This window comes from Phytophthora cinnamomi, assembly GCF_018691715.1.
Source record: "Phytophthora cinnamomi strain GKB4 chromosome Unknown Contig48, whole genome shotgun sequence".
NCBI lineage: Eukaryota > Oomycota > Peronosporomycetes > Peronosporales > Peronosporaceae > Phytophthora > Phytophthora cinnamomi.
The window spans coordinates 6,251-77,577 of NW_027150981.1; the positions used below are offsets into that span (position 1 = coordinate 6,251).

Sequence of the window (71,327 nt, forward strand, 5' to 3'; positions counted from 1 at the left end):
GGCCGCGAAAGCATAGCAGATGACGACCTCGACAGCTCGACGTTCATCGCAGAAGCGTACCAAGCTCTCTGTCGCGAGCAACCCGCCGATCGAGGGGCTGCATGGGTTTAAGGTATGTGTACAAGACTTTCGAGGATCACGGTACTCAATGGTTAAGCAAGGAGGCCTGGTACAGAGAACACTGGATATAGTGGTGTTTGCCCCCCCACCCCCACCCCCACCCCCACCCACCCCCAAGCTCTCTTATCGATTTATTGCTGTTATAAGAGGGACATATCCTTTAGCATACAAACTATTTTTCCCCATAGAAACAACCTATCCTTTAACATACAAACTACTATTCCACAAGGAAGTAAGAGTCGGGCATTTAGAGATGATTGTCATTCTCTTGGTGGCGTTGACAATGTTATGTACGCTGTCCCGCAATTCGTCGGCAAACATAGATCTGGAGCTTTTGTTCCGCTTGTAGTGCCTCACCGCGCGTTCGTTGTCACTTGAAGACTGCTCACTTGTGTCCAACAACATCTACAACAGTGACGTAACTCGGCGCGCTCAACGCACCCAATAAATTTAATCTAGATATCAGCAGTTCTAGATCTCTAAGCTCCATCTTTCTAGTCGGTTCACTGTCGCGCTCCAGCCTAGCGCTCACGCTTGCTGACACAACCCTAGTTGTCTAATTGTCGCCTCCGAAACAGCGTTCCACGCGACGGAGTTTGTTCTTTTCGTAGATAGTGAGGTGCTGGCGCGACGAGACCATTGTTGTACTCCTGATCGTATTTAAAAGTGAGCCACGTGTCCCCCACTCCTCTTACAATGTGTGGTTTCGGTTTGACGGTGGAGCTCTCGTTCTCTCTTACAACCTAATAGCCGGTTTGATTTGAATTTACTATAATCACGATTTCTCTTAGAACCGACGCCACTATATCCGGTGTTCTCTGTGTGGACCAGTGTTGCCTGCATACTTTAATCAAGATAACCGAGATCTAACCTGCAATATGTCCGGCACAGATACGTGGTAACTGTCGAAAACATGTCCAACGCGCTCATATCGCCTTGTACTGGCTTCGGTTAATACATTGGATTTTGATTCGGGAACGGGGTGGTCCTTATTTGTGCCGACCTAGCACAAACAGCTTCTAATATGCGACCCACCCGATACAGTACAGAGACGCGAGTGCTAGCGGTAGCTGATCTTTTTCAGCGTCTTTCACATATCTACTACAAGTAACAGAGTATCCTGTAAGTTTCTCCACTGTTCGTCGTATTTCGCCCTTGCTGCATTAGCCTACCGTAGCGCATCGTCCTACCGCCCTGTATTAGCGCATTAGTAACCTGCCCTATGGCATCTCACCATCTTCCGGACTGCCTTATTTGTGCCCAATATTACAGCATAGTCATGCATTATATTTATAACGCGCTGTGATTGGCCGATTTTGCCTCAGCGCTCACATTCCCTTTTTTAAATTTCGCGCGCGGCGGAGCGAGGAAGCGCTCGGACGGCGGGCGCTCCAGCGAGTCCCAACAGGACGCGAGCGCCGCACAGCGACTACAGTGTGCTGTGTGTGCGACACAGCAACATATATACATACGCCCTAAAGTTAATAGACGACGAATTTCTGGGCCTAAGCGTTGACTGGATAAATACATAATATATTATTACTGCTCCGAAATCCTCTCTATTAGAATATATTGCTATTCGGGGTGCTACACACATTTCGCGATACAGCGCGCGAAATACAAGACGTGCGCTGGAGAGGGGTGAACCCGGACCTTCAAGCACCTCCCACAGGACCTTCAGGCACGCCGAACCTTTAAGCATGCTGGACATTCAAGCACCGAACGCGATCGCGTAGTAGTGGAGCGAGAGTAACGGGTAGCGATGAATGTTCGTTCAAGCAAGTCGGACTTCCAAGCACGTCGGACCTTCAAGCGCGACCTACTGGAACGGGTTGTGACGATCGGTATGTGAAGTAGTGGAGCGAGCTGGAACAGCGACCGTAACGGGTTGGGACGAACTGTATACCTACCGGAGCGATGCGGAGGGGGGTGGGCTATGCCAAATAGTGGAGCGAGCTGGAAGAGCGAGCGTAACCGTCTGCGACGAACCGCCCCCACACCGCCGCGAAGCGGCGGCGATCGGCTAGTCTTAACTTACTAAAACGAGCGACCTGATGTCCGTCCGTAACGGATTCCTGTCATGCAAATCTGGATTTATGATTGCCCAAAACAACGCTTGGCTGCTGAGCGCAGAGAAGACGGCTCTGATACAATGAAATGTGGTTGGTTAATATTAGTTATGTTTTGTCAGTTAGTTCCACTCCATTTTTGATGGAGCCGTTGGACTGCAAGGTATACAGCGCCCGTATGGTGTAGCCACCCATTACGGAAGACGGTTTGGGTGCCGCGGTAGCGCTCAAAGAATCATGCAGGCTAAGCTAATATTTTTTTTAAAGAATATTGTGAAAAGCACTCAGAATGTCTAATCGGATAGTAAATCGGCTGATTTAGTGCCTTATTTAGAGACGGGAACCCTTATTTATTTCGACCCATCCCTTATTTAGAGTTGGGTGCCCCTAATTATAATCGGTCTTATGCAGCATGGCGTCAAAGCTATTTTAGAGTCGGAATCGATTTGGTCTCTAAATAGGCTGAAATGCCAGCTCCAACCTCGGCATTCCGAGGAAGTCCGCACAAATAAATCAACCGAGCAAGCGGCTATGCAAACACTAGCCAAAATATCAGCCAAAATAGGAGGAATCAACTGGACGAGCAGAACCAGCGTCCGTGTCGAGAACGCGGAGTTTCGCTTCGATTCAGAAGGCACCTTTGATGACCTCTACGCGAGAGCGGAAGAACGCATCGTAGCCGCGCTAGCTGCTTTCGATATTAGAACGTTGCGCCCTGATACTAATCTCTACGCTAAGCCAAGTCAAGGCGCCACTAGTAGTGCAGCACCACAGCTCTCCAACGAAATTCTGCGGCATACATCGTGTCTCCGCTGTCTCTCTCCCTCACCACTCTGTTCTGACAAGATGGCTTTAGAGCCCAGTTCTCAACTCCTATTTACGCCGACTTACTCAGATTAGCACCCACATTAGCTTCCTATTCAGTACAAATTACCACGTATCGTTTTTGCTCACAGCCCTGATTTACAGAGCTATACGGAGTGACTAAATCACCGGTTTTCACAATACATGTATTTAAATAGAGCGTCTGTTGGTTATCGTGATTATTTGGGGTTATATAGCCTCTGTGGTGTACTTGATTTAGATAGGCGCACGGGTTTTCAATAAAACGTCTGGAAAACAACAATTCGAATTAGCAAGTACGTACAGTATGTAACTTCGAGGACACCGAAAGTTCGTGTGCGTAAGTTTTTCTTAATAGTATAGTTGTGTTACTTCTTAGCGGTACTCCTAGACGCCGAATATATATATATATATATGATAAAAGAAGCGGGGGTGAAGCATGTTTGGATCACTATGGCTATGAATGCCGAGTGCGTCTACGGGTGTTCTCAATTCATAAATAAATCTATTTGCTTAAAGGTACAGCGGGTATCTCCGTTTTCGCCAGGGCGGACCATATCAAATCGCCGGGATCATAATACTTACAAAGTCAAAGTAAACGTAGTTGATGGGAACCATTAAGTAGAGACCTCAGGTCTACGTCGTTGAAGTATTGCTTGCGCTAACGAATGCCCCGAACGGTAGATATACCGACATTGGAGGGCGTCTTGAACTCAGCGGTTGCCCCCTGGGCGAGCTTGGTAGGATTTCATGTTGGCTCCATGTCAATCGTAGTACAAAGCTCGCCAGCGACAGAGTGGAATACCGGGAGGGGCAACGTAACTTTGTGAGTCTTAGAGGGAATAATGAGGCAAATTCAGTTAGATCGGCTTCGAGATCAAATTTGAATCGAAGTCGGCGCGCTACAGTTTATTAGTGGGCGCGACAATCAATCATAGTGCAGTGGGAAGGTGGCTAACCCACAATCATAAGGCCTCGGGTTCGATTGAATCGATTCAATTCCCACTGAGTGTTTCATTTTTGTTTGGCTTTGGCCAAGCCGCCGGAGCGAAGAGGAGGCGGGTGGGCCCACCCAACTGGGACCCACCATAGCCCTACCGCCGCGTAGCGGCGGCGCATGGCTCGTACTCTCAAACCCCACCTCTAAGTGATAAAAATTGTTCGAGTTACCGTACGAGCTGCATAGGGGTCCTATAATCTAGACGCGCACTGTATTATCTAATCCGAGGTAGCATATATACAGCAATCCGAGGTAGCACATACCGAATATCCCCTGTCCTAAGCGAAGTTTTCTCCTAAGCGAAGTTCTATTTCAGCCAATAGCAGAGTTTAATTTGTATCATATGGCTACATCTAAAATACCGAGGGGTATCTCCGGTCCCGACCGGACGCCGTCCTATAGTGAAATCCAGGCAAATCCTGACGAGCCGACGCAGCTGATATACTTGATTTTGCAATTCGACGAGGTTTTATATAAATAGCTTTTTTTTGTTTTTTGCATGCCATTTGCGAGCACAGCCAAGACGTCACCCTACGCTGCTGGGGATCAAATGCTTGGTATCGTGCAGCAGCACTCGAAGGCAGCAGTGCAAGGACATTTGAAAGTACGGGCTCAGCTCGCAGGCGGGGTAGCCGCGAGCCTCGAGTCGCGTTGAGTCCGTGTGCAACGTGCGTGTGTTGGTTTACAGTTCCTGTGGTATTGAGTAATCTGCGGTGTTGTGCTAAACGCCCAGTATGCACCCCGGCGGGTCTGTTCTTAACTGCCACAGCCGTTCATACTCATACCAGATACCACTATCATCTTGTTAATTCAGGTAATCTCTTCGTTAATGCGTTCAACGACATGCCAGACTTGCTGCGTTCTAGCTCGAGCTTCTCTGCAACATTTTCACGGGTAATGCTATCACTAGCGGCTATAGCTAAGACTGCGTCATAATATCGCTTTCGACGTAGGTAGAATCTTGATTCGGTGGGGTTCTGCCGCCATTTAGTGCCTAGGCGCTTGTCGGCTTCAGCTATTGACATCTGACCTCATATCCCGTCAGTATACTCTCGCCACAAATCTACCACAGTTCGCACAGATCTGCTCAATTTCACAGGTGCACTGCTAGTTTTGCCAAAGCGCGCCACACTGCTAGACGGTTGAATATGAGTACAGATCTCAATATCCGAAGTATCACCACCCTCAATATCTTCCCAGCGAACAATAAGTCGTTTTTTAGAGGTCTCTGATCGAGCCAACTCCAGCCGCCAACGCATCAATTTTTCCGCTCAATGCTTCAAAGTTTTCTTTCAGCACCGCTGCCAGCTGAGGTACGACCGATTCCAGAGTATGAAGTTCAGGTGTAACCATTGAAGATGTTGTTGTTGTCACTTCCTTCCGAGACGAAGCATACTCCACTGAGCCGAACAGGGGATGTTTCCACAAGCGATGGTTCAGATACTTTTCTTGTAAGCTAACATAGTCCTGCAGAAAAATAACCTGCATATGTCTGAGCATCTTGAGGAAAGCACCGGCGGCAATTTCAGTTTTGTCACTGGCAGCAATCAACTCCTCCGACTTTTCGACATCAGGAAAAACAAGGCGCTGTAGCTCATTGCTGGGAACGACACATGCACGGTGCAGCCAATACGATGCACCTTTCGTAGGAACCCCGCCAAAGCTCGCATTGCCTTTTTAGGCAACGTCGTCATGTAGCAGCCCTCCATGCAAGTTGCGTTCCATCTGTCAAGGCGGCGAATCTGCTCTTCACTTGCTCCGTAAGTCTCGGCTAGCTTTGCCCCCGACCCACGATTTGCATGCGTCCACACAGTTGAATCAATACCACAGGCGTCAAAGGCTCGTTTAATTCGATTCAGTTGTGTGTTGTACGGCATATCTTTAGTTGTGTTAGATACATTAATTAGACGAATGTCATACAACTTTTTCCGACACGACACATCTGGAAAGGGCTCCAAATCGATATGCCACCTCCAAAAAAGATGACACGCCACAGCATTAAGAGGGCATATCAATTCCGATTTGCATCGCAGTGCTGCACCATACTCGATCCAGCCGTGCTGATTCGTCTTGCCACGATTCATTAGAATAACTAGGGGCGTGCACAGCTGAGGCCCTTCGTCCGGTAGCTCCAAACTTAACATGTCAGGTAGCTCGATAAACCGTCGCGTTTCTCCTCTCGCTAGCAACGAATGGCCAAGAAAAAACCCTGCTCTGTCGCGAAGGGCATCTCCATCATTGTCCGACATCCAAAAGCCACTTAATTGATTTATATCCTCCACGTTGTAGCCGTCCAAAATGGTTCCCAGACCCCGATCTACATACTGCGTTCGCTTTCGCTCTGTTTCGTTCCGCTTTAAGGTGTCAAATAAATCATGACACGATTTACCACGCGGGTGATGATGTGAGTTAGTTTTCAAAGTCTGCTGCAGTTTGTACATATCGATCACAGCTTTGGCATACGCTTCAATACTCGCTATGCCCAGTGGCAGCCCTTGACCATTTTCTCCTTTCTTTGGCTTATTCCCACGAGGAATAATATATGTTTTGAGGAAAGTCACTAGCTTGCCTTCGTAAACCAAACAACCATCATCATAGTTTTTCATTACACACCATTGCTTGAACTCAGCTTGAGTAGGCGCATACTGCTTCGTTGTGTTTGACGGGCGCGATGCTGCATGCTCCAGCAAAATATCAGAAACAACATTCGTAATTTCCTGCGCGTTGGACACCGAGTCTCGAGTATGAGCATCCATGAGGTTGACTTGCTTGTTGCGCGTGGTTGGCGTCGAGCGAAAGTGGAAGGGCGAGAAAGTGGGAAGGGGGGGAGATTTTGTTTGACAGGAGCGACTATCATTTGAACACGACGCCGATGCAAATACAGAGGGTATTTTGCGCGGCTACGCTCAAATCCCCCACAAATCATTGGCCCGGTCGCCGGACGCGGTCCGCCTCGTTGGGAGATACCGACGTGTGCTAGCTAATATTAGAGTGGCCTTGCCAATGACTGGCGAACGGACGCATTGCAGAAAGCGCCATGGAAAAACCCCGTACGACTGGAACCGGCAGAAAGCAAAAGTAGTACACACGTATCGCTGTAGACTACACCCACAAGCTGCATGTGCTCGATTTCTTAGATGCAGACCACACAGTAAATGAAGCAATCGAGCACTTCTATCCATCCTTCACTTCAGAAGAAAAGAATCGCAAGCAAAAGCAAATATCAAAGTGGAAAAAACAAGAAGCTCATTATCGATCGATATGCAGCGACGGCAAGGGGCACTTAAAGAACTTACGCAGCACAGGTCAAGCGACAGTTCTATCTAGTGATGCAGAAAGTGATATTGTCCTCTGGCTGAGCTCAATGCGCAAAGAGGGATGCCCCGTTACCTTGCAGATGCTGCGGTACAAGGCTTTAGAGGTAGCTGCTGACGAGGGGCTGAGTTACGATACCTTCAAGGCGTCTCACTCATGGCGGTGGCGCTTTATGCGGCGCGTCGATACAGAAACTGGGTCCGACTGCGTCGATGATATCACGGACTTGCTGGACAAGCTACGTGAGCTTGGTGCTTCTGGAAGATCGGTAAATACGGACGATGAGTATGCTAGCAGCGACAGCTCGGAAGATGATTTCTAGAATAGTACTTCATGCAATTTGGAAGGTAACCAAGTAAGTTTGGACACGTAGCTCTAGTGGCAAGAGCACCGCGGTTTGTGCGGATGGACGCGGGTTCGATTCCCGCCGTGTCCATAATTTTTACTCTTTCAGTACGATTTTAATTCCTACCTTTAAATACTTAATTCATAGCTGGGTTAGTTAACCCTAACGATAAGAACGCACATTGACGTTCGCTTAGGACAGGGGATATGCGGTAGTGCATGCTACCTCGGATTATGTGGCCCAGGTGATCATTATCGTACAGTGCGCGTCAAAACTATAGGACCACCCTTGTGCACCCTCACAACTCAATCAATCTTTATCATTTTGAGGTGGGGGTTCGACAGTAGTTGTGAAAGACGCTGAGAAAGACCTGCTATGCACTAACACTCGCGTTTTTCACTTTAACGGGTGGCTCGTATATAACAAACTGGAATTTCCTTTCGAAGCAGCGCTTCATGGCCATCATGCAAGAAAACGACCGAGAAAACATGAGACGTCTGCAGCATTTCTACCGAGTCGGATGCTCCGCATCCCTGCGCGAGAGCGGAAGAAAACGGACCCAGTCGCCAAGGGGCCATTTGTGGTGAAGAATGTCTACGAGAACGTCAACGTGCTTCTCGACACTAGTTCCAGCGAGTTCCGTGTCAACATCAGACGAATTTTCCCGTGTTGATTTGCTTCAAAGACATCCTGCCATGAGGGAGAACGACATCCTACTGCACCCTGTCGGCACTACGTCTGCCCTCACTGACGCACGGATCCCAGGATGGGCGCGTCACCCAAACTTTGTTTGCACCCAAGGCTTAAGGCACAGGCCGTACCTCCATGGCGCTGCATGTGTAGCTAGTTGTAGCCGATGCAAGGCTAAGCCTTTTATTCAATCAATCAGTTCTCAATTCTACTCAAAGGACTCAAGCGGCTTGGCAAGGCATGTCTCTAAGCAGACATTAGCGCTAGTGCAACGCGCGCAATAATATTGCTACAATATAGTACAGTCCTGCAGAGATCCGGCGACGAGAAAAACGGCACTTGGTTCACTACGGCCCCGTCACGCTCTAAAGGAAGTAATTCGTGGCCAATTACGCCAAGGTTAAATATGATTATGGGCTCACACGCTTCCTGCAGCAAAGCTACATGTATCAATATTCTACCAGAGGTCAACCAGCCAACAGTCTGAGCTCCGGCCCCCGCACACTTACATGTTTCTGTTGAGTTCGGCCTGCTCGGATGGTGCGATAGATGACTGATCTCAGTTCGATATCCTGCCGCTGCTGTACAATTTTATAACTGAAAGTCTCCGTAGATCACATGAACTGAGTACACTGTGGCGGACTGTGGCGCACTGAAAAAAAAAAAAGAGGTGTTCATATCAAAGTTGCATTGGGCATTGGAAGTAGCAGTCTCTCGATGGCCATATAACGCTAACTAATACTTCCACACGCAATGTCAGCACAGATCACGAGAGAACATGCTTCTACAGCAGTATCGACCTCATTCGGGACGCAGTACACGGTGGTACGCGTCGCAGAGCTTGTCCAGACGACGATTCAAAGTGTAATAACGCATAGTCACCGCAGCTAAGGAGATAAGACTATCTCCTACACCTTACAGCTCCAACGTAGCTCTATTTGCTTCGGCAACCAGGGTATAAGACGCGTTTTGGCACTCTTCGCTCTGTTTGTCGGCAATATCTCAGTGTACTCTCGAGGTGGCCCCACAATGACGCGTACAACGAGAACGCCCGATCCGTACCACTGCGCAGTTGGTCCAGTAGATCCCTTGCTTGTTCAATGACTGCCGGAACAGGCTTCCATTTCACTTGTTCTGACGTGGCACTGGCACTAGTGTCTTGGTGATTGGCTGGTTGTACCAAGCGATCCACCAACGTAGACATTTCATTCGCTCCTTCGGCTTGAATGCACACATCGGCTCAACTAAAGCCCACTGCTCGTCACTGTAGATCGTGGGCTGCGAGGGCAGTTTCTCTTTGGTAGCGTGAAATCTCACTTCATGTTATTCGAGTCCTCTCCAAGGCAAGCAGGGTTGAGACTCCTTCCCAGCTTTCACACGCTCAATATTCTCCATATTGTGGGGTCTCCACAACCCGATGCGCTTTCACAATGCGTATGCCGAGGGAGTAGATATCTGGGGGCTATTGTTACCCCGGTTGGTTGTCGTTTTCTTTGCATCAGGTAGGCACTCCGGCGCCATGCACCGAATACTTCCGCTTCTACAGATGCGAGTAAATTCGACTTCTGACGGGGTATTGAAGCCCTTAATGACGTTTTGGAAGATTGAATTTCATCGGTGTTCTGTCCGGGGGTGAAGTCGAAGAATTGGCGTGAGCATACGCCGGATATCCTGATAGTCATGGTCAACAGTCAGGCGAATCGCGGTGTCCCCGCACTGGTTTTTATGGTTGGCACCAATACGATGTCGTTCCAGCAGACACTGGACGATCTCAGCATGTCCATTCTTCGCGTTAGCTTTCCTACTCGCCAGCCTAGCTAATTCATCTCCGACCACAGTACACATCCGTCCCACCAATTCCCATTGACAGTCTTCACAGATTGAAGGGCGTGATGGCATGGGTGGCCTGACATTTCACCGCACCTCAGTCAAGACGACACCATGACAAGCAGCTACGCCAACTTTTGCCAGTTTTCACTGTCTCCACGGCACGTAGAGTTTCCACAATGCACATACCTAAAGAGTAAATATCGGACGCAAATGTCGGGCGTTGGGTAAAAGAATCATCAGGAAAGCATTCTGTGTCACGGACAATCCCGTGGATTGACAAGACGCCGTCGCAACTCCTGAGCCAACGGCCTCGGAGGTTACGAGTTTTTCCTCGGCGCTGATCTGCTCGATCGCAGGTCTGCGTTGGTTTTCACTTTTACTACTCTACATTTTATAGTAGCTCCAGCTGTAGGCTTCCAGCCACTCTAAACATCAATCAGTCTTCATTTTTCCAACTATCGCACAAGTGTAAACTCCTCCACGTCGTTTTTTAACAGGGCACGTGACATTCTGGTGCCAACCAGTGCCACGGCCACTAATCCTACATTAGGTGCCATCAATTACCGAGGGAGCTGAATATGCCTGGCGTCCTGTATCTACCTCGCACGAGCTGTTGTCCCTAGCTATCCGTTGATATCCTTGAATTTAGTGGTGTATGCTGCAAGAATATCTGCGCTCACATCGTCTGCCACTCCTCCTGCTTTCAGAACCTTGGCGAGGTTCTCTGGAGGTGCTCGGTCCAGAACCCACTGTTTGAGTAGCGAAGCCTGCAAGCTTGTGGCGATCTTCTTGGTACTCGAGACTTCTTTTACTTTAATGAGCATCCTTATGAGATCCTGATCGCCAAAGGCAGCTCTAAAGATATCGGTCATCAACACGTTGTCGCCAGGGGGGTACTTCGCGTTATATGCGTTGAGATAACTGGCCCAGGTGTCCAAAAACGGACTGGTGAGCAGGTCGTCCACCGACTCGTCGAGCCTCAGCGACTTGAAGAGCTCATCAGGTTTTACAATCGGGTTCTTTTCAGCGAGCCAGAACTTGATCTGGTCGTCCTGCAACTTGGTAGCGAGTTTCTCCGTACTCGGGACCTTCTTCGATGCTACCAGCATCGAGGTCAGGGCCTCGTCGTCGTAGTGCGTCGTCAATGCCGAGATCATCGTAGCTTCCTTGCCTGCATGGACGTTGTTGTAATCGTTCAGGAACCTCGTGTAGTAGCCGAACAGCGGGCTCTCCAAAAGGCTGTCCCCTACATTTCCAAGCCTCCGGTTCTCGAAAGCTTCGTCCGGGGTGCGAAGGTCCGCCTTCCAAGCTTGGAACAACTCTTGTTCTACTCGCTTGGCAATTTTCTGCATACCTGGCTCCTTCTCTGCTGCGATGATCATGGTTAACAGACCGTCGTCGCCGTACTTCAAGCGGACCACTCCGATCGTAGTCACTCTCTTGTTGGGGTTCTTGACGAAGAAGTTGTCCGCGTACTTGATGTAAGTGCTGAATTGAGGACTAGCCCAGAGCTTGTCTCGCCCTATCCTGTCCAGTTTGAACAGCGTGAATACCGTGGCTGGATCCTTATCTGTGCTTAACCGGTGCTGTAGCTGCTCGGACTGCAGTCTCATGGCAAGCGCCTCCGTGCTCGGCACCTTCTTCGCCGCATCAAGCATCGTAATGACGCCATCGTCGCAGTAATGCGTGGTCAACGCCGCGATCTAACTCATCTTCTTGTCCGGGTTCTCCGTGTTAAAAGCACTCATGTACTTCCCCCACACGTTCAACTGCGGGCTGCCGAACATCTTCTCCCCCGCCTTGTCGAGCTTCAGCAATTTGAACACGTCGTCCGTGGACATCAGCAGCCAGCGCTGTATCTGCTCCGACTCGAGTCGTTTCGCGGTGCTTGCCGTGCTACTGACCTTTTTCGCGGCCTCCAGTATCTGCACCACGCCACCGTCGCCGAAGCTCTTGGTCATGACAGTAAGCAGCGACGACTGGTGCTTGGAATTCTGCTGGTTGAAGACCTTCACGTAGTTGGACCACTCGGCCAGCCGCGGGCTCAACAGCAGGTCATCTCCTGCTATGTTGAGCAGGTACAGCTTGAATACGTCGTCCGGAGACTTGCCGATGTTAGCCCAGTACTGGAATTCCTGGACCTCTAGCTTGGTGGTGATGTCCTTCGTGTTTGCGACCTTCTTGACGGCTTCTATCAAATTCACTAACGCCTCGTCGCCGTACTTCGTGGTAAGATGTCATCAGCGATGTAGCCATTCTGCTCTTTCGTGCAAGCCTTGGACGAACATTGGAAGAACACTGTTCGTGGAACGAAGTCGGGAGGTAAAAAACCTCAAGAATATTGTTCTCGAGGTTTTAGAGCTTCGTCCGTAATATCGGTTTTTGCGGGGGAATATGCTGGCGTGTGCACTGCACAGTGCGCTGTGTTCGCTTCTCGCCGGTCTGGTTGGCAGAAAGGATTTTCCCCTGCGATTGGCTATTAGTCAAATAGTAATTTATCAAGATCTTGGAAAGGCGGGAGAATATTACAATCTTCCCGACGATGGTGCTAACTCGCGCTCAAGCTCGCGCTCAAGCTGCTGCTGTTCAGAACTATGTGGAGAACGACGGCGGCATGGAAATCGACGGCAATGACGACGGAGAGATCGACACCGCTGGGGCTGTCATAGCGCAGCGCTTGTCGTCGCTGACACCGCCGCAACTACATCTGTTCACGCACCCGGCCCCAGCGTCAAGGACCACGTCGCTGCGCTCGCCCACCAGTTTCTCCTCAAGACTCAGGTGCTGGCAAGAGAGCATGCTGCCTTGCAGTTCCAGCAGGAAGGGCAAAAGCACGCCCAAAACGCCGCGTTGATGGCTGTGAAGGCCTCAACAGAGACTAGCGTAAGGCAGCTCACGGACCAACAACGCAACATGGCCCTAAAGCTCGGAGAAGCGCTGACGGCTACGCAAGCCAGCCTCTGGGAGCAACTGCAACAACTGCAGAAGGTCCAAGATGAACGAGGCGGGCAAATTGAGAGCTACGTTCGTGCCAGACTTACCCAGGCGATTCACGACGTACAGAAGGGGATTCGCGACTCGCAGATGGTGATCGTGTCTCAGACGGACGTAATCCGCCAGAACTTGGCGCTGATGGAGCGTAACGTGGACGGCACGCTATCGCCGATGATGGAGCATGTGCAAAAGCTCATCGAAGACAAGCTCGTTGGACGCAATCTCGCCGAGCAGACATCACAGATTGTACAGCAGCAACTAGAAACGTCGCAGCGACAGTAATGGAGCATGTGCTCAAACTCGTCGACGACAAGCTTGCGATGTCTCAAGGTCGAACCAGCCTCACACAAGAGGCAGCGCAGATCATCCAACAGCAAGTGGAAAGGTCGACAGAGGGCATAGCGGCGGAAGTTATGGACCACGTACAGCAACTTGTCGTAGGCAAACTAGCTGTGGCTCTTCGCGGACCCAGTCGCAACCACCAGATGAGCGAGATGGTGAAGCATCAAGTGGAAATGGCGATGGAAGGTGTTTCATTTGCAATGAAGATCTCAGTAGAGCTAGATCTCCACAAGGCGTGCAACTCAATTCACGATGAATTGTTGCGGTGCGCTCGCGATGTAGATGGGCCTCTCTACGAATACGTTCGCGGCTTCATTATAGAAACAACAATGCACGCAAACCGTCACCTTGAAGCACGCATCCAGAAGCTGCTTATGAACACGCAATCGGAGGTAAATCCACAAATGCAGCGTCAACCGGACGCGACAGTGGATCTTCATGAGCATATCAAGAAGAAGTGCGCGCGTATAGAGAAGCAAAGCCAGCAAAGTGAATGTGTCGGCCTTGAAAGTACTATTGCAAGTCTCGTGAAGAAGGAGGTGGGTCTGTGTATCAACGCTCTGCAGGGCAAGGATCCCCGGTCTGGTGATGACTCGGTGCGACAAGATCCTGCACCAGCTGGTCAGCCCAAACCTTCCCAATACAGCATTGAACACAGCTTGCAGTCGGCTGTTGAAGTCGTCTCCAAGACGATTAAGGAGACCATCCGTGAGCTGACGTCAGTAGACGAACTCCAGAGAAGTCGAACGACACACTACGAACCCGACTGGAGCAGCGACGGCGAAGGTGTCAGCGACTCTGACAGAGATAGTGAATTCGAAAAGAAGACGCTAGAGGCATGGGAGAAATCCTACCGACACGCACCACGACCCGCCTCTCCTATTGAACTGCCTAATACAGACAGCCGTCGGCCAAGCAACCTCGATGATGACTCAAAAGTGCCTGTAGCGTCGGCCAGGGGTCAGCCTCACACGGCGGCGATGGTCCACACTACGTTGGCGTCAAGTGCTGAGACGCAGACAGAAAATCAAGCGCCACAGACACTACAAACGACTAGTCTGCCACTCATGGCATCACCGGAGCGGTGCATATCGAACAGGATGGTGGTTGTGAGGCCAACCTCGGCTGTGGCAGCGGGGACTCGTTCTTCGTCACAAACCGAGGAATATTAAGGATATTCCCCACCACTATGGCCGACATCCACCGGCCTTTTGCGATTTCAGGCACTTCGAGGGCGCGCCCGAGCCCCTGCACGACACACACATCATCGAGCGCGAGCACACAAACAGGTGGCACTAAGTGTACTCGAGTCAGATCTTCAGCTTCAAGCGCAACTGAGAGCGGAGCAAACAGCACAACGCTACTTGTCGAGCAGTGGAATGTGAATATTGCTACTGATCAAGTGTTGTCAAGTGCAGCTGGCCGGCAAGGTAAGCAATGCTTAACGAAAAGCAAAACACAATGCGTGTATTAACTCACTCACTAGTCATCTTGCCGATTTCATAATACATTTACCATTCCGATTTCTCCTCGAAGTCGTCAGGTAGTTACATATTAGAAGCGAAATCGGCCAGAAGGTCGCTTGTCATCTCGTCCAGGTCGTAGTCCATTTCTTCGGCGATGGGGAAGGTGATGCTGGTAGGTGTGTGCAAGTGATGCTGTCCCTTTGGGATCTCCTCACACTGCAGCAAGTCAACGAAGTCGCTGTTCCTGTTCAGGAATGCACACATATCGATGTTGTGCTCAGCTAACGTCGTGCGCTGTGTAGTTACCATCTGTCCGCTTACGCCAAAATCACGCTCAATCTGACACGAAGATACGGGTATTGAGAACAGCACTCTCACAGCTTTTGGTATGATACGGTAGTCGCCTTGATGCTCTAGTCTTTGCCAAATATCAAGTACTGATTCCTTTGGTGTGTAGTCCTCCTTTCGTGCAATGTCAACCGGATCCTCTAGCCATCGATCGAGTTCCTCTTCTGCACGTCGATCCTGCCTGCTAAAGGTTGATGGTCGGCTTGATCTGGGCGCAAATGCCGCTTCCAGTCGGCTGACTTGCACAACAGGGGGAGGTGGTTCAAATTCAGAGACGTCCGCGGATTCACTTACTGCCTTAAATAAGTCCAATAAGTTGCAGCGAATTTTGGCGTTCACATCATTCTTCTTGGTTACAGCATCTCTTCCATTTTTGCCATGCTGACGGCACGACGAAATCACTGCATGACCGAGACTCCTTTCGGTTCGTTTGAAGATAGGGTGGAGTTTCAACTGCATTTCACATACAAATTGACACTCTTGGAATTGCTTGTCGTTGTAATATCTGCTGAAGAAGCGTTCATCCAATGTTTCGCGCAATAATCTTCGCACATCCGCAGCCAGTGGTGTAAGGTCACTTGCAGGAATCCAACGAGGATTTTTGTCGGTTGATAGGTAGTGTGGCAAAGGCTGTTTAGGGTCGAGGTCGTGAATACGCGCCATATACAGCTGCGCGAGCACGTCAACTTGAATAGGATGCTCTGCTTGACATATTCGCTTGATCTCACCGATTTGCCTCAACACAGACAACACATGGACCAAGTCGTCATGGCGATTAGCCAACGGGAACTCGGGTGGCGACTGGTTGGCACGAAGTGCTTTATGAGCTCGCTCTTCATACCACGCAGTTATTGCAGGCGGCATCTCAAGAACTCTCTCCAATGAGCACGTCATGCTCAAGAAACGTGACGTAGAATATCCAACAAGCCGCGTGGAGGCACCCTTAGTCTTAGACTTACAGAGCTCTGCAAATAAGCTCCCAGCGACAGACACCGCCTTGACCTGAAAGAATGTTCTTACCAGCTGTGAGATTAAGTCCGCCATCTCCGGGTTAGCTGCAGCACTAGCAGCTTTATTTATACCGCATGATGACTTTGTAGCTGCGTGGGCCATGTGTGCGAAGCACCACTCCCAGTGCAGATTGAGTTCTTTGCACAGCATCGATTTCACGTCACCTCCTGAGTCGCTGGTAGCCCCATAGAAATCGCTCGTCGCTAAGCTGAAGTCCTCGAGCATGTGCTTCAGCCACGCTTTGAAGGGCTTTAAGATGCCGCCATCACGATCTCCATACACGGGGCTGAACTTTCTCGTACCCAAGAGATTGAACTTGTACTGCCAGGCCTTATCCACCAGGTAAACCCGCAACCCAAGAAACTTGTCTTGCGTTGTTTTGCAAGTCCAAAAATCTGCCACGAGCGTAAAGTTCGGGCAGTCCTCTCGGTTCTCTTACAGATAGTTTGTGATTTCCTTACGTGTTGAAGAATACAGCTCCACTATGGCTTCCTTCACCTGCTTCGTAGTTATCTCGGTCTTCATCTCGTCCTTATAGAGCAGCGTTTGAATGAGTCTTGTCTCTTCGTACTTAACCATACGAAACGCCAAGTTATGGTTGATGATCATGAGGGTGGTCATCATCACGTTTAGCCGGATTGGGTTGTTTGAGTACAGGACGGACGATGACAGGTGGCTGTAATCATTGTCGTGTTTGCGCTTCTTGATGGTCGCTGCCTCCGTTTTCGGCGAACCAACGCTGTGAATCTTCTGGAGGTGCTTCACGGCCATGGTCGTTTTGCCAGCATAGAGCTTGAACAGGTTTTTTCCTGACGTCCGACACGCCTCGTCAGCCAAACAAGCCACGCAAAGACCTCCTTCCCGTTCTCGACGTACTTGACACACACACCCTCCCCCCACTTGAATATGTACGAAGTCTCCTTTGGTCGTGGAGGTACCAGCTCGAAGGGTCCAAGGCCCTGGAACTCTTCCACTGCTTGGCGGACCACAGAAGGTGGCTCTGCCATCGTCACGTCCTGGCTGGAGGTGTCGTGGGTCTCTGCAGATGTCACGAGTGTGGACTGGATGTGAAGTAAGTCCCTGTGGAGGTCTCTAGTCTTGTCGGCTGCGCTGTGATCTCGATGCTTGGCGGCAGAGCCACTGGCATGAAGTCATTAGACTGGCGGCACAGTGAGTTCCTGCGGTGGCCACGAGTCTGTCGGCTGTACTTCGAGCGCGTCGGAAGCTCAGCACACGCGAGCGCAGACCGCTTCTTGGGCAGAGAATATCTTCGCGAGTGAGCTCGGTAAATTTCAGTGCGGCTGTGGAAGATCGTGCGATTTTCAGCCAATCCAACGCGTAGGATACGAACACGCCAGATCCGCTTAAATACAAAATCCGCGAGAACGAATATCGGGAGGGAAGCTCGCAATAATGTTCGTTATTCTCACACTTTAGGGAGGAGAACTCGAAAATCAGGCTTTTCATGTTCACTCTTTTTCGTGGAAGCGTTTTCTCACCCACTTTTTGTTCCCCTACCCGCATGTTCGTCCAAGGCTTGCTTTCGTGGGTCGTCCACGAACTGGATCCAAGTGAGGAACTGCGGGTTTTCGAACAGCTTATCCCCGGACTTGGTCAACGTCAATATGTTGGACACGTCTCCGGATTTCAGCATAGCTGCGACACCATCGTCGCCGTAATGTGCCGCCAACGTCGCTGACTTGTCGGGGTTCTTCTGGTTGAACGCATTCATGTACTTGGTCTACGAGACCAGCAGGGGATTACTGAACAGCGTGTGTCCCCCACCTTGTCAAGCTTCAACATCTTGAAAACGCTGTCCGGGGACAGTCCGCTGGTTAGCCAGTCCTTGAGCATCTATCGGCCTCCAGATTTTCCGCCATGACTTTTGTCTCCGGAACCTTCATCGCCTCCTGGAGAATTTTGACCACACCTGCCTCGCCGTAGCTATTCGTCATGGTCGAAATCAACGTCGTTTTCCTACTGGGGTTCGCGTAGTTGAAGAGTTTCACCTACGTGTTCATCGTGACCAGCTCCGGGTTGGCGAGGAGGTCATCCCCCACCTTGTTGAGCTTGAACAGATTAAACGCGTCGTCCGGAGATTCCCCCTTGGACAGCCAGCTGTGAATTTGCTGCAGTTGCAGCTGGTTGGGGACGTCCTTTGTGTCATCCGCCGTCTTGGCGGCGATGACCATTTGTGTCAGGGCTTCGTCGCTGTACTGAACTTTCAGTGTTGATAGCATCGTGGTGGCCTTCCCGGGTGCTTGCTCGCCTAAATCATTCACGTACTTGGCCCAGGTCAGGAATCGCGGTTTCTGAAACAGCTTGTCTCCCGCCTTGTTCAAGCCCAAGCGCACGAAGACGTCATTGGCAGGTTTCCCCTTTGTCAGCCATCCCGCAATTTTCTTAGCGGAGGCGGCAAGCAGCAATGCGACTTTGGCCTTTTCGACGATGGAGACGGGCAGGCCCGCTCTCTCTTCGACCTCGTTGACCCTCAGAGATCGACTGGCATGGATGCCGGTCGGAAGCGTTGGCGTTCTGGCGTTCCAGTCCGAGTAGGCATCGACGTTCGCAAGGACAGCGGCGACAGCAAGCAACAGGATCCTCCACTCGATGGCCATCGTGTGAGGACTACAAAACTGAAGTGAGCGCTGGTGTCGCTGGAGTCCGTGGTGTTTGATGGTGCGCAACGTCCATGTACATATTCAGTGCCGTAATACGCGGTACCGACAGGTACGGTTGACTACATCTGGGAAACCCAGTGGGATGGGAGCACATGGTTGCTGTTTGGTTGTCGAGCCGATGTCGTGACTTATATAAGCTACATACACCCAGTACAGTGCGCGTCAAAACTATAGGACCACCCGTATGTTGCTTTATATAAGTCACGACATCTGCTCGACAACCAAACAACAACCATGTGCTCCCATCCCACTGGGTTTCCCAGATGTAGTCAACCGTAAAATCACGGGTTTTCAGTGTGTGCATAGTTGTGTGTTTTGCCGATTTACGTAGAACCCCCCATACACACACAAGACAAAGTAAAAGTACCGGTGTAAGTTTGCTCAGGGCTGTCTGCAGTCTGACGAACCGCAGTTAATGATCTCGACCGGTACGCTGGTGACTGGACAAATGCCGAGGCGGTCCTCGCATGCTAGCGGGTTCGTATTCGCATGTTTCGAACCATTTCAATACCATGCCTGTGCCTACCACATCGAGCATAGCAACAAGCCCCCTCATACTTCGCTCAGAACCCGCGCTTCTACTTGTTGATCTCCCTCTCTATCGAATAAATACATGCTCGAGTCATGGACTGGGATAAGATCGAAGGATAGTGAGCACAAACTCGTAGGAGCCGTAGATGTGCACAAGTGCAGGAATTCGTGAAAAGCGCGATTTTCAAATGCAGACTGATTTGCACACGAAAAAGCCATATGTCCTCCCGAATTACTTAATCATTATAAAGGTCCCTCACGCCACTTCATCACCAAAGATGCGATATTTGCCAAGGTACAGTGCGCGTCAAAACTATAGGACCACCCCTGTGCTCACTTATAACTCAATCAATCTTTATCATTTTGAGGTGGGGGTTCGACAGTAGTTGTGAAAGACGCTGAGAAAGACCTGCTATGTGCTAACACTCGCGTTTTTCACTTTAACGGGTGGCTCGTATACAACAAACTGGTTGTGCAAGGTCGACACAAATTAGGACTACCCCCATCCCAATACAAAATCCAATTTTAACCGAAACCCCGTACAAGGCGATATGACCAGAGATTTGTAGTGGGCATACCGTATATGAGATCTCCTACATCAGACCCCAGAATATTGAAGTTGTACTGTTGTAAATGGTACACGAGATGTACAAGTACCGACGAATTTATGTACCATGAATGTCAAGCAAAACGATGTTGAAAGTAGAGTGCAGATTCCTACCGGTATGCATATACATGTATTAAGCCTCGTTGTCTACATTGTCTTCCTCCAGCACCAGCGTATCGATGTCTCGATTCGGGTCTACGAAGTGGCGAATCACGGGAACCTCATCTAGCAGCCGATCGAGCATGGCCCAATCTGGCTCGGCGTCGAACGCATTTTGGTCGGTAAGATGAGCACTTCTAACCTGTTTAGGAATGATCATTGCCTTCTCAAAGCTGCTCATAACAATCTGGGCCGACAGCGAGTCCCACGCTGATTTAGTCCAACTGATTAACTGCTGCCGCGAGGGTGGCTTCAGCTTGAACGGGATGGTTGCAGTTGAACTTCGAAGCTGCTGTAGCATATTTCCAACCCAATTTTTTCGCATAGCATCTTTTAGGGGCTTATTCCAGGAGATATCCGCTGGCTGCGCTTGTGGTGGTAAGTTATTGCCACCCGCTTGAACTGCTTGGGTAGCTTCCCAGTTCCGGTTGTCCTGGTCCGCCCTTGTTGCTGACCATGGCGCTTTTCTTGGAATGAAGGGGCACTGTTTGTACGCTCTGCACCGTTTTTAGACTCTGAATTAGGAGATCTCTACTGTCGACGTGGAAGCTGTCATGTATTTGATTGGCTATCGACCGGTAGGAATTAGGAGATCTCTCTGAAGTAGGAGATCTCATATACGGTACTTTCGGCAGTTAGTTAGACGCGTTAGCTCGTGCAGAACACGACGGTTACTCGCGATCCTACAAGCAACCTATTAAGTGCACTCGGACGCGAACGGTGGTGTCGGACTGAGGCGTGGATTTTAAAGTACGAGTAGCTGTCGACTGAGGCTCTCATTCACTGATCGTTCTATAGCAAATCATATACCGATCCCCGTGGGCCAGTGGTCAAACCCTGACGCGGAGACCGGGAGGTACCGGGATCGATCCCCGCCGAGTGCGGGACTTTCCACGGAGGCCGGAGATAGGCAATATCTTGGACGAGCAGCCACTCCGTGGAGTGGTCCGCCCTGCCAACCCGCACATCGGTGTAGGATAGTTGGGTGGGCTGAAGACCCCAAGTGCCGAAAAATGCCCCATAGTGTAATGAGGGGTATCAGAACCCGGTCCCGAAAAAGGGTCGGATAGCCACAGGCATCCCCACCAGAGCAAGCCTCAAGCCTGGTGTGTGGGTTCTGGTGGCTTAAATCTCTATAGCAAATCATATGGATACTGCTGACTTACCACTGAGATCTACGTTGGCGATCGCTTCACGCTCAATATCGCATATGAGGCTATGTCGTGCTCCACTGCTACAGCTAACACTATTTACAATGCTAGGATACTGTCACAGCGAGCTCCCAGAGTGCTAGTGTCAACGTGTGAGCACCCGAAAGCATGCCCACTACAAATCTTTGGTCATATCGACTTGTACGGGGTTTCGGTTAAAATTGGATTTTGTATTGGGATGGGGGTGGTGATAATTTGTGTCGACCTTGCACAACATTGCCGCGTGATCATGTCTTCTCCGAACAGCAACTGCGCAGGAGAAGCTCGTAGCACGGAGTGATAGCTGGCTCGGATAGCATAGGCCGCGTAATCCAAAGCAACTTCCAGCTGGTCATTCAGATCTGGTCGAACCCGAAGAATAGTCATTATCTCCAAATGTACGCGTTCACAGATAGCATTCGCCTGCAGGTTCTTTGCAGTGATCAGCTTGTCCTTAATAGCCATCGAGGTCAATAGCAGCTGGAACTCATCACCAGTAAATTCAGGTCCTTGGTCATGCACGACGACCTTGGGGCGTGGATAACGGCAAAGCCACACGCGTTCGAAGCTGATGGCCGTAGTGGCGGAGGTCTTGCCGCGCTGCATCATGACTTCCAGCCAGCGAAATTGCTGCTCGATCACTGTCAGGCAATAGAAGCCCCCAGCCAGCGGTCCCACCAAATCTGCATGCACGACATCGAATGGGCGATCTGTGTTTGAGGCTGGAGTTGGAGGAAGGTGTCCCTAGTGCTGTTTGCCGCCATGGTGTTTCGCCTTCTTGCACTCTACACAGCTATGGACGTATTTTGCCACTTGCAGTTGCATTCCGGGCCACCAGAACGCGCTCATCGAGTGATATTGCTTCTCAGCACCTGGATGCAGCAGATAATCGTGGTAAAGCTCCACGATATTTTGGCGCAGAGTCTCAGGTACCATGACGCGTTTCCGATATTGCAACAACACAACTCCAAGTGCCGGACGGAGTGAGTAATCAGGGTCTGCTTCATTTTTCTCCAGCCGAGTAATAATTTGCTTGTATGTCTTATCTGTAGCTGGTGTTTCTTCATTGCGGCTCCGTCGATTGCAACTTCCTCTTCGTCCACTGCGAAAAGTTCATCTTCGGCAACTTTTTGGACAAAGTCATAGCGGAGTCTTGAAATTGCATCAGCGCCTACATTTTGACGACCCGGGACGTAGGCCACTTGCAACCGGTACTCTTCGAGTAGTAACTTCCAGCGCTTGACCCGTAGCGACTTCTCGCGATGGAAAAATAGGTTTTTGTGGTCAGTGTGAACCACCACAGGGAATCCCAGCAATATGGTGCGGTATTCCTTCAGAATTTCAAAAACAGACGTATTTTCGTCCGTCATTGAGCGCGAGAAGCAGGCAATAATCCGCTTACCCTGGATGATGACGCCACCGATCTGCTGCCCGCTAGCATCCGCAAAACGTGAAAGCAACGATTGTAATCAGGAAACGCTAACCAAACATTCCGAGCTAGAGCCGCCTTTATCTCTTGAAAGGCTGCGGCATCTTCCGGTGTCCATGCGAACGGAATATTTTTCGAGGTGAGGCGATCAAGTCTGGCTGTCATTGCGGACTTATTGGGGACCTTTTCTCTGTAGTGCCTAGGAACCGACGCAGCTCTCGCTTATTGCGGGTCTCCGCAATCTGCTGGATGGCTTCGATTTTCTTCGTCTGGGGCTGGATACCATCCGCTGTGAGAGTGAAGCCGAGGTAGTCCACTTGCTCTAGAAGAATATGACACTTTTTTGCGTTCAAGGTCACATCGTATTGCCGCAGACGCTCGAAAACGACACGTAAATGCTCCACGTGGTCCACTGCATTCTCTGAGAATATGAGAATATCATCCAGATATACGATCACGAAGGGTAGATCGCCGAGGATACGCTCCATACACGATTGGTAATCATCCGGAGCTGTTGAGATACCCATCGGGAGCCGTTTGAATTGATATTTTCCAAATGGTAAGCAGAATGCTGTAGTTGAGCGGCTTTCCTGCGCAAGGTACCGTGCGAAGTAGCCCATGTTGGCATCCAGAGTGCTCATGCACTTGGCCTTGTCTAACCTGAGCAGTATTTCGCGAATTTTTGGAACATAGTAGGGAGATCGGCGCAGATACTTGTTCAACTGGCGGAAGTCGACTAGTAACCGAAGAGAACCATCCGGCTTCACCAAAAGAACGCAGGCGCAGAAGACTCCGAACCGTAAATCTGTTCGAGCACGTCAAGCTCCAAACGACGTTGAATCTCGCGACGCGCAGCCTCTTCTGGGCTACGAGGTACGCTGTATGGGCTCGATTGGGTTGATACAAAGTCAGCTCGTTGTGGAAGAATGTAGTCAGGCAGGCGAATGCGCCCGAACCGCCCGTTGTACAAGTCCGCATATTCTTCCAGTAGTTTCAGGTAACTGTGCTGAAGTGCCTCCTCTAAGTGCTTGGGCAATAGATCCATGGGAGCGACGGCCACAGTATCACCTGCGAAATACTCTTCATGTTCGTACTGGGTTAATTCAGAATCGGAAACGATTGGCTGGTCGTTCTTCTCAGCAGTAGTTTGACGTACGAGTTCACTGCCGTTCCATTGGACACGGCCTTTCTTAAAATCGATCGCCAAACCAAGTGCCGTCATTAAGTCACGCCCAATCGTCATGTCATCGCGAAGGGAAGGCAGCACTTCAAATTTGTGAATGATGACCGAATTGCGTTTCAGTTGCGGTATTCTAAAGCGCACTTCCATGCCGCCTTTGCTCTGCGTGCTTCCCTTGACCAACTCGAACGCGACCGCGGACGTTTCTAGCTTGACTCCCTGAATATGTAGTGCTTGCATGAAGGTTGTGCTTATGATGCTGCTCGAACATCCGCTGTCCAACAGAGCTTGGTACCGCTCCTTGCCATTCTCCAACTTGATCATGATGCGCTTTGGCGGATACGAAGTGGCGGGCGGTGCACGAAGTCCGACGAACAGATATTCATCATCACTGGAGCCTCCAGCGATCTCGCGTTGCTCAACCCGCGCTGCTGAGGGCCTCTTTGGCCACGTGAACCCCCTCGAGCACTTCCACATTAGTCGACTTGCTGATGCGCTTCCTGCTGATTGTCCTGGCGCAACGCGCGGCACTCCTGCGTGTTGTGTGTCGTTGTCCGGTGGAAGGTACAGTACTTGTTGTTTACTGTGTTGTTGCCGTTGCTGTGGCCGTTACCGCGACCACGGTTTCCACCTCGGAACTACTGCCGGTTGTTGTTGTGGTTGTTGTTCCGGTTGTTGTTGTTGTTACTGTTGCGGTTGTGGTTGCCGTTACCTCGACGGCACTGACCGCGTGCTCTGTCGTTGGAGTAGTTCCGTTTGTCTTGACTGCTAGCGCGATGTAGACGCCGCTCGCCTTGGTCGATGCGCTCGAAGAAGGGAACGAGGGCAGGAACCGTAGTGTTGATCTGTCCACTTGCATCGTACTTGTTCTGCCACTCATATGGTAGACCGCGTTTGTACAATCGGCACAAGGCATCTTCGCACATCGGCGAGGTTTCGCACAGCCCGGCAAGCGGGTGCTCCATCCGCACCAAGCGCGGAAGCGCTTGCTGTACTCGGACAGGGATTCGCCGCGTGACTTCTTCATCTCCCACAGCTCCTCTTACAGCTTTTCGCTGTAGTCCGTGGGCAACACGACAACCGACGCTTTGTACAGCGCACGCGCGAACTCTTCATCCATGCGCACGTCTTCGTCGGTGATCGACGCGTCTTCAAATGCATCACGGAGGTCACCTTCCAGGAGAATAGTTGCGTTCAGGAATTTATCTTCCGCACTCCAGTGTTTCAGCTTCGCAAGCTGGTTGAAGTTGTTCGTCCACTCCAAGAAGTCCGTGGGGCCGCCGTCGATGAACTTGGCCATCTTCTTGGTCACGACTTCTTCCTCGATGCCTTTTTCTTTGTTGGCAGCATGTACTGTGATGGAGTACGTGATGTAACGCTCCTTGTTCGTAGAGCCGCTCATTGTGGTTGACCGACGGGTGAACCAGGTCGATCTGTTCGAAACGTTTCAAAGTGCCAAGCAGCTTGAGTCCTTTGAGTAGAATTGAGAACTAATTGCTTGAATAAAAGGCTTAGCTTGGCATCGGCTACAACTAGCTACACATGCAGTGCCTTGGAGGTACAACCCGTGCCTTAGGCCTTGGGTGCAAACGAAGTTTGGGTGACGCGCCCATCCTGGGCTCCGTGCGTCAGTGAGGACAGACGTAGTGCCGACAGGGTGCAGTAGGATGTCAGCCTGACCAACCATTCGCTGCAGTCATATTGGCGCCTAAGTTCTCAAATAGCTTCTTCTTCTTCTCTTCTCCTTCGACCGCTGCAATCGGATTCCTGTTGGCCAGTGCACGTTGGTTCGCATCTTCCAGCGGTTGATGCAAGATCTTCTTCATCGTTCCTGTGACTTGTTCTCGAGTGGGAAGCACCATCAAGCCATTACCATCAGCATCTTCGCAGCACCACGACTCTTATTTACCCAGAAGTGAAGGGTATCCTGCATGTATCCAGCACGGATCCTATCATATAAGTCAGCCAGATCCCCTCGCAACCTGCGGATGGAGGGGAACGAGGCCCTCGAAGCTGTGAGGGCGGACAAGCTCAAGAGGGCGAAAGTCCTGATAGAGCAAGACACTGGTGTTGCAACGCGCTGCGATGGGCTGCGAGAGAGGGACAGCTGGAGGTGGTGACGTATCTAGTGGAGCAAGGGGCCAAGTGTGTCGCCAAGGATTGGTACGGGGACACGGCGCTGAAGAGAGCTGCTCAAGGGGCCACACGAAGTTGAAGTGTGCGGCGACGACGTGAACGTGTCCAATACGAACCACTATATGGCTCTCATGTGGGCTGCTAGAAGCCGAGAAGTCAAGGTTTTCAGGTATATTGTTGATCGAAGCGGTATCAACGCGGATGGGTACACGGCATTGATGAAGGCCTGCAAAGGTGGACATTTGGATATTGTGCAGTGCCTAAGCAGACTCTCATGTAGATGAAAGCGACGAGCTCGATCAAACAGCGTTGACAATCGCCTCTGGATGCGGTCACATCGAAATTGTTCGGCACCTCGTTGAACGCTGTCGTGAACTCCAGGAACAATCGCGGTGAAGCTACAGCTCGAGTGGCAAGTGACTGTGGATATCACGACGTTGAGCGCTATCTCACTCAATTTCTCCGACATAGTCCTCCGTCGTATGTCAGTGCTGATCCAACGACAGTGATGTTCCGGAGTCAGTAACTACTTCTATTTCTCCATCTGAAATTGAGCCAGTCGACTTCAGTATGAGCAGCAGCATTGGGACTGACTACCGTCAAGCAACGTGGCTCAAAGCCGATACTACCTTGATTTTGGCTATTCCACACTCAGATCATTCTGTACTCGAGGAAAAAGTGCGTTTGTGGCAAGCGTTACAGTATTCCAATGCGATGAACATATAAGGTATCTATTGAGCTGTCCTGCAACCGCATATTTTGGTATGCGAGCACTCCTGTCAGGGAACCTTGATAGACTTCGTAAAGTCGATTTCAGTGGCGATGCCATTAGTGTGGAAATATCTGCACGAGGCGGCGGTAGGCCTCACTTATCTTCACAGATGGGGACTTGTTCACGGTGATCTTCGGTGCAGCAACATTTTGATCGGCAGCGACGGAACAGCAAAACTGTTCAATGTCGATCTCAGTGGTGTATTGGAGAAAGGAAATTCAGTTTCTACGGTTGGGTCCATATGATGGCAAACGCCTGAGTTTGAAGAGGAGACAACCGTCATTTGAGTCGGATGTATATTTGCTAGGAATGTGCATTGTGGAAGCCACGACGGGGGGAATACCACGGGAAGATGGTCGCTCCGATATTGTTGTGATACGGAGTCAACCAACGGCGAAAGTCTGGAACCTAATCGTTCTCTTGGAGACGCAAGGATGTTGGTGTACCGGGTGTGTTGCCTCGATTCAGATAAATGTGCTACTGTCGTCACAGACTAGATCGGTTGGCTACGGAAAAGGGTCCTTTCTCAGAACAGGACGACTTAATCAGTTAGGATGACCAAAGATGGAAAAGTATCGAGAAAAAAATGTCTCGCAACGATTGCCTTCAGATAATTTATGAGATTAAAACGCTTCAGATGCGATTGGAGGATTCTAAGTTTCGTTCCGCAGTCACCAATCTGTTCAACGAGGTTACGCACCACTTCCTGTCGATGATGATCACCTCACCGAATGTGGTCGTACAAGAGCGATCTATATTCAGCGAAGATGCTGATGAACCAGCTCCATCTTCGCTCGCTCTGGATTTCAATTAGCGAGACGGCTGAGCTAGCGAGAGAGCGAGAGGAGCGATGGAAGCACTATGATTGGCCGAGATCATTATATCTGAAGTGTCGAATACTTATCTTTTACTTGGAGACGTGAGCACGCAAGAAGAGCAGTCGAATTTATTAGCCTCACCAAGGGATGAGATTTACCAGTCGTTCCTGGTGAACTTGCTTTGCTGGTGAAGGCGTTCGACGATATTCCCAGTAGGGTTGAGATCAATGCTCTGTCGAAACTTACACCGCAATGGTTCACTCCCTGGTACGAGTTACTGATCGACGAGTGGTCTTGTCTGGGAAGATGATGACGCAGCGAGCCACGTGGCATGGCGATGATGTTGTGGTAAAACGAGTGATTTTGGCAGACTCTCCGGACTCGACGTCTCGGTGGCTAACACTTAATCATCTATATGGTATCTTATGAGCTTTTCATAACCTGAGAAATGCGATCCAGCGAACAGAAGTGCTTGCGGCATTTCGCCACGAAGTCGATATTTAGTTTGGCTTTAATCATCCCCATACCATCAAGTTGTTCGGAGTTTGCCACGTCGGCAGGCCGTTTTTCGTGTGTGAATATGCGCCAAATGGAACGATCGTGAGCTATTTGAGAAAACACCCCGATGAAATCTGATCAAAGTTACTTGATGTCGCGTTGGGAGTCCAGTGCCGCCACGCCGGCGAGGTCATTCATAGCGATTTTAAAGGCGCAATATTATGACCGTGGCGATCTAAAGGCCAGAGAACGTCTCCAAGGTTCTTAACGCAGGAGGAGGAGTGGTGGACAATGCGAAAACGGAGATTCTTGCAGCTTACACCTCCACCTATGCGCCAGCATCGTATTCCAAAGGATTCTACCTCTTAGTTCTTACGGGACCGAGTATTAATTACACATTCCTCTACAAAAGTTGCTATTTGGATTGGTTCTTCTAATTACCGAGGGAGCTGAATATGCCTGGCGTCCTGTATCTACCTCGCACGAGCTGTTGTCCCTAGCTATCCGTTGATATCCTTGAATTTAGTGGTGTATGCTGCAAGAATATCTGCGCTCACATCGTCTGCCACTCCTCCTGCTTTCAGAACCTTGGCGAGGTTCTCTGGAGGTGCTCGGTCCAGAACCCACTGTTTGAGTAGCGAAGCCTGCAAGCTTGTGGCGATCTTCTTGGTACTCGAGACTTCTTTTACTTTAATGAGCATCCTTATGAGATCCTGATCGCCAAAGGCAGCTCTAAAGATATCGGTCATCAACACGTTGTCGCCAGGGGGGTACTTCGCGTTATATGCGTTGAGATAACTGGCCCAGGTGTCCAAAAACGGACTGGTGAGCAGGTCGTCCACCGACTCGTCGAGCCTCAGCGACTTGAAGAGCTCATCAGGTTTTACAATCGGGTCCTTTTCAGCGAGCCACGCCTTGATCTGGTCATCCTGCCTGTTGACTCACTACTTTAGCTTACACGCTGCGCTACGTGTATGAGGAAGCGTAGGAGTTGTTAATAACTTGAATTAATTATACTTGAATACACAAGTATAATATAAATCAAATAAAGACACCAAGTAACTTAATTAGGGTAAAATGAGAGCTGTCTTGTTTGTGAATTGATCTTCCTCCTCAATCTGCTAAAACTGTTTATCATCTATGAAAGGGGTTGACAGCGGCTGGCTGTCAGAGCCCCGCCAATATGCACGTCTCTAATTGGTAGAAAGATGCTTCTTTCTACCAATAGGATCTTTTGGTGTGTGTGGACCACTCATTCTGGTGGCCCACTTCAATGTATCCATTGGTGTGACTTACACCAAGGTGAGGAAGTATCTAAAACTTTTAACAGATATCTTATATGTTAAAACCATAAGTGACACTTGTCACTTGTGACTTTTGTCATGCACAAGTGACTGTTGTCACTTGTGTGTGTAACCCCGTTACATACCGGCCCGCAGACTCGGAGGGACTTGTCCTTGGCGCCCTCGGCGAGATATACCCTTCCCGGGCCGACTTGTCTCTTGGCGCTACCTGTCAACACCCTACAGACTATGCCTCTCGGGTGCTGACGGCAGTCATAATCCAGTCCGCGCAGGGACTTACCGGACAGTGTACACTTGTCTTGGATTTGAAAAGTTCTGCTCTGTTTGTTTGTTATCTTTCCGAAGAGCCGTTAGGTCTCTAACCTACCTTTTCCTGTATCCTATACAAATACCTAATGAAATGAAGGGGTCTCGGATCTCAAATGACACCCTCACTGCGTCCCTATGTAACTATATTGAGATCCGGCTGACTTCTTGACTCAGTGAGGATTACCGTACCCATTCTAACTTTGCAACGCCTGACCGCTCTGACTTTGAAACACTTCACAATCGGCGGGAATTACCGCGACCGCTCCCACTCTGAGACACCAACCGCTCTCACTATGAGACACACTTGGCGAGTACCGTAGCCGATCTGACTTTGAGACGCCTGACCTCTCTCGCTCTGTAACGTCTTCGCTCGCCGAGGTTGCTGTCTCCTGAAGCCGGTGGCTGGTCACATACTGGTCACCGAATTTTGGTGTGGCACAACACCACAGTTATGTGTACTCGGTGGTGCAATGGTCGCTTGATGTAATGTGTAGTTTCCCCGCGGCATGCGTTTCGACTCATCGTGATCCGTGTCACGCAGCTTATTTGTCTTCTCAGGACAGTTCGCCTTGAGATGTTCGTCACTACCTCAGACGTAACACTGGCGTGTCTTGTTTGACCCGCTAGCCTTGCTCTCCTCACCTCGGTTCTATGCCCACCATGGCCTCCATTCCTCTCACTATGCTTGCCTCTGAACGCTTTCTGTCGAGCGGCAGCAGCAAGAATTAATTCCCGAATACGCTTAGGTGTATACACACTCAGGTCTACGCCATAGTAAATCGAAAACTTCAATCTTTCAAACTCTATCTGATCCGGCAAACACTCTAACAACATATCCACCAATGTATTATCTACGAAATTGTGCTGCAATTCACCCAACTCGGTCTTGAGATTAAAACATCTTCCAAAGATGAAGATTCGTATCTCCTCCCGATGCGAGCTTCATACTCCACAGCTCGTTCTTCAAGCGACGGATCGTGTACGCCTTGATAGCTCCGTTCTGTTTTCCTTCGTACACGTTGCAAAGCTCCGTCCACATCTCCGATCCGGTCTCCTTGTCGCGTATTTGCTGAAGAACATCTGGCGAGACAGAAGTACCAATCATGCGCATGATCTTGAGTTGCTTCACCTCAAACTCCTCTTGCTTCTCTGCACTCGTAACTGCAAGCATCGCATTGGTCACATCTCAAACGACAATATCGTTGCGCTTGTTTTCTTTGAAGACGTTCATCATGGCCCATTTGTACGTCTGTCAATACTTGCCGTTCCAGTTCTTCAGCACCACTTCGTTCGTATACTTCATCGGCTTCGACGTACCCGAGAAGTTTCCGCCACTTGTGTGATTTGGGTTCACAAACCGGTTGCAACGCACACCGGTTCCACAGGGCCACGAAGAAAAATGAAGACTTAATTGATCTGCGTGTCGTGGAGACTACTCGCAGAAGGAGCTCGGCGTGAATACTGTACTACACCTCATGAAGTTCAGTGCGCCGTCACGTTGCCTAGCGAAAGCCTGTGTACATTCCACCTCGTGGCGGTAAACGAGCCCCCCCCCTCCCCCAGCCCTACGAGAAACCGAAGTCGTCGCTAACTACCACTGTTATCTGCATAGTTCTTTTCTAATTAAACAAACTTAGGCAGTTATGAATTTTCAGCGACAAATATGAACTTTGACTTACTTGTTATGGCATTCAATTTACGCCTGATGTATGTACGTTGCTTTCGACAACTTGGACTGGAAGAGGTGTTGTGAGCCAAAGTGGGCCCACTACACCAAGACCCTCGGCGTATACACGCGCGGAAATACCAAACAGGCGCGTAAGATAGCCTTCAGCAATCTGCAGTCGGAAGTGGTTGGTGCTTTGCAAAGGTATGCGCTCTGGTGGCATTTTCGGGAAGTGGTCGAAGCCGCGAGCACCCTCGTTCTGATTGGGTCCTGCCAGACATTTTTAGCAACTTGAAAATTAAAGACAAAGTCGGAAATTCAACAAGCTGGGGGCGTACAGAAGTGGGATTCCTACTCCCAGTAGGAGGACCAGCAGTGTGCACACTTGACCGAGACACGGGGGAGCGGCGCAAAATCTCAAGCGAACTGCTCGATGATGGTGGAGACGGAACCTAGATTTGTGCTAGCGCGTGCCAATCTACTTGAGTTCTGTCTTGCAAATTGAGAGCTGACATTGATTGTTATCGCGGCATCCACGAGTACTAGCCTACTCATGCATACTCTGGCGTCTGTACCCACGAAGGCGATCTCCTCCAGAGCTTGAACTTGACAAAATAGAAGTTCACCCAGACGTCAGCGCTGACAGGCGCCTCTGACGACCGGGTGCGAGAGGAAGTTGTCACGCGAGAGGAATTGGCTGCGTCGATCTTGGTGAGCCAGATGCTTTTTCAGCGCTGGCAGGTGAGGCCAGGGTCAGGGGGCAGGTGTAGACGACCAAGCTGCCGGTGTGAGCGACGGCTCCCCACTGGAGCTCCTACTTACGCGCATACTATTGAAAAAATGTATGGACCGCAAGAGGAGGATTTCGAATGTTTCCGATCTGTTTGGATTAATTCCTAGCATAGCATTCCTAGCATTCGGATCACGAGTGCGCTTTTTCGTTGGTGTAGTAATGGCGCATCGACTTGAAGGCAGCGACATCCATGTCACCGTACTTGAAGAAGTCGTCCGAGTACTTGGCCCAAGCGCTGAACTGAGGGCTTTCCAAGAACTTGTCCTCCGCCTTGTTAAGCTGGAACAAATTGAACACGTCGTCTGGCTCGTTGCGTATGCTCAGCCAGTACTGGAGCTGCTCACGCTGCAGTCTCGTGGCGATCGCTTCCGAGGTCGGCACCTTCTTGGCCGCCTCCAGCAGGCGAATGACGCCTTCGTCGCCGTAGTGCGTGATCATTGTGACGATCAAACTCGTCTTCTTCTCCGGATTATTCGCGTTGTAGGCACTCACCTACTCCCCCCATGCGTTCAACGAGTTGTTCATCGCCGGAGATGCAGACACTGGCGTTGGGTCTAACACAGCAAAGTTATCGTCGTCCAGCAACGAAACACTCGTGAACTGGGAATAGTATAAGAAGTGCACCTTCACATTGAAGCCGTAATTGCGCTCATCAAAGCCCCGCTGTTAGTGGATGGGCCAAAGTTGTCCAGAGCAGCGTTAGCACCGGATTTCCGGTTCAAGTTCATCATGGCGAAACTAAAGTTTGACAGGAAGCTTACATCCAATACCACATAGACGTCGAATACTCGCAAAGGCACTCGGTAGCATGCTTTCATATACAACAGTGACGGTGCCTTGTGTGTTGGATTGGCTGACCACCATTGGTGGATCATCATGACAGGCTGCAGCATGAAACTGAAAGACAACAATTATGTCGCCAAGTCGCTCGTGAACCGTGTGTCGTCTTTCAACGAAAGGCTGGTCGTGTGGATCGCGAACCACTTCTCCTGAGGTAATATTCTGCACCTTAGAGTACCCGGCATCGCCAGCTTGAATACGCTGCCAACACTCTCTCCTCGACCCCCGTTCATCGCTGTCGTCATCTGTCGCCACCCACCCAAGACTTAAACTCGTGCTTCCTCCACGCCTGGCGTGGAAATCCGTCATCTGCAAGATCTGCATCAAATACTTGGAGTTCCTTTCCATCTAATGAAATTGTCCGGGGATCCTCCATCTCGGCCCACGTGACCCACATGATGATCGAAGGCACGTAAGATAACACTAGCAGCGCAAGGCCGACCAGGCCCACTCGTCCAAATTGACGTCGACTCAATGTCATAGCTATAAGACTAATTGGCGAGTATCGTGTTGGTTCGGAATTTTTGTTGCCATGTCCATCTATCGAAACCAGTATATCGATTTCCTAGAAATGGAAGATCGTTGAACAAGTACAATTTACGCGCGTACATCAACATGAAGAAACATTTTTTTAATTTATTGGCAAAGGCGTGCTTCTCCCGAGAACGCTCTAAAATACTGTTAGTTGTGAGTTTATGTTCTGCGTAGTTTGTATGTAGCCAAACGTAAGTACTGAGACTTGTAGAGTTGTGCGTGTTGCGTTTAATTAATTCAAAACAGGTTGTAGTATCCTCAAGTCCTGAACGTTGGGCGGTCTTTAAAATATTAACACGAAGTAAGATGTGACAGCTAAATCGTGCTTGATAGACGATTTACTTATCTATGCATAACGATTTTGTCACTCCATCACGACGAGTTAGAAAACGAATAGAGTGTGTAAAATTCTTGAAAGTGACAACAACTGTCGTTTTCTATCGGTAGCCATGTACCCAGTTGACTTGGTCGCGGCTGGATATTGTTTATCAAAATGCATCTTAGACAATATCTGTTACCCACGACACACAGTGAGGAAAGGAGCTTTTTAGATATCGAAACGCTCGTGCGAGCGGTATAATAATACGATATAGTAACAAATACTGTGAAGTATTAAATAACGAAGTACTCAGGTTAGGCTTGCAAGTGCGGCGCTGAAGTGTTGGTGTTTCTGCTTGTGTGGAAGAGGGCAAATGCCGAATTGAGATTTATCGTTAAGCCTAAATCTACGTTACTGTCCTCCTCTTCCTGCTGTTCCCTTTGTGCTCCTTGACGCATCTCATCATGTTGTTTACCCTACCGAAGACTCAGTGCCAGCCTTCGGTCTACCCAATCACATTATGGCGAGGCACGTGCCGTACCCACCGTCAACTCGTTCACCGCGGAGTCATCTCCGGATGAGTCTTCGCTGGGTCCGCCCAGTCCACACTGGCGGTACACAATACCATCAGTCTTGTGTACACTCGCGGTGCACAATACCAACACTCCCACTCGCCGCTAGTGTTGAGCAGCCTTGGCGAGACTCGACTCGCCTCGAGCAGGTCCTCTAGGCGCTTGGCTCCCACAGCCTTCGTTAACATGTCGGTGAGCTGATCCTTCGTCGGCTCGTAGTCGACCGCGATGATGCTCCGCGCCACATTCTGGGCGAGTATGTCTCGAAAAATCTACGCCAAACTTCTGTTTAAACCCCTTCGCCACCAGGCGAGCCTTATACCTGATTACTTGGCCGATCTCGTTGCGCTTCTTCGCGAACACCCACCGACATCCTATCGACCGAGCATTCGCTGTCCTTTGAACCATCGTCCTGCAACCATTGTCAGCGTGTGCTTTTAGCTCCGCTTTCATCGCCTTGATCCACTCCGAAGACTCGTTGCTACGCATCGCCTGTTGATACGTGCTTGGTGCGTCGTCCGCATCACCGACATCTGCAGCGTACGCCAACACAGCTTCTGCAAGTAGTTTATCCTCGCCACACCTCGGTCGCTTAGGCGATGGCGGCCAGAAGTGATCGTCGTTGTCCGAGTCTTCGTTGCTGTGCATCCTCGAGTCTTCGGCGCGTGCTAATCCATCTCCAAGAATCGCAGGTTCACGTACACACCGGATTCGTTCCGGTTCTGGGTGGAACACCATTTCCTCAGTCATCGCTGGGTTCCCCACCCTTTGGAAGGTCGTCGGATCCTGTTTCGATGACTCGTTCAGCTCCGCCTCTCGCATCTCCGAGTCTTCGGCAGTCTCTCCCACTGACGCCATTGGGTTATCAGTCGTAGGTTGCTGCGCAGGTTCCGGTAACGCGGCATCCTCGCCATCCTTCGTCACCTGGATGGTCACCGAGTCTTCGGTGGAGGCCGTGTCGTAGATGTCATTCACTTCTCGTTCGTCGAGTTTAACCGATCTGGACACCTTCACCTTGTTTGACTCCAAGTCGTACACTCGATAACCCTTCGAGTCTTCGGCGTACCTCAGGAACATGCACTTGAAGCTCTTTGCTTCCAACTTCGTGCGCTTGGCCGTTTCGATGTGTGCATACCCGATCGATTTAAACCCACGTAAGTGATCCAGCCGAGGTTTCGCCTTAAACGACAACTCGTACGGAGTCTTCGTTGGGTGCATACTGTTGGTCGATCGGTTGATTAATTCCACTACCGTGCTGACTGCCTCTGCCCACCACAACGTGGTCACACCCTTGTAATGCAGCATGCTCCGAGCTTTCTCCATGATCGTACGATTCATCCGCTCTGCCCCTCCATTCTACTGAGGGCTGTACGGGACGGTCTTCTGGTGCATGACTGCCGGCAGATCTCGTCCATCGACTTGTTCACGAACTAACTGCCATTGTCCGAGCGCAGACACTTGATGCGCTCTCCCCACTAATTCTGGTACAGCTTCATGAAAAACTTGAACTTGACCGCGACCTCGCTCTTCTTAGCCAAGAAGTACACCACGACGTGCCGTGAGTAGTCGTCCACGAATGTGAGCACATACCTGGCCCGCCCTTAGACTTCGTCTTCATGGGACCCATCACGTCTGTATGAACGAGCTCTAACGGACGTGTCGTTTTCGCCAACGATCGCGACGGGAAGTGCGCGACCGTCTGCTTGCCCTTCATGCATCCGGCGCACAGGGTCTTAACCGTTTTCTGGGTCATCGGCATCCCAGTTGTGGCTTGCGGAGTCTTCGCCAACGAGTCGTCGTCGAGGTATCCCATGTAGGCGTGCCAAAAATCCCACCCGCTTTCGACTCCCGAGCACACTGTGTAGTACGCCGTGTCCTGCTGGCAATCCAGCACGTACGCCTTGCCGATCTTCTTCCCCGAAGCGATCGCCGTCGACTTGTTCCAAATGACACACGACTTGCGTTGTCACTCCACGCTCATGCCGCGTTCAGCCAACTTTCCGACCGAGAGCAGTCGTCGGTCGAGGCCAGGTATGTGGAGTACCCCCTCCATTCGGACCCACTTGCCGTCGATGCCCGTCAAGACTACTGACCCCGTCCCAGCCACGCGAATCTTCTTTGCATCCGCGACTGTCACAAACATGTCCGCCGACATGTCCGTGTACTCGAACAAGTCTTCGCGGTGTGACGTCATGTGCGCCGTCGCACCGCTATCGACCCTGCCGACCGATCCTCACCAACAGCGAAGACTGAGTCTTCGTTGGTGTCACCATTGACTTGCTCCGGGCTGTCCCGCTTCAAGTGACCGAATTTGTCGCAGTTGAAGCACTTGCCCTTGAACCTGTCGATCTTTCGTCCGCCATTGCACTTGCGGTCGAGTCCCTTTCCGACCTTGTCGAACCTTCGGTTCTTACCCGTACCTCCGAACGAGGTAGCCTTCAGCGCACGCTCCGAGGCATCCTTCTTCTCCTGTCGCTCGTACTCCTTGAGCAACTTCTCCTTAACCTCGATGAGCGTCACATCCTTGGAGTTCTCGACGATCGATGAGATTAACTCGTACTCAGCTGGCAGACTGGCAGCAAAATAACGAGTTGTGTCGGCCATCATCCAGCGGCTCACCAAGCGTTTGCAGGCCCACGATGAGCTCGTCGAACTTATCCAGTGGCTTCGCCATCGTCGAGCCTTCCTCCATCTTGAACCCATGGAGGCGACGAGTCATCGCTGCGCGGTTATTCATCGTCGTCCGGTTGTAGAATTCTCCTAGAGTGTTCCACGCTTTAATGGCCGATGTAGCCGACCGAATCTTCGTGTGATACTCCACCGCCACTCCTTGGGCGATGAGTCCGAGCGCCTTCATGTCGTTGTGCAACCAGGCCTCGGTGACCTCACTTGGGTCCATCACCACTTGCACGAGCGCCAGCAGCCCCTTCCTCGCCAGCGTCATCCGCATAGCGAACTCCCAGTGGAAGTAGTTGTCACTTCCCAGGATGACATCAGCCTTCTTGCTGGACGTCGTCATGTCCATCGTCGTGGGCTTGCGCTTGTGCGGCTGTTAACCTGTTGTTTTGGTTGTTTGGGTAGAAAAAGGCAAATGCCGAAGTGAGATTTATCGTTAAGCCTAAATCTACGTTACTGTCCTCCTCTTCCTGCTGTTCCCTTTGTGCTCCTTGACGCATCTCATCATGTTGTTTACCCTACCGAAGACTCAGTGCCAGCCTTCGGTCTACCCAATCACATTATGGCGAGGCACGTGCCGTACCCACCGTCAACTCGTTCACCGCGGAGTCATCTCCGGATGAGTCTTCGCTGGGTCCGTCCAGTCTACACTGGCGGTACACAATACCATCAGTCTTGTCTACACTCGCGGTGCACAATACCGACTAACCTTTGTTATCACATACATTTTAGTGTACCAACATAGACCAGATATTTGATGTCTTGTCTATCGGAACCGTACGATTGAATGGAGGGAGGAATCAAATGGAGTCTAGAGTATTGAACGTTAAGCTCTGCTACAGCCCGAAACATATCGTCAAAATCATCATCCAGGCTGAAATCACCAACAGTCTTATCTAGACATCCTGCACTGAGCACTTCGTCCAATTTAGCCGCTGGCTGCTCAGGACAGAAGTGGTTGACAGTCCTCTCGATATGATTGAAGGCAGCAAAATGGTCGAAGACCTTCGTGACGCGGGGAAGGATGAAACTGTGTGCGTCTTCGCCTTACGACGGCGTCCTTTTGGACGTCAGCGCTGCATACGAACCATCGGATGGCAAAATGATTTCTGAAACATACAGTTCGAGGCCTGTATGTGATAACAAAGGGTGCACCGAGGTCTTTCCCGCGCGGGCCCAGATTGGCTATATCACTGCTATATGCCATAACAAGTACAAGGTGATAACAAAGGTTAGTCGGTACCAACATTAAGAAGCATGCGAATGTTTAAAAAACAGCAAACAAGTATAGTAGATGTATGCAGTTTGTTGCTTCCGCTTTGATAGAACTAATGCACGGATGTCGCGAAAGCTGAGCGCCGGCAAGCTTCTAACTGATGTCAGAAGATTACTTTACTTTTTCTGCTATCTCAGACCCCGCGGCCCTAGTACTGCAATTTCACGCTTTCGTGTTGAGTCCTACCACCTTGTCGACAACGTTTCCTTCGTCGTCGATTGTGCAGACGCCTTGAGTCGCGCTAAAACGAGCCTTTTATTTTTTGCGTCCTGAGGCCTCTTCACCTTCACAGAGGATGTAGGGCTCTTCCTGAGCAAATTCAGGTTGTCGGACAACAACCTCGCCTCCCCTGAGTGGAAGATATCCGTCTTTATCTTCGTGTGGATTTTCCCCACGTTGAGATTGTCTCACTTCTTGTAGAGATCGAGTTTAAACTCCTTATTCTTGATGGCTTTCTTGACGCCCCTCTTCAAGAATCCGCTTGAATCCAAGCCATCCGTTTTTAAGCGTGCTACCGAGGACTTTCTCTTCGTCGCCAACGTCTTCTCCAATTTGCCCGGGGGTCTGCAATACCCTGCTGCTGTTGTCGTATTTTGCGCCAGTATCAGAACGGGCAGGCTTCGACTGAGCAGAGGCTCTGATTCAGAGCTGGCCGACCTCACCACATGTTGCAAGTACATGTACAACGGCGAGAAGCAACAGAAGGTAACTTCGGCGCATGTCTGACTCCTGGACTAAATGTTTCGTGGACGTCCGTCTGCCAATGAGATGGCAGAGGACTACCACGTCAATTGCTAATGCATACCTTTCTGTTTACGCTGTACATCGTAATTGTAACGGGGTTACACGCACAAGTGGCTACGAGCTACTTGTCATTTTAACAGATAAGATATCTGCTAAAAGTTTTAGATATTTCCTCTCCTTGGTGTAAGTCACACCAATGGATACATTGTGCGGGGACCCCGCGCGTCTAGCCTTAAGGGGGGGGGATGGTGTAACGGGGTTACACGAACAAGTGGCTATAAGCCACTTGTGCATTTGACAGATAAGATATCTGTTAAACGTTTTAGATACTTCCTCGTCTTGGTGTAAGTCACACCAATGGATATATTGAAGTGGGCCACCAGAATGAGTGGTCCACACACACCCAAAGATCCTATTGGTAGAAAGAAGCATCTTTCTACCAATTAGAGACGTGCATATTGGCGGGGCTCTGACAGCCAGCCGCTGTCAACCCCTTTCATAGATGATAAACAGTTTTAGCAGATTGAGGAGGAAGATCAATTTACAAGCAATACAGCTCTCATTTTACCTAAACTAAGTCACTTGAAGTCTTTATTTGATTTATATTATACTTGTGTATTCAAATATAATTAACCTAAGTAATTACTAAGTACTTACGCTTCCTCATACACGTGGCGCATCGTGTAAGCAAAAGTAGTGAGTCAAGTTAGATCCACTACACCTGGTAGCACTTAGTAGTCCGTCCAACGACCGACTGCTTGACGTTCGTACGCGGTGTACGAACGCGGAGCCGAGAACCACATGAGCACGGAGGTGCCCATGGAGACCTCCAACACGCCTGCAACGCATGTTGCACGCGCTGACTGCCCCCACCTGTCTGACCCAGAGTGGGAAGCCCTCCAACGACTGCCAACAGTCATTGGAGAAGCGGCGATAGCTACGATGCTGCGTACGCTATCGCCGACGGAGAAACATGGTGTTGCTCTGGGGTTCATCATGAAGGAGCAGCGTGATGCTGCTTCCTCAGTGACGCCGTCGTCAGGGACGACACCGAGCGCTCAATCATTGAAATTGAGCGTAAGCAATTACGTGGGAAGAGAGGGCGAGCCTCTCCTCCGATGGCTTGTCGAGCTCGACACAGCCATAGCGGCTCGACGAATCATCGACCCGCTGTCGAAGGTCGTTTTCTCCATGCCATGCCTTGGCGGACGTGAAAGGTGTTGGGCGTATGGGCGCCGACTCTCCGATCCTACGTGCTTCAGCACGTACGAAGTATTCAAAGACGAGCTCAGACAAACGTTTGAGCCCCCGCAAAACGAGTTCCGGTCGAGGGCGGAGTTCCTCGACCTTCAGCAGGGTAAGCATGACGTCCATGCTTACGCGCAGCGTGCGCGGTACTTGGTCTCAAATATCATGACTAATCCAATTGACGAGGCGCCTAAGGTCGTCACAATCATGAAGGGACCTAGTGATGGGCCCGTGAAGACCTATCTTTTCCGATAGTACCCGAGTACTATCGAAGCTGCAATCACCCTTGCCATGCAAGAAGAGTTTAGCCTGCGGCAGGCTAAACTCCATGCAAATGTACCGAGGCCACAACCGCGCCCGGTAGCGAGGAAGGGAGGTCCGGAACCAATGGACCTCTCGAACGCAAGAACGCCTGGTTACCAGCGGCAGGGAGGCAACGTGCGATGCTTCCGTTGCGGAAGGATCGGTCACTTTGCACGGGAGTGCACAGCTCCCATGCCCCCTGGAGGTGGCCGTCGTGGCGATGCTAGGCATCGCCGCGGACCAACAAAAAACGCGAACATCCAGTAGGCGCGGAGCGCCCTACTGGTAATGCAGTCGCGCGTGCCGACATCGGGCACGCGACACTGAGGACTGCAGCCCCCAGTGAGACTAGCTCTCGCTGCAAGAAACAAGATGACAGGCCGAACCTAGTCATCTTGAAGATTTACTCGAAGAGGGGGAGTGACTCTCTTCGCGCTCTGGTAGATTCAGGCGCGTCGAACAGCTTTGTTCGACTACGAAGCCTGCCGAGACTTGACTTCGAGGAGGTAAACGTACCTTGAAGTCTTCTGGAAGTGCGACTGGCAACAGGTGCCATCGTGAAGACCGAGAAGCACGTCGTGAACGTGCGCTTCTCGTACAAACAACGAGTGTTTGTCGAACACTTTATCGTCCTGGACATGGACGATAAGTTCGACGTAGTAATGGGCATGCTGTTGCTTTCACGGCATGATCCGGTGATATACTGGGAGAAGTGCACGCTCGTGCGCTTCGGCCGCGACAGCGGAACAGAGAGTGATGGCCCTGTTACCGCAGCGCACGCACCAACAGGTGCGCTCACCAGTCGAGACAGCGCTTTATGCCGCTGTCCCGGAGTGCCCAAGGAGTGCGCGAGGGCGCGCACAAGTGAAACCCGCGTCGACAATGCTGCCGACGTCAGAAGAAAATGATGTGTTGGTTCCGGGAACCAACACCCACGTTCAAGCGTGGAAGGGACAGTCCCTGACCCGAAGAGGTCAGGTCGACAACGGCGCGTCGGCTCCGGGAGCCGACGCACCCTCGGTCATGAGGGGCTCCGCCAATAGATGGCGTAGAGGTGACGAAGGCGCGTCAACTCCGGGAGTTGACGCTGCAAACAGTGCGGACGGTTGCAAACGTACCGCACTGACGCAATTTGCATGCTGTCATGCAGCCGGGCTGCACGACGAAGCGCCATGCGATCAAGCCGGGCTTGATATCGCGCGCCCGCAGACAGGGTCTGCCGGCGAAGGGACGCATTACCGTGCAGCCGGGCTGCACGAAGGAAATGCGGTCAAGCCGGACTTGATACCGCGTGCCCGCGGACAGGGTCCGCCGGCGAACAACTGTCCACGGCCGGGCCTGGACCAGAAGAACAACTGTGCGGAGCCGGGCTCCGCACAACAAGAAGACGGCGCACGCGGAGAACGCTGCGCAAATCTCGGCCGGGACCGAGACGCAACGATAACAGTCTGCTGGGAAGACTGAGGCGGCGACGCCGAATGTCAAGACGCTAAGCGTCTTGACGCGCACCGATACTGGATTCCAGTATTGTGAGATGGAACTCGCTAATCCTCCGACGTCGGCGTCGGAGTTGACTTCGCTTCCAGCCACGAGCTGAAAGCGCTTCACGCGCGACTTGCACGATGGATGCATCGAGCCGGTCTGCGTTCTTTCGAACAGCAAAAGAACTGAGAGCGAGAGCGAAGAGCTGAGCCAGCTCTTCATGGGAAGTACCACTGAGAGTGAAGACACTCTCAGTGCGAAGACGAAGCGAGAGCGCTTCGAGGAACAAGGTTGGGACTCGCTGAGGTCGAGTCCCTATTACGAATTATTGAGGGAGTACAAACACGTAATCCTGGAAGATATTCGTGTGGAGCTTCCGCAGGATAAGGACATTCAGCACGAGATTGATCTCTTGCCGGGCACAAAGTACTGTGTCACGCGGCAGTGGCCACTGCCGCGAGGGCAAGTAAAAGCAATCGACGACTTCTTTGAAAGTCGTCGCAAAGCAGGACAAGTGCGGGAATCAAAGTCCCCGCACAGTGCTCCGACGTGTTGTGTCAAAAAGCCACAGGGAGGATGGCGCATCGTTCATGCGTATAACAAGCTGAACGATGCGACGGTACCGGCGCAGACGCCGATACCGCGAAAAGATGTTATCATCGATTCGATGGCCGGGAGCGCCGTTTACAGTGCTCTCGACTTGCGAGATGGATTCTACCAAATCCTAATGCGTGAGAGCGATATCCCTCTCACGGCAGTGAGCACGCCAAGCGGCATGCTCTGGGAATGGCTAGTAATGCCACAGGGGCTTAAGAACGCCCCTGCGACTTTCAACAGGTGCGTAACGCACTTGTTGCGCTCGGTGCGCGATTTCGCGCCGAGCTATTTCGATGATGTATTCATCCACAGCCGGGCTGTGGACGAGAAGACCGACGTAGAGATGCACAGTGTGCATCTCCGGAAGCTACTTGAGCTTATGCGAAAGCAGAAGCTCTACGCGAACCTGAAGAAGTGTATCTTCGGGGCGAGCGAGATACCCGTCCTCGGGTGTCTCGTAGGGAAGAATGGCGATCGCCCTGACCCGGAAAAGGTCAGAGTGATCAATGAATGGCCAACGCCTTCAAATGTCAAGGAACTGAGACAGTTCCTTGGCTTGGCCACGTACTTGTGCAAGTACGTGGAGGACTATGCGGGCAAGATCCGCCCGCTGTCACAGCTTCTTAAGAAAGAAGCTGTGTGGAATTGGACACCCGATTGCCAGAAGTCATTCGATGCAGTCAAGCGGGGCTTGACTGAGGCGCCGATCTTGGCAGTGGCTGACCAAGATCGCCCATTTCACGTCGTATGTGACGCATCCGACTTCGCGATCGGATGTGCGTTGATGCAGCACGATCACGAGGGCCGTGATCGTGTCGTCTATTACCAGTCGCGTCAGCTGAAGCCAGCTGAGCGCAACTATCCGGTACATGACAAGGAACTCCTTGCCATGAAATACGCACTCGCAAAGTTTCGAGTGTACTTGCTTGGAAGTAGACCGTTTGTGGTCTACACGGACCATGCATCACTGCGCACTGCAGTGAAGTCACCACACATATCACAAAGAATGACGAGATGGCTCTCATTCTTTGCGGAGTATAACTTCCGGGTCGAATACAAACCCGGAAGATTGAATGTAGTGGCCGATGCGTTATCACGTCGGCCAGACTACGCAGAAACTGCTGATGTCAATACCATTGACGTCACGCGATCAAGCAAACACACACCGTCTCTGCTGGACGATGTGAAGGCCGCGGACGCGCACGACGCGGACGCAAAACTCTTGCTGGCCTATGGCACAGCGCCTGCTGACAAGTCCCGTCAGAAGTTGCCCAAGCACCTTCGTGCGCGTGCACACCGCTTTCGAGTGCACTACGGAATACTGCTTTATGATGCAGTCGACGACAACGCGGATCGCGTCGTCGTGCCGAATGACCATGACCTGCGACTCAGGATCATGTACGAGTATCATGATGCCCCGACTGCGGGACATCTCGGACGTGAAAAGACTTACGTCCTTCTCACGCGCGACTTCTACTGGCACCACCAGTATAAGTGGGTGCGCAAGTACATCCGTGCTTGCGAGGTATGCCAACGCGTAAAGCCTGCGCCATTCGCGCAGGCTCCACTGCAATCACTACCGACTCCGTCGGAGTGTTGGAAGTCCATGTCTTTGGACTTCATCTTTGGTCTTCCCCCGGATAGCGGAGGGAACACCGGTGTTGTGGTCTTCGTCGACCGCTTCAGCAAGATGGTACATCTTGCTGCGGTGCCAGCAGAGGTGACCGCGAAGCAGACGGCCCGTCTGTTCGTCGACACGGTGTTCAAACACCATGGCATGCCGTCCGACATCGTGTCGGACAGAGACCCGCGCTTCACAGCGCACCTGTGGCAAGAAGTGTTTACACTTCTTGGGAGCCAACTTTCAATGTCGACTGCGGATCATCCGCAGACGGACGGTCAAACCGAGCGCGTGAATCGCGTGCTCGTCGACATTTTGAAGAGCTACGCCCACTCCTTCCAATACTGGAACGAGTGCTTATCGATGGCAGAGTTTGCCATCAATAACTCAGTGCATGCCTCGACAGGGCATACACCGTTCTACGTGAATGCCATGCGACATCCATGTCTACCGAGTTTACTCGGAGTGATGGCTCCCACTTTAAGTGGGGGAGGATCTACGACTGCAATACAGCAGCCGCAGAAAACCGCCGACACTTGCACAGTGTCAGCTGCAACAACAAACAAACCACATGAGTGTGCGCGGGGCACAGACCTTGGCAGGAAGAACCAAGGGTCTGCGCAGGGCGCAGACTCCTCAAACAACAAGGACAAAGACCACGGGTCTGCGCAGGGCGCAAACACCGCGAAAAATCACGCAGAGGCCGGGCCTCTAGCGGAGAGCGAGCTGAATGACTTCAGCTCGGATGCAGTTAACTTCACCACCAAAAGACAAGCCGTGATTCGGTTTGTCCAAGACACAATAGCAGCTTCTGTTGATCAACAGAAGCTGAACGCAGACAATGTGGGCAGAGGCAGCACAAATGAATTCAAAGTTAGTTCATTAGTTTTGTTAGCTACTCAAAACCTGCCTAAACATGCAGTTTCGGACTTCGGAGCAAGCAAGCTTGCTCCGCGCTTCATCGGGCCGTTCACTGTGTTGGCATGGCACAGCAACGCATACACGCTAGACATACCGTCTAGCATGCGCCTCCATCCGACCTTTTACGTCGAACGGCTGAAGCCATACCTGCAACACGAGCCATCTAGCTCGGCTGACCCGAAGCCTCGGCAGGAGCCGAGGCAGAAGCGGAGGACTTGGCCTCGGCGACGAACAGCCTCTCCTTCAGCGCGCGGACGCGCTGGAGTAACCCCTTCATCTGGGTCCCCAGCTCGACCTGGATATTCGAGGCGGTCTGCGAGACCGCCGCAACTTGGGCCTTCTGGTTCGCCAGCTCCTGTTTCAGGGCGGCGAACTCAGCGCCCTGCAGACGCTCCACGGCGGTCACCCGGTCGTGGAGAGGCGCATACTGATCAGCCCGGGGCTGACCATATCCGGGGCGTGTTCCCACCCCCGCCACCGCCGATCCGTGACGCCCGCGGCTCAACCCGCTGGATTGTTGAGAGGATTGTTGACCATAGTATCCCGAAAACGAGCCCCTTGAGGGTTCGTTTTCGTATTCGTTGGAGAAGATTTCCTCCCCATCAAGATACATGGGAGCCGCGGAACGCCTTGCTGGAGGACGTTCCGGAAATGTTGAGGGCGAACGAGGAGCAGTACCCGCTGGTGCAGCGGAAGTAGCACGAGCACTGTGATCCCCGCTAGCGCCCGAACCCTCACGTGCTAAATATTTAGCACGGACCTCTTTGAGACTCTCGGGTACACGGAATGACGTGTACCCGTTCAGGTCGCGGTCGCTCCAGCGGACCGCGCCTGGGAAGTACTTCGTGCACTGAAAGCCCTCGGGCACAGCGCATGGCACATTAGCCTCCTCCGCAGCAACGTGGAGTTGCTCCAACTTTCCACGCTTCGAGTACGTCTCAAAGCGATCACGCGCTTGCTTAATCCGATCACGGTAAGCACTCGGCTTCTTGTTGAAATTCTCAACAAAAGCATTTCAACTTTGACAAAGTGCCTACCACTCGAGCACTTTGCTGCGAGAAGATGTCTTCTTGCTTTGGAGCCATCGGAGCTCATGGAAGAGTCCGATGTAATAATAGCACCTTTGATGCGTCTCCGCATCAAAGTGCAGCTCGGCAGCCACGGCGTCATTTTTGATGGCGATGCATGCGTATAGCGCACCTCATTCGGAGGTACCGAGTTCCCATACCGGCCCGTGATCTCGGACGCGGACGGCTTCCACGGATCGCGCGCTGCGCATGCAGCGCGCGGAGTACTGAGAGCCCCAGCGGAAGCGAGAGGGGTATCGATCTCAGTTCGCGAACGCTTCGAACACGAAGCGTCCGATTCGTCCCCTTCACGCGGGAGAATGTTCTTGGCATGAGGGTCGAGCGATTCGCTCGACACTGAGTCCTTGCGCTTTGAGGACGAGTCCTTCTCGTCCTCCATGTCTTCATCGTCGTCGTCAAAGTCGACGACGTCGTCATACTTCTCCTTTTGACGTTCGAAGTAGTCATCAATGGAGAGGTGACTCTCCACCGACTTCGGATTCTTCTTTTCTTGAGGCGCGCTCATCGTTGAATGAGCGCGGGTTTCTTCTCCAAACGCGGATAATTGACGAATGGCCAATTCAGAAGATTGACGAGCGGAGACCCCGCGCGTCTAACCTTAAGAGGGAGATAGTGTAACGGGGTTACACACACAAGTGGCTACAAGCCACTTGTGATTTTAACAGATAGGATATCTGTTAAAAGTTTTAGTCACTTCCTCTCCTTGGTGTAAGTCACACCAATGGATACATTGAAGTGGGCCACCACAATGAGTAGTCCACACCTACGCAAAGATCCTATTGGTAGAAAGCAGCATCTTTCTACCAATTAGAGACGTGCATATTGGCGGGGCTCTGACAGCCAGTCGATGCCAATCCCTTAATAGATGATAAACAGTTTTAGCAGATTGAGGAGGAAGATCAATTTACAAGCAATACAGTTCTCATTTTACCTAATCTAAGTCACGTGGAGTCTTATCTGATTTAAATTATATTTGTGTATTTAAATATAATTAACCTAAGTAATTACTAAGTACTTACGCTTCCTCATACACGGAGCGCAGCGTGTAAGCAAAGTAGTGAGTCAAGTTAGACCCACTACAGTAATAAAACATTGCGTGGTTTATATTCGTTACATGCTATCCTACTGGTCAATATCAAGAATAATAACGATTATGGGACGCATAAACATGGAGTTTCATGCGATTTCATTGGCTAAAAATCATTGAGATGTCCGAGAATCAAGTTTTCGAGCCGAACGTTTGATTATGGGACGCGAGTCGCATTTTTGGATAAAGCTACGTTTTGGATTAGTAGATTCTCATTGATAGAATTAGGATCTGATATTGATAGACTTGAGAATGGGACCTGGATACTTGTTTGCGTGTCCAGGTCGCCAAGAACTACTGATTGTGCGGCGGCAATGAGCCGACGCCACACTAACGATTCAAACAATCACTTTTCAACTTCCAATCTTCCTCTCAAGTGTTCGACGGGGCCCGCCACTGCGCTCTCAAGCTTCGGGTCTTCGGGTCTTCGCATCGGTTTGTGTGACATAGTAGCACTTGCCGTGTCAAGCTTCGGTTCAAGTTCAAGAAAGGTTTACTCGTGGCCACATCGTGGGAAGCGAGTTTTACCTGTGACTATTGGAGCCAGCCACATCGTTGGGAAGCTCTAGGTTGCGAACGTGCAGCTTTTGAGGAGCGTACTTCGAAGAAGTGGGTACATTTAGCATTCCGTGTGGCCGGTGGAAATACCACGTAGGGGCTTTGCCTCCGCCTTGATCGGATTGTACCTAACCTTCGCTGTGTGATGGGCTTTCACTAGAAGCCGGTTTAGCACCAGGGCGCCTGCATTGTGTCTGCGAAAGCGGAACTTTGTAGAATTATAAAGGTCCTTGGTTACCCGATGGTAGTCCCTTGCCTCTTTTTCGATCTTTGGAGTCGGTCTATGGCCCGCTACAAGAAGGGTCACAACCAAAGCAGTAAGAGGAAGCATCAGAAAGCGAGTGACGTCAAAGTATCATCGACGTCCACTCCTGCTCCTCCACCTGTTACGGCGATTGACACCAGTCTTTTCTTCTCGCCAGCCGAGGCGGAGAGTTTCGCTAAACTTCAAGTGGATCTCCTCCGCCAGGTCAAAACGGCTAAGCGGGTTTTGGGCGAGTTTCGCAAAGAGACTTTCTGGATCAAGGACGAGCGCGTCGAGTCCCAGGTTGATTGCCAACTTAACCTGGCGTTTCTGAACCGTTTGGAGTGCCAAGACAACCTTCCTGCGAAGCTTAACAGCCTTATTCGCCAGAAACCGCAGCAACACTGAGTTGTGAAACATTTTTTGAGCTTTTAATTCCTTTTCCGTTTTATTTCGCCGTATTTTACGGATCACTCACCGAGACGTCAATCTGTCCTACCCCTAATAACTATGACAAGGAGTAGGGCAGCTGAGAGTGAATCGCCTAACCCGCGGCAACGCCAAGTCCCACGGACGGCTCAAAAGGAGGCGGCAACGCCGCAGGAAGTTCACCACGAGGTCCCACCCGCTGGAACGGCAAACGTTGCATCAGATGCAACGTCAATGCAACAGTTAATGATTTAATGATCTGGTTAACGCAACAACAGCAAATGTATCAGACGCAGATGGAAACGCAATTTCAGATGCAAATGCAGCAAGCCAATAACCGTTTTGAGCACTTGCTCGCATCGCACGGTGAACGACGGAAGAAGGATCCTCCCATGTATGAAGGGAAATTCGGTGAAGAAATGGAACTATGGATCTTTGCCATGGAGGAATATTACGCTAACAAGCGCGGATTAATGGAGGCAGATACGTCCGATTTTGTGATCATGATATCCATCAGTTTAGGTAAATCTGTGCTAAACTGGTATCGCGCTTTTTCGTCAGGTTCTGAAGCGGCAGGAGTTCCCAAAACATGGCAATTGTTTAAGACGAAGCCACGTGAACGCTTTCGTCCCAAATACTTTGAATACAATCTACGTGAGCGATTCTTTCAGCTGAAACAACACGGGACCATCCATGAATATGAGTCATCGTTTCAGGATCTGATGTCTCAATCCGAGTTGGAGATTTCGGAGATGGAGAAGCGGTTCTATTTTCAGAACGGACTTCGGCCGGAGACAGCGAAAAAGGTGAAGGAGCTCAGTCCAAGATTCTTGCAAGAAATAATTGAGATTGCAACGAATTTCGAGTTTGCTCACTATGGAGGACTCTCGGCAAAGGCCACGGCGAACCACCTGCCTTCTTCGAAAGCGTCATCATCTGTGAAACCAGCGGCTAACAAAACAAGCAAGTCGCCGGAGCAAAAGCTACCACCGAAGAGTGGACCAAAAGATGATTGGCGAAAGTCAGCCACTTGTCATAATTGTGGACAAGTCGGTCATGTCAAGCCGCAATGCAAGTCCACCAAGGAAAGCAATAACTATGTTGGCGGATCATTATACGCCATTTTGGAAGTGAAAGCTTTAGCCTACAATCAGGAGGAGGCAGCGATCTGGCGTCTCAATATTCGTCGACAATGGAAGCAGCCTCAACGGTGTCACTGAAGATCTAGCTGAACGACTTCAGCTGGACGTCAAGGAGCATCCTGACGACATGATGACAGTTCGTCTAGGATACAACCAAACAGTGCAAAGACCGAGACGTACCGTCGAAATGATGTTGCAGATTCCGGATTTCCCGGTGACGTGTGAAACGTTTACAGTCATGCCTGTCCCGGAGGATAAGGATGTGCTCCTCGGAATGAAGTGGCTTCGGGAGAATAACCCGGACATCGATTGGGAATGTTTACTATTGCGCCCGCGTACAAGGACTGAGGAACCCCAGGCTCTTCAATTGGTGGTACCTAACAGACCTCGTGCGCGTATGATCGGAGGCCGTCGTTTCAAGAACGCAAACCAGAACCGCGATATCTTCCATTACTACCGTCAGCATGGTCACAAGGGTGCGTTCGGTGAAACGAAACTGATCACAACAAAGCAATTTCTGAAGGAACTCCGCAAAGGGAAGGATATCGAGGCTGTATTTGTTGTTAATCCACACGACTCAGAAAAGACTGAGCGTTTTAAGCAACAAGGATGGGAGGCACTGGTGAACAACCCCGCATATGAAGTCTTGCTCAAGTATCGCGATACTGTATTTCGCACTGAGATGTCAAGCACCACACCCCCTGTCCGCGAAGGGATTGAACACGAAATTCAACTCCAGCCGGAAACACAACCGATTTCGGTGAAACAATGGCGCCAAAGCCCGGAGCAGCGAACGGTGATCCAGGATTGGACGAAAGAGATGGCGCAGGCAGGTATTATTCGACCTAGCACCTTTGCATTCAGCGCTCCGACGTTCTGCGTCAAGAAGCCCGTGGGTTGGCGCATTGTGCACGATTATTGTCAACTCAATAGTGCCAGCGATACCGATGCCGAGAAAGGAGGACACATTTGACGCGATGGGCGGTAGTTACTGGTTCTCCTGCATGGACCTCTTGTGGGGATACTATCAGGTTAAACTTCGTGAATCTGATATTCCATTTACTGCTTTTACGACGCCCGATGGGCTATTTGAGTATCTTGCAACCCCGATGGGTTTGAGCGGTAGTCCGGGCACATTTAACAGGCTGTTACAGCGAGTGTTCAGTGACTTGCGCGATGTGATGTGCATCTATTTTGACGACATCTACGTTTTTACGCAAGACAAGGACGTGCAGGTGCATTTCGACGCGTTGAACAGAGTGCTTCAACGGTGTCAAGAACAGCAATTGTACGTAAAATTGTCGAAGTGTCAGTTCTGCTTTGTGGGTCGTCATGATGTTTGAATGGACCCTGACAAAGTGCGCGTGATCAGCGACTGGTCGATTCCACGTACCAAGCAACAAATGGAAAGCTTCTTAGGTACGACGGCCTACGTCTCGCGGTTTTGCGCCGACTTCGCACAATTTGCAGGCCCACTGCACGAAAGTACTAAGGGGTTACGCCCAAAGGAAACGTTACAGTTGTCTGAGCATCAGTTGGAATGCTTCCATGAACTCAAACGCCGTCTCTCCCCCCCCCCCTGTACTACAACTTCCTGATTTCGACAAACCGTTCAGTATTCGTATGGATGCCTCGAATTTTGCCATAGGGGAGTCTTGTTTCAAAACGAGGGAGGGTTGGAGCATCCGAGTGCATACACAGGACGCAAGATGAAACCAGCGAAACTCAACTACCCTGTTCGTGAACAGGAGTTACTGGCTATCATGCATGCCCTTCGCGTGTGGAGAGTTTACCTTCTCGATCGCCCATTTACCGTGGAGACAGACCACAAGAGCATCGAGACGATATTGACGCAAAAGACAACCAATCGTCGTGTTGCGCGCTGGTTTAACGTGCTAGCTGAATTCCAACCGCCGTTCAAGTGGATTCCAGGAGAAAGTAACCAAGTGTCGAATGCAATAATCCGAAACCCACTCTTTGAGCATAAAGCTGCTCCGGTTAGTTTCAGTGAGCTAATCGAAGCTGCTCGAAACCGTGAAACTGTTACTAGTATCCAAACGACAAGTGCGACTATTCATGGTCAATTATGTGAAAGACCATGGCGTGCCGAAATCGATCGCTTCAGACAGAGACTCCAAATTTACGTCCAAGTTGTGGCAAGAAGTGATCAAGACTTTGGAGACGACCCACAATCTGTCGTCTGGCTTTCGCCCACACACTGATGGTCAGACCGAACGTTCTAATCGGTTTATTGAAGACTATCTTCGCGGTGTTGTGAACCCATTCCAAAATGACTGGGATGAATATTTGCTTCTCGCTGAATTCGTGTACAATAGACGTGTTCATTCCTCAATCGGTATTTCACCGTTTGAGGCTGATCTGGGTTATGTGCCCTATATGCCAGATGATGTGGCTACGGACCCGGAATTTGAGCAGTTGCACAGATCGGCGCAAGAATTTCTGCTCAAGCAAGATGCAATTTTGAAGATGGCACAAGATGCAATGAGTGAAGCACAAACTCGTATGAAGTCTTACTACGACAAGAACAGGCTTGCTCAAGACATCAAACCTGGCGATATGGTACTCCTAGATGGACGAAACTTGGACATTCGTCATAAAGGCTTCTCACAGTCAAAGAAGCTCGCACCGCGGTTTATTTGACCTTACCCGGTTGTGAAACAAATTCATCGTGACTCATACGAGCTGAAGTTATCGAAGGGTCTCAAGTTGCATCCCGTATTTCACACCTCATTGCTCAAGTCATATCGCAGTGACGAATCACGAAGCCAAAGTGTGAATGTGAATTTGAATGACGGTACGGAAGGTCAACTTGTGCGCGAAGTCATTGTAATAAAAAGAACAAACTCCAATACCGGATTTGGCGGCTGGGTGAATCACGCGAAGAAGCAACGTGGGAACCAGTAAAGAACCTGAATCAGATTCCAGGTCTCATTGACAAGTACTAGAAAACCAAGAAGAAGAGAAAACCAGCTTCGAAATAGCGGGGTCTTCTTGGAAGGGAGGTCATGTGATGTGGACGTCCGTCTGCCAATGAGATGGCAGAGGACTCCCACGTCAATTGCTTATGCATACATTTCTGTTTACGCTGTACATCGTAATAAAACATTGCATGGTTTATATTCGTTACATGCTATCCTACTGGTCAATATCCAGAATAATCATAATTATGGGATGGCGTTTCATGCGACCTTATTGGTTAAATCCTTGAGATGTGCGCGAATCAAGTTTTCAAGCCGAACGTTTGACTATGGGACGCGAGTCGCATATGAGACAACGCAAAACGAATTTATACTCATCCACCATTTTTAGGTTTTTCAAAAAAGGCGATTGAAGATTCAGAGCCCCAAAACGTACATACGTGAAAAGCCGAGAAAAAGCGGCTTTTGTGTTTTGACGCTGCACAGCCAATCACATCGATCATTCCTTAAGTTCGCGCCCCGATGGGAGAGGATCCTACAAGTGATAGCGAGTGGAAGCCTACATCACCCTCCCGACCAGAAGGTGAGGAAGGTGGTTACGATGCTGTCAGCGAGTCTGGTGCAGATCCAGCCAGTCTTTCGACTGGATCGCGTGTGCAAAAGTTAATCGATTCCGACCCATGCAAGCAGCAGTTCCTGGCGACCAAGCCCGAGTCGCATCTGATCTTTATCGCTGCGGTTGACGCTATGGAACCAAAGGAAAAACGGATCAGTGTAACAACAGCGCTGGCAGTGTTGACGGAGGCTGGCACGTCTGAGTGGCATCGCACTAGCGGTGAGCGCCAGCATTTCGGGTACTTTCTGCCTTTCGTCGGCGTGGTTTGCTGAAAAATGTGCATGTTACGGCGCGTCTGCAGCAGCGCTCTTGCGCCTCAAGGAGCTGGTAGACGAAGGCAGTTTCGGTACGAAGTGGGACGGTGGCTGTCGGAACCACAATGTAGCAGTGATTAACACCAAGTGGGTCGTTACTTGGGTAAGTGTGTTTGCTGTCGAGATGAGGGAAATGGTGCCTGTACGTATGCGGCGTCAATAGATGACGGAGGGGAAACTGACGAAGGTGCTCAATTCAAAGCTCCTCCAGAACAAAGTGATCGTATTGAAATGACAGTTACAGTTGAATTGTACAGACACAAAACGTACATGCGAACTTAACTTAAACTTGGATTTTAGGTGTGCTAGCCTCCTCATAGGTTGAAAACAATGCCATAATAGGAATCCTCGCGAAAATTCACTCCAGATTTTGTAATAAAAAATAATCGAACTTATGGAATATTTGAAAATTCAAAATTTCAAACGGCAATAACTTGGCGGGAAACTGAGATCAAGCTCTAACAAGATAACCGTTCGAAAGCTCCCGACGAGTTGTCTCGAATGCGATATCAAACATAAAGTAGGTTTTATGTCTTGATATCATTTCATTTTTCGTTGCCTCATATTTGGATAAAGCTACGTTTTGGATTAGTAGATTCTCATTGATAGAATTAGGATCTGATATTGATAGACTTGAGGATGGGACCTGAATACTTGTTTGCGTGTCCAGGTCGCCAAGAACTACTGATTGTGCGGCGGCAATGAGCCGACGCCACACTAACGATTCAATCAATCACTTTTCAACTTCCAATCTTCCTCTCAAGTGTTCGACGGGGCCCGCCACTGCGCCCTCAAGCTTCGGGTCTTCGGGTCTTCGCATCGGTTGCTGTGACACTAAAACGGCGACACTGTGTTTAACTCCTGGATGCCAAGTGGAGTAATGGGAAAGAGAAATTCGTTGACTTTGAATCAGAGTGGAGGTTTAGCAAACATGCTTCTATTGTTTGCGGTCTAGACTGAATCGAAGGTAGATCACACATTGTATCCCAGATGCAGCCCGCGCGTGATCTTTAACCGACAACAATTAGCCGAAATCCCCTTTTGCAGGGCCCTGCATTGTGAAGATGGCCCAGACGATCCGGGAGTTCTGGAATTTCGGACGCCGAGGTCGTCGCCAATCGTTTAACGCCTAACGACGACAAAGTTGGCAGAACCGTGCTTTAGCGACCTGCTTAAGACGTGCGAATCCGTCCTGCAGAGCGCGTGGTCGTTGAATGCGCGCCAGCACTGGTAGGAATCGGGCCGTCCTGCAATCAGTGATATTACAATCCCAGGATACTAACACCGCTTACACCAAACTTGTTCTACACATGTTTGATAATTAGTTAAGTAAGAGATATGCTGCGAAGCAGCTTCGTACACCGTAATTAAATTCGTGTTTTGTCTTAAACCTCCACGACCAACCTGCCTGGAAATCTTGGGTCATCTTCATCCTGTACCGTGGTGTACGTGCAGCTTGCGTGTTTAGTACAGTCAAACCTGTTTATATGATCCTCCCTATTTGAGCCTTGTCATATATTCGATGCAAGCTTTGTTGCTACCAAATATTTTACTTAGTTTTGTATAACCGCTGTTTATATGTATACAAGGTATATGAGTCACATTTTGGAGGACCAAATTAGGTCTAACCTGTTTATTTGATTCACACTGTTCACGACCACACACTCTTCAAAGCCCCCACTGCTCAACGCCCAACGCAAGCCCCCTTCCCTCGCAATGTCTCCTCGCACCTGTCTGACGCTAGAACAAAAGCTCCAAGTGCACCTACAGCTCACGCAGAATCCTGGCATGAACAACCCCAGATGTGATAGTGGACGAAGCAGCAGGAAGTGATGCAGTTTCGCAGGACGAGCAGGAGGAGGAGGAGGACCAGGAACCCACAGTTCAACCTGCCATCGCTCTGAGACATTGCAAGGAGCTGTCTGCATTTCTGCTTCAATGCGGAGAGCAGACTGATAGAGAACGAAGAGCTTTACAGACCGTGACCGCTTTGGTTCAGGAGACTACGGTGCGGCAGCGAATTATGCGCGATTTCTTTACGTGCACCACAAAATTGTTTTTAATTGAGTCCATTTTATATGAGTCATTGTTGTAGATGGCCACCAACGGGGCCTCATATAAACAGGTTTGACTGTACATGTAATGTTTTAGGCAAAGCATGATGGCGTGAAAAAATCGATGTCGTCGCAGGAGCTAAGCCGATCGGTTCTGTCGGGAAGCGGCGCGGGTGGCTGGCTGCCTGGGTAGCGATGTCGTCCTTCCCGATGTGGAACATTCGTGAAAACTACCCGTTATTCAAGTGCTAGCACTGCGTAGTAGTATTATCTGTAAGAGGATCACCTCGCTATCTATGGGGTGGACACTCCTCAGTTAACCGTAGGTCTCCTTGAATTTGGCCGAGTATGTTTCGAGGAGCTTTGCCTTCGTGCTATCCGCCACTCCTCCTGCGGTTAGAAACTTGGAGACGGCTGCCGGGGACGCTTTGTCTAGAACCCACTGGTTGAGCAGCGCCGTCTCCAAGTCCGTGGCCACCTTCTTCGTACTCGCGACTTCCTTTGCTGCGATGAGCATTGTGGTCAAATCCTGATCGCTAAAGGTAGCTCTAAAGAGGTCAATCATCGACTCTCTTTCCTTGAGGGGCCTTTTCGCATTGAATGCTTCCAAATAAGTGGCCCAAGTGTTCAGCAACGGGTTAGTGAGGATGTCGTCGACTGAGTCGTCCAGATACAAAACTTTTGTGAAGAGATGCTCAGGCGTCTCTTTCTGGGCAAGCCAGAACTGGATCTGGTCGGCCTGCAACTTGGTAGCGAGTTTTTCTGTGCTCGGGACCTTCTTCGCCGCGATGAGAACCGATGCCAGAGCCTCGTCGCCGAAGCCAGTTGTCATCGCCAAGATCATCGCACTATCCTTATCGCGCATCCCTTCACTTATACGAACCATGTACTTCTGAAAGTAGGCGAACAGCGGAGACTCGAGCACTTTGTCCCCCGCTTGTTCGAGCCTCAGGCCCATGAAAACATTGCCTGGCGAAAGCTTTGCCCTCCAGCCCCTAAACAAGCTTTCTTCTGTCCAGTGTGCGATCTTCTTCATACTTGGATTCTTCTCTGCGGCAAGGATCATCTTGGCCAACCTTTCGTCGCTGTAGTAATTGCGCATCGACTGGAAGGCAGCGCTATCCATGTCACCGTACTTGAAGAAGTCGTCCGAGTACTTGGCCCAAGCGCTGAACTGAGGGCTTTCCAAGAGCTTGTCCTTCGCCTTGTTAAGCTGGAACAAATTGAACACATCGTCTGGCTCTTTGCGTATGCTCAGCCAGTACTGGAGCTGCTCACGCTGCAGTCTCGTGGCGATCGCTTCCGAGGTCGGCACCTTCTTGGCCGTCTCCAGCAGCCGAATGACGCCTTCGTCGCCGTAGTGCGTGGTCATTGTGGCGATCAAACTCGTCTTCTTCTCCGGATTATTCGCGTTGTAGGCCCTCACGTACTTCCCCCACGCGTTCAACGACGCGCTGTTGAACATCTCCTCTCCCGCCTGGTCGAGACGCAGTAGTTTGAAGACGTCGTCGGGGTCCGTCCGGAGCCAGCGCTGCAACTGCTTGGACTCGAGCATCTTGGCGGTTTCGGTCGTCTCAGCGACATTCTTCGCGGCTGCGAGGATCTTGACCACGCCTTCGTCGCCGTAGCTCTTGGTCATAGCTGCGATCAAAGTCGTCTGTTCCTTAGAGTTCTTGTCGTTGAAGACTTTGAGGTAGGCGGACCACGTGGCTAGCTGTGGATTGGAGAGGAGGTCGTCTCCGGCCTTGTTGAGCGCGTACAGGTTGAAGACGTCGTCGGGATGTTTCCCAATCGTGGCCCAGTACTGGAACTGCTGCATCTCGACCTTCGTGGCCACGTCCTTCGTCTGGGAGACCTTCTTAGCCGCTTCGATTATTTGGATCAGCGCTTCGTCGCCGTACTTCGTGGTAAGGCTCGCCATCAGAGACATCGCCTTTTGCGGGTTGTCCAACACCTTCGTGCCCAAGCCTATCCGCACGAAGACCTCTTCGACAGGCTTCCCGTTTGTGAGCCATTTCGAGAGTTTTCCAGCCGAGACGGAAGGCCCCAACAGAGCTTTCGCCTTCTCGGCGATGATGGTGGACTCCCCTGCTCGCTCTTCATCGTCGAACCTCAGAAATCGTTTGGAATAGATGTCGGACGGGTCGGAACGGAGCAAGAGCTTCGAGTCTGCGACGAAGTATGCATCGGCGTTAGCGAGGACAGCAGCAGCAACCAGAACCGAGACCCAGAGGACTTGGGTCATGTGTACTCTCACACCAAATTGCGAATTGAGCGCAGTAGCTGGAATGAAACGAGGTCCGGGAGAGAGCTGCGACAAACGGTACGTGACCACGAGCCTATTACTGTACATGCATAATCTAGGTATAATGAATCGCCCGTGAGTGAGTTCGTGGACCGGAAATGACATCTGGGATTGTGATGACCGCACAAAAGTGGGGACCGAGAGGACACAACGGAATAGTCTTGACAAACCGTTTCGGAGGTACTGAATTAGAAAATAGAAAGTAACGAGGGATACAGGAAGGTACTCTTCACTAACCGACTTTCCTTTGATTTTACCGAATAGAACTGCAGGTATATTGACTGAAACATGAAACCATATACTGTGAGTTATGACCACAACCACGTGGGGAACAAAATGGTCGTAAAATTTCATTTCTATTAAAATAAGTACAACCAGTACAGTACTGAGATGTGGGTTGTGGTTCGTCCATATGTTACACAGTACTGAACGGTATACGTTCCATCGCTTTATGAATTACAAATGTTATCATATTTTCTATGTTGTGACATACAGGTGTGATACGTATAATATACATTAAATATTATTGTATACAATCAAAGATCGCGCGGGAAGGACCATCGTGCACCCTAGCGGTCCGGGATCACCAGGCTCGCGCCTTCGTAGCGGTGTTGGTCGCACACAGGGGCCAGCGAGCCGTCCGCGTTCACGGGGTAGAGCGAGAGGCTGCCCGACGAATGACGAATTGCTCAGTGATGGAAGTCTAGATAAGATGGTAGGTGCATTCAACCTGGACGATGATTTTTACGATAAGTTCCGGGCTGTAGCAGAGCTTAACAGTAGACTCTATTTGATTCATCCCTGCATTCAATCGTACGGTTCCGATATCATGACACGACATCAAGCATCTGGTACTGTAAAGTGTATGTGTATAAAAAAATAGGAACCAACAGTGTCTACGTGCCCAGTGTCTACGTGCTCCGTATTCGATAAGCACATCTACGTTTTGTATCATTTTCGTGTTGTTGTGACGTACAGCTAGTCCTCGGTGCACCAAGTCTGATGTATGCTGGTCCAGGCACAACTGGACGTGTGCAATTCAGCCCATACGTGTAGCAGTACACCATTCCCCGGTCAAGTTTTATTAATACAAACTAAGGCGCAAATGACAGATTCATGCAATTTTTAATTTAAGGCTACTGTACGTTTTTGTTTTGGCGATTTCAAAGAAAGAGCCATACTATTCGTGATTTGCAAAAACATCCGGAGCGCTGTTAAGGCAAGTTGCTAACACTTTGGTCGTGGTTGCGTCAATGCCGTACTTGCTGCTGGAGGCGCTTGCGCCTCGAGTTGGCGCTGCTAACAACGGTCGTCGTTGGTTCTGCACTGGAGCTAGACGCTGCTTCGACTGCGCGAACGGATGCTGTGCAACAGGTGGAGCGTCGTTAGTTCCTGGTCTCCGGGCATGACGACGGAAAGCACCAACCCGACGAGTGCGATCGGGTTAGGGTAATGCGACAAGTTTACTGGTACCTTGTTGACGTTTCGTCCTATCTCCCCACAATCCATTGACACAATCAAGCTAATACTGTATAACAACGTATATTATGCTTTACAATGCGTTTGTCGTTTTCACCTAGTGTTTTGCCCGAGTTATATTTTCTGGCGCCCGATATAAAAACAGATGACCACTAACTCGACCAAGTTATTTTCACCAGCCTCGATATCGATCTCGATTTACGCTATCTGTGGTCGAATTGCCGATCCAAAAACGCAATTCGGGCCGATTTATTTTAAATCGCGATGGCTGTGTACGGATTATAATGCCGTGCTTTATATATATATATATAATTTGCAATTGGACACTTACATCTGGACACTTGACGAGTGGTCGGCAGATCGATCTGTCGAAGCACCGCAGTTTCCGAAAACCTTCATCGTGCACACGAGCAGAATGTACTCTCTCGACTACCGTTGGCGAGCCGTTTTTCTTATGCATGTATGTGGAATCTGTAGGCAGTATGTAAGGGATACATTTGGGCCTAACGTGCGAACACTGCAGCGTTGGTATAAGTTGTTTTTGACCGATGGTGTGGTTGATGAAGGAGATCGAACTAACCACTCGCCGCGTTGGCCGAGTGTCGTGGTTACCCGTGTTCGAAAGTACGTGAAAGCGCACCCTACATTTTATTTAGAGGAGCTACAGCAGTTCATACGAAACGCTTTTCCTAAAGTCAAATGGTAGTGTAGTATCATGTGGTCTTACATGGCGGGGAGCTGCTCGTGCCACAGAGAAGCGGAAAGCCCAGCGATACAGGAGTCGCTAGTGCACTCACAGACGAAGCTAATGAGCCGTTCAACACATCCAATAGAGCCGTACCGGAGTAGCAGTGGCCGGCGACGTTACCTCGGTGTCCTAAGAACCAACGATGCGCCCGTTATGTTAAGTAGGAAGAGGTGGTGCGACTTACCTACGCCTGGAGGTCGATTTACTACCGTCTCGCTTTTTTATGTCTTCGAGTTATTTTATCTCAGAGATCGATCTTAGCCCTAAATCCGAGCGACAAAATATCTGCAAACCACAATATATGTACCGTAAACCACGGGTTCATTGGAACATAAATTCAATTACATGTACGGCGTAGCCCACAATTAATAATACAAGGTCTGGTAGGTCGATTTAGATTTGTAACAAACAGATGCAACGGTGAACATTCAATGAAAATCATTCAAGGTGTATTCAGTCTAATTTAGGAATTTAGTCAGGGTACAGTGTTTTGCCTCAATAGCGCAGTCGTACTTTGTATACAATTTCTCAAGTAAATGGGGTGACAGAGGTTTTACTAGTCGACTACGAGTGGGAGTAGGTCGCAATGATGCCGCGCAAGCGCTCAACTTCAGGCGCTGCAGCCTCTAAGTCGACCGCACCCGACTCGCCGTGAGCTCTCTTCCAGCGAATCCCGTAGCGAGATTGCACGTGGCGTAGCCAAGACCAGGTAAAGCTTGGTAGTGACGACGGCGGAATTTCTAGAAGCCTGGCGATTTTGCGAGCCCGCATGATGATCATCTCGCCAGTAAGCGACACTTGGATGTCCTCGCACATGAGGACGTACTCAACAACGTAGTAGGGAGAGTTTGGTTTTGGCCACCACAGCGAGCTCAACGCTGGTAATGGCAGGCAGCTGGCGGCGGAGGTCACAAATCTGCAGCTCCTGCTGCTTCGTGAGGCGTTGGCGCTTCTGGAAAGGCTTCGGAAGAGACGGCATTGCAGACTCGATGCTTGTAGACTTGGTTAGGCTTGGCTAATGAAAGAATGAGGAGCGAGTCGCTCCGGTCGCTCCGACCGACCAAGGTGATCTTGGCGCGCAATGACATGAGTGTGACGCTTTTTGTTTTGACGTTTTCCCCTATGTCCTCGGTTGTGGTAATTTGATTGGCGGAACCATACTGTCGATGGCGTGATTGGCTGAATCTTGCTGTTCGTGAAAAACAGGGTGATTATATATAGTCTGCGAGGTTATTAGATGTGATGGCTGCGCTATTGAGGCAAAACACTGTACTGCGCAGTTACTATCCTACAGCAGTAATATCGTCTGTACGCCTCCAAGGAGTGCCAAAAGGCAAAAAACAAACATCACGCCGACCGGTACTCGGTGCTGCAGTCGGTGTCAGGCATGCTGCTGCTGCCGACGCTCGCCCGACGGTTGGAAGTGGTCCTGTGGCGGCTGTCGCTGTCGATCCAACGTCAATTTGTGCGTGATACTGTGCCCATATTGAAGAAGACGAGTCAGTCAGTGATGCCAGCGTGTAGCGGCGGGAAGAAGAGGTCGTCGACGCCGTCGGTGCGCTCTGTTGAGTCGAGAGCGAGTCGACCGTCCCTGTTTGGCATCGGCTTGCGGGGCGCCAACGTGGTGAGCTGCAGCCACTGCGCGAAGCACCTGATCGTGAAGAATGGCGCGTCGGCGGTCAAGTGGCCGTCGTGTCACGGAGTGTCCAAGATGTCCACCACCACGAGTAAGCTCTTGAGCGTTAGTTCTAATTGATGTGCATGTGCATTCTCTTTCTAACCTGGTCTGCGTCTTGTTTTGTGTGGATGCAGCCCAAGCGATGAAGCATTGCAAGAATGGGGTCCTCCAGAGCGTTCCACAGTTGTTCAAACTCTATCGGAGCATTCGACAAAAATCTGTTTCAAGCGTTCACGGGCTTGATTGTCGAGCTCTTCTTAGGTACGCCGGGCTCGGTTTCGGGACGGAACCATGGCTACTAAGCCAATAGGCTATCCAATTAGAAATGAGACCGTGAATTAGGACGTGACTGTATACAACCAGGACTCTGGACCGTGAGTCATGGTACAGTATGTACTTCGAATGTGTTCGCTAAGCAGCTGAAGATGGAGATTGTCGCAGTGAGAACGCGTAGCATCGTTGGAAGTAACGCGCAACGAAGATCGCTTAACGCTGTACTACAGTCAGCTGCCTGCCTACCCAGACAGAATCTAGATTTCACCCCTGTGGGGGTGACGTAGAATTCACCTGCAAGGAGCACTGCAGCATGCACGACACGTGGCGCGCGAGAGAGCGGACGCTTCATCCATTTCAGCTATCGCACCCCAATTTCCAGCTTCCGTGTCCGTCTCCGCCTTCTGAAGGTGGAGACGAAAACGGCGAATATCTTCTGTTGTGTTGTTGTAATGTGCGTTATTTTGACCAATAGATATTGTCAATTCCGTCCAAATTTGCCACAGGCGGGCGATTTGGAGAAAGGCTGGAATAGGCAGTAAATTAACGCGTAGCTGTGAGTGGTCAAAATTGAGCTATAATAACCAATGGGGTGCTCGCATTATGTTAAAGTGCGCACCGCGCGGAGTGGACTATGGAGGAGGCTGCTACACGGCAACTAACACGGTGTACCATTGCTTGTTTGCGTACTACAAGCTCGGGAACTCAAGACAGCACCTGGCACATATCTTCAACAAGTCCACACAGCCTTTATGATGTCATCAAAGCATTCCCACTGAAAACAGCGGTGCTAAGAGTCTCAGCCGACGTATCAAGTTGATTGGTCGACGCCTTCACGATAGGCCGAACAAGCAGCTGATAAAGAACGTCAGGGACTGCCGTAGTCGGTGCGGTTGTAGGCGTAGCTGTCGGAACCCTTCGGCCGCCGTAGTGACTGCAGAATCGGGTGGGGCAAGTTGTAGTGAAGGTGCACTCGCAGAATCATCCGTGTGATCCACGACAGCACTCGCTTATTTGCTCATTGGCAGCTGCCTTAGTTGAAGAGAGGGACTTCTCTCTCCGTCTCGCGATGCATGAATGCCCGTATGGAGGCTCAGCGGCGTTCGGAGCATCGACGAGCTTGTCGTATTCCACAGTGCTCGTACAGCAGGAGTGATGGCTACTGTCGGATAGAATATTCCGTATGACAGGATGTTGCATTGGCTTCTCGATTGGCTGATCGATTCACTCAGACGACCACGGAAATTTCGAATGGAACGCACAATAATCGCAAAAAGTAAGTCCTCGCGTTTGATAATCAATCTCGCAGAAAACTGATATGTAGCAAGAATTTGTGTGACTATCTTGTGATCGCACTAAACCGGAGTGGAGTGCGACTTTTGAAGCTATTTCCGACATGGCGACGGAGCAGGATGCTGAAGAGCTTGCTAGCCAGGTGAAGTCTGTGAAGATGTACACCCGTGGAATATATCGCTACGTGGCGTGGCTTTATGAGAACCAGAAAAGTGCGATGGTTTCATTGATGCTTTGCGCGCCGTTACTTTGGAGAATGCCGACTTGGGTATAGCGATAGTATTCATTTGTGCTTTAACAATTTACCACCTCATCTACCACAACTAACCGAGTATCCTGTAAGTTTGTCTGTAAGTTCGTCGTGTTCCGCCCTTGGGGCATCAGCCTGCCGTAGCGCATTGTCCTACCGCCCTGCATTAGCGCATTAGTAACCTGCCCTATGGCATCTCACCATCTTCCGGACTGGCTTATGTTTGCCCGATATTACAACATAGCCATGCGTGATAATTATAACGCGCTGTGATTGGCCGATTTTGCCTCAGCGCTCACATTTCCTTTTTTGAATTCCGCGCGCGGCGGAGCGAGGAAGCGCTCGGACGTCGGGCGCTGCAGCGAGCCCCACAGGACGCGAGCGCCGCACAGGGACTAAGGTACGCTTAGCTACATAGTTTCCTAACTGTAATAGAAGTGTCGGTTTCGGGAGTTCCGCCTGTTGGGATAACTGGTACCTTCAGGGCAGTCGAGGTATTATAGTGTGGGATTAAGGGCGGCCTGGTGCCTACTCCGGTGGGGCCACGGGGAGTTGCAGTGGGTTCCACGACACGGCCATGTAGTCGAGACTCCCCGTTGGCGCACAGATGCCAGGCAGGCCGTCCCGAATCTGCAACATTGCTCTCTTGCTTGCATCCCGGGTTTAATTACCTTGGAGAATGGCATTTGGGTACTGCAGCTCTCCACTATACTGACCGTTACTTTCTCTAAAGTGGGTAGCAATACCCATTTTAAGATGATAAGAAAGACTGCAGCTGGCACCCGCCGCCGACGTAGGATTGCGCGTGCCCTTGCCGCAGCGACCGCTCTTGGGAGCCGCGACCCTGAGGTGCCCACGTCCGCCCGCCAGCGGCGTGGGAAATCTCATACCAATCCGGGGTAAATGGGGCAGATCTCGGCGAAGCCGGGTGACCTGCCTCATCTCCGGGCCAGTGGTCGTGTATGGGACCGGCGCTTTAGGTGGACGCACCTATTTGCGCTTCTGTGTCCGCGGCGGGGCGCGTGTATAGGACCCTGGAAATGGCGACGGTGTTCTTAGACTTTATGTCTAACGCGTCATGTGACTCTGTTGCGTGTACGCAGCCCAGAATGGCTCGAACGAAAAGGAAATGGACGCGCGAGGAGATCGAGCAGGCCTTGCGGGACAACGAGCGTATCAACGCAACCCCGGCTGCTCCAGAGGAGCCTGCCGCTAAAAGGCGCCGCCAAGCGCGTCGGAGGGCTAAACGATACAACTTAAACAAGGAATTTCAATCGCTTATCGTGACAGACACGGCCGCTACTGTCACGGCTGTCGAGAGTCATGTTGCGGCCGGAAACACGTCTGTTGGGCCTCCACCAATCCGCAGAGAAGAACCTCCGGTCCAGGCAGCGGCGCCTGTTGATTCTACAGTTGTAGCAACTGATGTCAGCACAACGGAGCAAGTTCCTGGCTCGACCCCGGCGGAGGCAGCGCGTAGGAGGCGCGCTGCAATGACGGCGTCTCAAACAGAACGACGCCGCGCGCGAGACAGAGAGAGCCCGAATTAGAAGGGCGAACATGACGGGATCCCAACGCGAGCGTCAAAGACGTAGAGATGCAGAACGCCAAAGGACACGTAGGGCTCTATTAACAGAGGCCGAACGAAGCACAGCGCGCGAGCAAAGCCGTTTACTACAGGCCGCTAGAAGAGCTAACCAAACCGAGCAACAACGGGAGATCATGCAGGAGACCGATCGTCTACAACACGCCCAACAACGCCAGCAAGAAACGCCAGATGAACGTGAAGAACGCCAGGAACGCGAACGCGTTCGCCAGGAAGAACGTCGGGCTAATCTGACGCAAGAAGAAGCGGAAGCAGAGCGAGTGGCTCTTCGGGAGTATCAAGCCACGGTTCGAGACGCTCAAGAGGAGGAGGTGAGAGAGGAACGACGACAACAGGAGCGTATACGGCGCAGCACTCTTCGCAGAGGTCATGCACTCGCAAACCAGGAGGATTTCAGAGTCTCTATGCTCAGCGGCGACAACATCGTCATTGGGCGCCACAGACTGCCTCCAACTACGATCTGCCCTCATTGCAACGCGTGGAAATGGCCTGCAGAGTCCAAAAAAGGCTGTTGTTTGGAGGGAGCGGTGCAGCTACCTTCACTACGAGCTGCGCCTCCGCGACTGCACCAGTTGTACACGGATGCCGAGTTTCGGCGCCGCATTCGTGCCTACAACCAAGTTTTTGCCTTCACGTCGATTGGGGCTTCCTGTAGCAACCGGTCCAACTTCAGGGACGTGAACCAAGACGAGAGCGTTGCTGGACAACGTGGTGTATACACGTATCGTATTCAAGGAGCCATGGGGCACTACTTGGGCTCTCTACTTCCGCGTATCGATACGTTCACAAACGAGCCCATGCCCCCCAAGTTTGCCCAGATCTACATCGTCGATCCAGACATGCAACAGCGAGCGGAGCGTCGCCGAGGTATTTTCGCTGACCTCCACGCCGGGACGCTGCTGGAGATGGAGCAGATGATGGAGGAGTGCAATCCGTTCGCGCAACAATATCTCAACTTCGCGGAGAAGCTGCGCGCCGACCAGGCGGCGGGAAAGGAGGTGGTTGATATGGTGTTCCGGCTGCACGAGAAGAGGTCAAACCCACGAACCCACAACCTACCAACGGTCTCGGAAGTTGGGGCGACTCTTATCGAGGATGGCAACTTGGACAGCCCGCGCGACATCCTTCTGCGTACTAAAGATCACTCGCTGCTTCGGCTCTTCGAGACGCACTCTGTGTATGACCCGTTGCAGTACCCACTACTTCTTCCGCATGGAGAACTGGGTTGGACCTACACAGACGTGTATGCGAACAACGTGGTGCGCAGAAAGAAGCGTGAAATGTCCCTCCGAGAGCATGTAGCCTACCGGTTATTCCAGAAAGTCGGTGACGAGTCGGTACTGCACCAAGGTGGGCGATTATTCCAGCAGTACTGCGTAGATCAACGAGCCAAGTGCGAGCAAGAGCAACTGCGTTGGGTGGCATCCCATCAAGCTGAACTTCGCGCCGATCAGTACAGCGGGGTTCGAGACGCGCTTCTAAGTGAAAACACGGCGGTTCTGCGCGAGGGCGAAGCCCTATTGACGGAGTACAACCGCGAAACTGGGGCGCTCCAGCACCCCGATGAACCGCAGCGTCGCTCGGGACACTTCCTGGACCAAATCGGCAAGCGCATCGTTCTACCAGCTACGCATTCGGGGAGTCCGCGGGCCATGTACAAGTCTTACCAAGATTCCATGGCTATCGTGCGGGAGTACGGGAAACCGGACGTCTTCGTTACTATGACGTGCAACCCTACGTGGGACGAGATCCAGGAAAAGATACCGGAGCCAAACCAAAGCGCACAAGACCGCCCGGACATTGTAGCCCGCGTTTGGCAGCAGAAATTGGCGGCGATGCTGAAAGACTTGGATGAAGGCGTACTGGGACGTGTTCTGGCGAGGATCTACGTGGTGGAGTTCCAGAAGAGGGCCTCCCACACGCACACATTCTGATTATTCTCGCAGACGAAGACAAGCCGCGTACAAGACAAATCATCGATAAGTTGTGCTCTTCGGAGCTCCCGGACGCCGAGATCAACCCCAGCTGTACGAGACCATCCTCACTTGCATGATGCATGGTCCATGTGGCGCGGCGAACCCTCCAGCCCCTGCATGAAGGACGGAAAGTGCACGAAGGGATACCCGAAGCCGTTGGTAGAGGTTACCCAAGGAAACGTGAACGGGTTTCCTGTCTGCAGACGTCGCCGCCGGCCACCGGGAGTACTCAAGTTCAAGGGAAGGGAGTACGACAACGCCACCATTAACCAATGGGTGGTCCCGTACAATCCCTACCTTTCGCAGAAGTACAACTGCCATATCAACGTGGAGGTTTGTACGGCCCTCACGGCGGTCAAATATCTGTACAAGTACGTCTACAAGGGGTCCGACAAGGCTGTAATCACTGTGGAAACGGTGGGCGGGGAGTCGAACGGTGCAAGGATGGATCCCAACGAGATTCTTCGGTACCTGAACGCAAGGTATATATCTCCGATAGAGGCATGTATGCGGCTTCTCGACTTCTCCGTTCAAGGCAAGACGCATTCCATCGTACAGCTGACGATCCACCTGGAGAACGAGCAATTCGTGACCTTCCGTTCGAGCGACAACCCGGATCGAGTTCTCACTCGCGGTCGCCACTCGATGTTGACCCGCTTCTTCGAATTGTGTGCGAGCGAGGCTCCGGAGAACCAAGTTGCAAAGACCATGGTGTACCAAGACATCCCGAAGCTATTCCGATGGGATGACAAGGCAAAGAAATGGGTTCGTCGCAAACAATACCAAGCGGCGCTTGGGCGGATGGTTCATGTGACCCCTCGGGACATGGAGCGGTTCTACATGCGTGTACTGCTGTGTCACCGGAAGGGACCTCAGTCCTTTGCCAAGCTTCGGACAGTGGATGGTGTTACGTATGCGTCGTACCGCCAAGCCGCACTCAAACTGGGCTACCTTGAAGACGACGCAGAATGGATTGCGTGTATGGAAGAAGCCGCTGCCTTCAAGATGCCGTACCAACTCCGCCAGCTCTTCGCGACGATCATTGTTTATTCTCAAGTTTCGGAGGTTCGCGTTCTGTGGAATCGATTCTACGACGTTCTTTCTGAAGACTTCGCGCACACATACCGGGGCTTGGAAGGACAGGAGAAGGAAGACATGATCAGGTTCCACACACTCAAGGACCTTAACGACCTGCTCCAAATCAATGGCTACGTAGTGGCGGACTTTGACCTCCCTCAGCTGGATGACTACCCGCGGCTGGTGCTGGATTCGCTGCTGCGGAACAACCTCATTCGACGCGAACTGGAGGGGTACCAGCACTCTACCCTTCAAGCCATTGTGGACCAAGAAAGCCAGCTGAACGACGGCCAACGAGCTATTTACGACGAAATCATCCAGGCGGCCGAAGCACCAGTTCAAGGCAACAAGCTGTTCTTTATTGACGGCCCGGGAGGTACAGGAAAGTCAACTCTGCTGCGGCATATCCTGGCGAAGGTGCGACTGTCCGGGAAGATCGCGATTGCTGTGGCTTCGAGTGGAATTGCTTCGCTGTTGCTCATGGGTGGGCGCACAGCGCATTCGACGTTCAAGATACCTCTCAAGCTGAACGACAAGTCGACGTGTGCGATTTACAAACAATCGCGCCTCAAGATGTTGATCGAGCGAGCCAGTTTGGTTATCTGGGACGAAGCTCCAATGACTCACAGGCACGCCTTCGAAGCGGTGGACAGGTCTTTGCGTGACATCATGGGTAACGACCAGGAGCCTTTTGGAGGGAAAGTATTTGTACTTTCCGGTGACTTCCGCCAGATTTTGCCGGTGGTAGTGCGCGGCACACCAGCGGAGACCATCGGCGCGTGTCTGAAGTCATCTACGCTATGGCGACACTTCAAGCAGCTGCATCTCACGGAAAACATGCGTGTACAATCGGCAAGTAACGAAAGCACCGCCGCAGAGCTCGCAGCTTTCTCGGAGTTTCTCCTACAAGTGGGAGAGGGTAGACACGAGGTCAACAGGTCCCTGGGCAGGGACTTTGTGAAGATTCCGCGCGATATGCTGATCGACAACATCTACGAAGAAGGAGACGACATTGAAGACGAAGAAATCACACCTGGAGCTGTTCCACGGGGTTTGAAGAACATTATTGATAAGATGTACGCCGACATCAACGATCCCGAGGTTGCTACGGACGAGTACTTCGCCAACAGGACCATCTTGACGACTACCAACGCCGTGGTGCACCGCATCAACCAAGCTGTCTCTGAACGACTCTCCGGGGAGGCCCGCGAGTATCTATCGGTGGATTCAGTGGATGACGACAACGAAGGAAACTTCTTCGAGCCGGAGGTGTTGCATTCGGTGACTATCAACGGTATTCCTCCACACAAACTTACATTGAAGGAAGGCGCCCCAATTATGATGATGAGAAACCTGAACCCCGACTTGGGCCTCTGCAACGGAACGCGACTACGGGTTGTCCAGCTCAAGCCCCACGTTATTCATGCTACCATCATGACTGGCGAGCGCATAGGCCAAAACGTTCTAATTCCAAGGATCGTCTTCGTCAGCGATGGGGACGCGCGCGAGTTCCCCTTCCGCTTGCGACGCAAGCAGTTTCCAGTTGTACCAGCTTTCGCCATGACCATCAACAAAGCCCAAGGCCAAACCGTCCAGAACCTAGGTTTGTATCTGGCGACACCCTGCTTCTCCCACGGACAGCTCTACGTGGCGCTGTCGAGAGTTACATCCAGGTCCAAGTTCAAGGCTTTGATCGAGTATCCGGAGCTGGAGGAAGACGACGGTGCATACACTGACAACATTGTGTACAGGCAGATATTCGAAGATGCTTAGGCGGAGTAGGCATTCAGCAGTACACACTTCATAATTACATAAATACATGTCTTTTTTGGAAGTGCGTTTCACATTAGCAATGCATCCCTTTGACGAAACCATCGCCCGCCGGAGCGAAGCGGAGGCGGGCATACCCATACCCCAACGTCAAGCGTTGTATAAGCAAACCAACCAGCCCGCCGGAGCGAAGCGGAGGCGGGCGGCCCACACTACTGTGGCCAAACCCACACCCACCGCCGCGAAGCGGCGGCGATCGGCTAGTCTACTACAACTAACAGAGTATCCTGTATGTTTGTCTGTAAGTCCGTCCGTTCTCTATCTTGGGGCCTTAGCCTACCGTAGAGCATCGTCCTACCGCCCTGCATTAACGCATTAGTAACCTGCCCTATGGCATCCCACCATCTTCCGGACTGGCTTATTTTTGCGTGATATCTATTCGTCCTGTGATTGGCCGATTTGGGCTCTGCGCTAAAATTTCTTTTTTGAATTCGAATTCGGGCGCGGCGGAGCGACGCAGGGCGCGGACGTCGGGCGCCGCTGCGAGCCCCACAGGACGCGAGCGCCGCACAGCGACGACGGTGCGCTGCGTGTGCGACAAAGTAGCCTGTACATGCGCCCTAAAGTCAAAAGTGGACGACCTTCTGGGCCTGAGCGTTGACTGGATAAATACATAATATATTATTACTGCTCTGTGATTGGCCGAAACCCTCTCTGTTAGAATATATTGCTATTCGGGGTGCCACACACATTTCGCGATACAGCGCGCGAAATACAAGACGTGCGCTGGACAGAGGCCTTCCAACGCGACTTGCAGGACC

At 51.0% G+C, this 71,327-nt stretch overlaps 7 protein-coding genes across 7 annotated transcripts; 1 reads left to right on the forward strand and 6 right to left on the reverse strand.

Moving 5' to 3' along the window:
- Positions 1-10,836: 10,836 nt before the first annotated feature.
- On the reverse strand, positions 10,837-11,871 carry IUM83_19736 (suppressor of RNA silencing; the record flags this gene model as incomplete). Its single annotated transcript, XM_067944800.1, has 1 exon — positions 10,837-11,871. The coding sequence occupies one exon, from the start codon at positions 11,869-11,871 to the stop codon at positions 10,837-10,839; it is 1,035 nt and encodes a 344-aa protein (XP_067790211.1).
- Positions 11,872-11,916: 45 nt separating this feature from the next.
- IUM83_19737 (Avirulence (Avh) protein) lies at positions 11,917-18,106 on the reverse strand (the record flags this gene model as incomplete). The annotated part of the gene is made up of 2 exons (XM_067944801.1): positions 11,917-12,416; positions 17,893-18,106. 2 exons carry the CDS (start codon positions 18,104-18,106, stop codon positions 11,917-11,919), a joined length of 714 nt encoding a protein of 237 aa, XP_067790212.1.
- A 277-nt stretch (positions 18,107-18,383) lies between these two features.
- Positions 18,384-18,992, reverse strand: IUM83_19738 (putative secreted RxLR effector protein; the record flags this gene model as incomplete). Its single annotated transcript, XM_067944802.1, has 1 exon — positions 18,384-18,992. The coding sequence occupies one exon, from the start codon at positions 18,990-18,992 to the stop codon at positions 18,384-18,386; it is 609 nt and encodes a 202-aa protein (XP_067790214.1).
- A 1,334-nt stretch (positions 18,993-20,326) lies between these two features.
- On the reverse strand, positions 20,327-20,653 carry IUM83_19739 (Extracellular dioxygenase; the record flags this gene model as incomplete). The annotated part of the gene is made up of 1 exon (XM_067944803.1): positions 20,327-20,653. The coding sequence occupies one exon, from the start codon at positions 20,651-20,653 to the stop codon at positions 20,327-20,329; it is 327 nt and encodes a 108-aa protein (XP_067790215.1).
- A 10,227-nt stretch (positions 20,654-30,880) lies between these two features.
- IUM83_19740 (Multidrug resistance protein ABC Superfamily) lies at positions 30,881-32,885 on the reverse strand (the record flags this gene model as incomplete). The annotated part of the gene is made up of 2 exons (XM_067944804.1): positions 30,881-31,149; positions 32,645-32,885. The coding sequence occupies 2 exons, from the start codon at positions 32,883-32,885 to the stop codon at positions 30,881-30,883; spliced, it is 510 nt and encodes a 169-aa protein (XP_067790191.1).
- A 3,793-nt stretch (positions 32,886-36,678) lies between these two features.
- On the reverse strand, positions 36,679-37,737 carry IUM83_19741 (Integrase, catalytic core protein; the record flags this gene model as incomplete). The annotated part of the gene is made up of 3 exons (XM_067944805.1): positions 36,679-36,887; positions 36,950-37,276; positions 37,602-37,737. 3 exons carry the CDS (start codon positions 37,735-37,737, stop codon positions 36,679-36,681), a joined length of 672 nt encoding a protein of 223 aa, XP_067790190.1.
- A 24,233-nt stretch (positions 37,738-61,970) lies between these two features.
- Positions 61,971-62,407, forward strand: IUM83_19742 (putative Mitochondrial Carrier (MC) Family; the record flags this gene model as incomplete). The annotated part of the gene is made up of 2 exons (XM_067944806.1): positions 61,971-62,324; positions 62,396-62,407. The coding sequence occupies 2 exons, from the start codon at positions 61,971-61,973 to the stop codon at positions 62,405-62,407; spliced, it is 366 nt and encodes a 121-aa protein (XP_067790189.1).
- Between the last annotated feature and the right edge of the window lie 8,920 nt (positions 62,408-71,327).